The 72,089-nt window shown below is 37.6% G+C and overlaps 1 protein-coding gene, 1 non-coding gene and 1 pseudogene across 9 annotated transcripts; 1 reads left to right on the top strand and 2 right to left on the bottom strand.

The window, feature by feature from the left end:
* Positions 1-17,618: 17,618 nt before the first annotated feature.
* LOC106795905 (cation/H(+) antiporter 20-like) lies at positions 17,619-24,969 on the bottom strand (annotated as a pseudogene).
* A 12,850-nt stretch (positions 24,970-37,819) lies between these two features.
* On the bottom strand, positions 37,820-44,394 carry LOC100777637 (sulfate transporter 1.3). Of its 8 annotated transcripts, XM_041008982.1 has the most exons (15): positions 44,061-44,394; positions 43,889-43,943; positions 41,866-42,217; positions 41,736-41,784; positions 41,446-41,653; positions 41,116-41,290; positions 40,941-41,006; positions 40,729-40,842; positions 40,341-40,457; positions 40,130-40,256; positions 39,636-39,922; positions 39,347-39,537; positions 38,659-38,744; positions 38,503-38,579; positions 37,820-38,416 (listed from the first exon to the last, which is right to left on the bottom strand). In XM_041008982.1, exons 3-15 carry the CDS (start codon positions 42,199-42,201, stop codon positions 38,273-38,275), a joined length of 1,977 nt encoding a protein of 658 aa, XP_040864916.1. In that variant the 5' UTR covers positions 42,202-42,217; positions 43,889-43,943; positions 44,061-44,394; the 3' UTR covers positions 37,820-38,272. The 8 variants fall into 8 exon arrangements, with proteins under 8 accessions (XP_040864916.1, XP_040864918.1, XP_040864919.1 ...); XM_041008984.1 differs by lacking the exons at positions 43,889-43,943; positions 44,061-44,394 and adding an exon at positions 42,831-43,057; XM_041008985.1 differs by lacking the exons at positions 43,889-43,943; positions 44,061-44,394 and adding an exon at positions 42,839-43,057.
* Positions 44,395-57,986: 13,592 nt separating this feature from the next.
* LOC112999427 (small nucleolar RNA R71) lies at positions 57,987-58,093 on the top strand. The gene has a single exon (XR_003264614.1). It is a non-coding gene; the product is annotated as a small nucleolar RNA R71 (small nucleolar RNA).
* Positions 58,094-72,089: the final 13,996 nt, after the last annotated feature.

Below are 72,089 nucleotides of genomic sequence, written 5' to 3'. Positions count from 1 at the left end.
CCTTTCCATTTGGAAAGCAAAAAAAAATCCCAAAATTTCCAACAATCTAATTTTCCCTTGAGGATTGAACAAGGGAAAAACAATTTTTCAGGTTTGCACAAACATAATGATACTAAATAATAAATACTGTTGCAACCTATCCTTCAGCGGGAGGGCGACACGAGGCTCACGGGTGTGTCTTCCAAGGAAGGAAAACGCGCGGAGCCTCCATCAACGTTTATTCAAGGAAAACGTTAGGAAAAAAACCAAAAACGGGTCTACGAATTTTAAGAATAAAAGGTTTGGGAGTTGTTTCTACGCACGGGGAAGGTATTAGCACCCCACGCGTCCTTCGCAAGGGACGATAGCCTTTAATCAAATGTGCAAAATCATGACTTTTAATTTATTTTATTTTTCCTTTTTATGTTTTTTTTTCTTTTGGGGTCGACAAAAGTGGGGCTTTTTCTCCTACGTATCCTCAATTGCGATGAGCAACTTATACCTACGTAGTTCTTTGAGAAAGCAAGAAAATCACGTGAGGTGTTGATTTTAGAGTTTTAAACGATTCATTTTAACCGATAAAAGTAAAAGGGCCGTTTAAGGCGTTGGACCTTGAAATGGTTTCAAATGACCTTTTTGCGGGCAAAAACTTGATTTGTGAGTTGATTTTAGCTTTAGTCTCACTTGGTTATTTCTCAACTCATTAAAAGAGAATTTTCAAAGTAAATGACCGGTTGAAACTTAATTTTTGATAATTAACCAAGGTTACAACGTAAACGATTGGTTGAATTTTATGTTAACGACGATTAAACAAAATTACAACACAAATGACCAGTCAAAATTCATTTTAACATTGATTAAGTGAGATTACGGTTCAAACGATCGGTTGAAACTCACTTAAAACAAAGAAAAAGAATACTAAAAGTAGAAGAATGAAGATGAAAACATACAAAGCAAGAATGGATCCCTAAGGGTGCATAGAATGAATTCAAAGCTTCAAAATTAAAAACTAACCGGTTGAAAATTGATGAATGATGAAGAACGGACGAAGAACGATCACGGAATTGGTCATAGAAGCATTATGGAAGCGCCTCGGCCTGATTTTCTCATTCTTTCTTCTTTTCCTCACTAATTTTAAGTGAAATATGAATACCAAGGGTGCTGAACCCCTTCCCCTCAGCCTCCCACGCCCTTTTATAGCCAAAATAGGGGAGGAGCTAGCCGCCCAGTTCAGAAGCAACATGCTCGCCCAGGTGAGCTCAACTCGCCCAGGTGAGCTCAACTCGCCCAGGCGAGCTAGTTGCTTCATGTTGAAGCTTCCTAATGGGCCTAGATGGGCCCAGGGCTAAAGAACACCCCCTAAATTGATCTTTTCACCCCTATTTTGAGTTTTTTTTGCTCATTTCCTTCCGAAATGTCATGAAATCTTACGGATCGTGTGACAATTGGCTTTAAGCAGCTCAACGTGACCTGCAAAAATCCACATGTCGACAAACAATTATCCTCGGACAAAATTAAGGTATGACATTTGCCCCTCTTTACTTATCTTTTATTGGAGATAAAAGGAAAGTAAAGATAAGACACTAATTTTGTTCGAGCTGAATTTCCACCCGACCAACCATTAGCTCAATCAGCGAAACCTGTCAAAAGAAAGAGCATAAAAGACATTAGGCGCATCAGAAAAAGCCTTGGTGCCTTGAAATCGATAAAAATGGATAACCGTGATGGTCTTTGCATGCTATCGGACTTGCTTGTCTCGGGATAGCAGGGAAGACTTCAGTAGCTTTGGTCGACAGACATTGAGTCTTTCGACAAGGGAAGCAAATGACTATGTTTCTCTCTGCGTGCTATCGCACTTTATTCTCTCCAGATAGCAAAGGGAACTGCAACAATCTCAAAAAACAATTAGAAACGGATGACCATTATCGTCCCCGCATACCATTGGGCCTGCTTGCCTTTAAATGATAAGGGAACTTTGATAGTATCAGAACAACGAAAGCGAGTGACCATTACGGTCTCCACATGCCATCGAACTCGATTGTCTTTGGATAGCAAATGGTAGACTATAACAGTCTCGGTCGAAAGACATTGAGTCTTCGACCAAAGGGGGTAGATGCCCATATTCATCTCTGCGTGCTATCGAACTTGATTGTCTCTGGATAGCAAAAGGTGCAGATGACCATAATTTATCTTCGTGTGCCATCGTACTTGTTGTCTCTGGAGGGAGAACAGGGTACGGATGACCATAATTTGTCTCCACGTGCTATCGGACTTGATTGTCTCTGGATGACGATATGGAGACTAAAGTAGTCTTGGTTGATAGACATTGAGTCTTCGACAAAGGGTGCAGATGACCATGTTGGTCTCTGTGTGTCATCGAACTCGATTGACTCTGGATGAGGATATGAAGACTAAAGTAGTCTCGGTCGATAGACATTGAGTCTTCGACAAAGGGTGCAGACGATCATGTTGGTCTCTGCGTGTCATCGGACTTGATTGACTCTAGATGACGATATGGAGACTAAAGTAGTCTCGGTGTTCTTTCACTAAAATGCGAACTCGCTTAGCAAAGAAACAAACCTTCAAACCGATCAGAGCAACATGTATTTTTGAAGAAAAACAATGTGTCTATTGGGGAAGGGAAGCATGCTAATAAAATTTTCTCATAACCACTAATGAGATTTAGGATATTAGCATTTCATTTCTAAACGATCATTTAGAAGAAACACTGGGTCCAACTGAAATAGAGGAAAACCGCTCAAAGTGTATAAATCTCACACAGGGAAGTGTTTCATCCTAATTCCGAACCATAGATATGTCATGACTTGACTTTGCAAATCATTTCCTATCAAATCAAAGATAACATGTGCAATCATGGATCAATAGGACTTTTTCGGGAATGGTGTGTTTGGTGAGAAGTTTGGCTTTAGACGTTTCGGCCTTTTCCTTTCCTGTTTTTTTTTATTATTTTGTTTAGCGCGGCGCGAAAGAGATGCGGGCACAAAGATTTGGTTGGTAACCAAGAAGAGGAGCTTCATTGTGTTTCAAATCATGGTTTCTTTTCTTTTCTTTCTTGCTTGTGACAACTCTATACATTAGTCAGACATTGTTTGGTCCAACGACCTTTTTGTATATTTCTCTTTTGCTTTCTTCCGATCTTTGATCGGGAATGTTTTCTTTTTTTTGGTTTTCTCCGATCTTTGATCGGTGATTTTCTCTTTTTTCTTTTTCTTTCCTCCAATCTTTGATCGGGGATTTTCTCTCTTTTTCTTTTCCTATTTGAAGCACATTCACAACTTAATAGTAAATGAAGCTTATGTTTTTTTGGGAGGCCTTTCTGTTCTTTCTTCCGAGGGTAAGGGTAAAAATTCCTATCCTGGGTCAAGGTTTATGGCCGAAGGGTTAAGGTTTTGGCTCAAAAAGGCTTGCGGAAGGCAAGACATAACGTATGTCAGGGTATTTGCTCGGCAAGCGGTTCAGGGATAAGGGAATGCCCCATATTATTTCCATGACACGCATATAACAATGATGATTTAGAAATTTATGCAAAACTGATCATGCATGCACCCATGTGGACACTCAAGCATCAAGTTTTGTGGACATGTAACACTAAGGCTTAGGGTTCATTTTTCCTATTTAAATCAACCCAGTGTTTTCAAAAGATGCTCTTTTATCAATTTATGCACACATCCGAGTCCATTTAGGCATTCGGGAAAACTTTCACGGCATTCACCCTTCAGGGGTACACACATTTTTTTCAAAATCCACTTGTGTTCTGACCGGTGAATTTTTTCAAAGAAAACCTGGCAGTTATTTCTTTTCAAAAGTGTGTTGGCCCTTTTTTAGTTAATTGATTAATTATTTTTTTTATCTATTTCTTTCAATCAATTTCCCTCAAGCAAAGAAAAGATTAAAACAGCTTGCAATCTGGGCACAGTTGGTATCCAAGATTACACTTTATCGAAAAAAGCGTGCGAATGAAAGTACACAAGACCTCTATTTTTGGCATTTCAGACAAATCATCACAAAGTACATACGACAATATGCTAGAAGCAGTAAAATTACTCACAATGAGCAACAGATAATTGAAAGCAATAACAACATGTTCAGTTCAATCACAATGGACATAATAACTAGAAACAGATAATGTCAAATCACAACGGAAATAACAAAATAATCGAAAGCAATAATGTGGAATCACAACGGAAATAACAAAATAACCGAAAGCAATAATGTCAAATCACAACGGAAATAACAAAATAAACAAAAGCAATAATGTCCAAATGAAAACAAATCATAAATTTGGCAACCCGGTCCAACATGTCGGCCATGTCCTCATCCTCTTAGGCTTTGTCTCCACCTTCGGAGGTCCCCGCGAAGAAATCAGGCAAATCTCCGGGCCATGCTATTGCAGCCTCGAACTGCTCTATAGTGGGCCAGGTGTAAGGTTGGAGTCCAGCCCCTACTGACGTAGAGTGTACTGATAAAAACTCTCATTCAGCCGCACCTGACCCCTGTGGTTGGCTGCCTGCTGGTCAGCCACATGTCGTATACAGCGTTCCAACCTCTACAGGTAAGTAGAGGTGGACTCCGGAGGTGGCATTGGTGCGTCCTTAGCCGCTTGTTGCTGGCCGTCCCCAGGCTGCTGTGGTTCCTGGCCCTGCGCTTGCCTGGGGGTGCAGTATTTCTCGATGAAGGCCCAGTTAATAGGCTACCGGATGACCCTGTCGGGGGCGACGGTCACTCTGTAGAACTGACAGAGGCTCGTAATTAGAGCGGGAACCCTAGGGCCTTGTTGGACTTCTCCGGGTTCACAAGGTGTCTCATAGGTGCAATTCCTGCAAACTGATAAATAGCGTCAGATATGAGCTGAGCCATGTACACACTCACCTATGTCAGGATGGCATAAACCAACTGATACTTTGGCAGGAGGAGGTCAGAGTTATGGTCACTGGGCAGAATGTTGCTAAGTAGCAACGTCATCCATATTTGTGTGAGGGTTGTCATGTTGATGCGTATGATCCGCACCCGTCTCCCTGTGACGGTCTAAGTGAAGTCTTGCCCTGGTATGCATAGCAGCTAGGCGATAGCCTCCTCATCAAAGCCAAAGGCCTGACTCCTCCTCTGGCTGTACTCGCACTGCTGGCCCTCTCCCAAGATCAGTGGGTGTCCCAGGAACTGACTGAGGGCATCTCAATCGAAAGAAATCCACTAGCCCCTCACCCAGGAGCGCATATCTCGGACCTCCTCCTCGGTAGGCCAGTCATTAGTGTAGAACTCCATGATTATCTCCAGATCGAATTTAGCCATGGGTGTCACAAGTAGTGCCCAGCACCTGCGGCCTATCTCTCCCTGAAAGTCAGGAAACTCATCATCCCTCAACTGGACTCGTCTTTCTCTGAGGAATGATCATCCCTTAATGGTCTCAAAATGTTGCTAATGTTCTGTGCTCCAGAACCGGTGCCTGTCGAAGTCCATGTCAGCTTGCGGGGCCGCACTAGAACCCTCTCCAGTGGTGTCCTTCTTGGATGCATCGCCTGCGACGACACATTTGAAAAGTCAGTTTACAAGGAAATACCATTTTAAAGCAAAATCAAGCAAAAACAGCATACAATTCCTTCCGACAAAACACAAATATGAATATGAATTTAGAGAAAACTTACACGTCGATGCGTATGCTTCTCTAGGATGCACATACATTTACACACATTCTTCTTGAGGAAAAACATTTTACGAACATACGTACATATTTGCAAGGTATTTTGCTAAGCTACATTAATATACAAATTGGCAAGGTATTTTTGCTACCTACATTAATATACAAATTGGCAAGGTATTTTTGCTACCTATATCAACATGCAGGCATATTCAAAGTATTTTGCTACCTATATCTACATACATGCATATTCAAGGTATTTTGCTGCCTATATCAACATACATTTTGGGTGGCATTTTTTTGCTATTTCATTCACATTTTATTCATATATATGTACGCACTTGAGTGTCAACCTCATTTGAAAAGCAATTTCGTGTTACACTTTCATGGGAAAGGAAGAATTGTTTTTACTACTCATTCACATTTTGAAAAGCCTTTTCATGCCATATGCTCCCATTTTGAGAAGCATTTTCGTGCCATTTTCAGCACATATGCATATTGGCAAAGCACTTGGCTACTTACCCAACACACGTACGCTTTATTTGCCTCTTGCTACCTACTCTACGACCAACATTTCCACATCATCTAGGCGCAAAGAAACATTAAGGTGTAGCCTTCATCAACTGCTGGCCAAAGGGGGAACCTTACCAATATGCACTCATTTCCATGCTCTCTTGCATTCAAAATCAAAACTTGGGTCTCTAGGCCTAAGCACATATTTGGGCACCTATCCTAGCTTCTACAAGTTGTCCCTAAACTCAACAATGGCAGCCACCTATGCCCAAGTCAATTCCATAAACAAAATTCATAGAATTGTGCTCAAATGCCATTGAGGCATTTCACTGAGCACTTGGTGGGCGCACCTCTAGGCATGAAAAAGTGGGGAATGGGGGCAATGTGGCATGCCCATTCACTTCAGAAATCACAAAAGGCCTAAGGCCACCTTACACCATTCCCTAATTCAGGCAGAACAAGCACAAATCCAAGAACATATGGTCTCACGAAATGGGCAAAAACTTAACAACTAAAGCTCTAACCTACATCAATGGAGAGCAAAAAAAAATGAAAAAGAATGCACTTACTTGCAGGGACGAAGCAAAACGCAACGAAAGGAAGCAAAAACGTGCAAATGATAGCCTAAGGCTACTGATTTTTGTGAAACCCGTGGCCTTAACATTCTTTGAATGTGGAGGGGAATTTTTGGGTGAAGAAAACTTCACCTCTGCCCCCTTTTAAGCCATTTTCATGCAGAGGGTGCTCGCCCAGGCGAGCTAACTCTGCATTTTTTTTTGCAAGAATTCTTTACAAAATTTTGACTATCCTCCGGGTTTGCGCTTGTTTTATTTTAATTCCTAGGATTACAAATAAACTAGGCATATTCAACTATGACTTAAGAAACATAGGTGAATAAATAACAAGCAAAAATTTAAAAGGTACTAGGCTGCCTCCTAGTAGCGCTTCTTTAATGTCTTATGCCAGATGCGTGGGTGATGGTTTATTGATTACGGGCCTAGCACCTGCTCGTACTTGCCCCTATGTTCCTGAATAAAAGAAATGGCAGCACGAACTAAAATATGAAACCACGCCACCACTCACCTTTGCTTACCTTTTTCTGGAATTCGGTGTGGTATCGGCCAAATCTTCGCTTATCTTCCGACTCAAGGGATGACAAAATTCATATGCATGCATGCTCATGATTAGGCAGTTCAAGTGTAACAATTTAAAAAAATGTTTATTATGTTCAGTTTTACTTAAACGCTGGCGGCACCCCCATAGATCGAGCGAGATGGCTCGGGATTTAAAATGAGAGTATGCATTTTAAAGCAATAACAGACACAACACAAGGGTTGAAATGCAAACCATCAATCCGATGTTTACTAAATGTTGCGATCAAAGTTTACAAAGGACGGGAAAACTTTAGGGAGCCTTAGAGTACAATTATGTATTGACTCCCTAGCAGCCCCAAGTGCTAGGCATAATATCTTTGACGACATCGGCGTTCACGGGTGAAGGTAAATGTTTGAATCCTGGTACTACTTGTTTTTGTGGATGTGAAATCTAACCGGCAAGTGCATTAGGTCGTCAAGTAAATAATTAAAAAGGTGTGAATCGAGTATCAAACTCAAGGAACTTGTTTTACTTGGCAAAGCATCATTCAATAAATAGGCATTTGCATAAAGAATTGATTATCATGAAGTAAAAACATAAGTAATTCTATTCTAAGTAAAAGCAATAATTATGAGTAAGTGAGTGTGAAAACAGATATGTAAAAGCGTTGGGTCCTTCTACTAAGATACTTAATGCAATTAGGGTTTTTCTCTACTTGAAATTATTCCTGTGTTCTATGGTGAAGGCACAAATACCAAACACTAATGTCTCGCGAGTTTGGCCTAATTCAAGTTAAACTTCGTTCGCAGATGTCTCTTGTTGAACTTAGTCTAACCAAACAACATTACAATTACCGCATGATAAAAACTAAATTACTGCACTTCGTGTCCTTCAGTTCGATAACCTAGCCCTACCCTATCCAGTTCTACGGATGCAGTACATTTTACAATGCTAAAGTTCCTAACCTTACACACAAATGGGTGATCAAGCCACAAGCATGTATAACATAAGCATAGATAGAAACATTGAACGCATAAAAACAACTTCAAATAGATAGTAATAATATTTACATCAAGTACTCAGCAGAATTTCCCAACAAAGGATTCTAGCCCTCCATTACAAGGGAGTACCTTTCACAAATAGGAGAAGGGTTTCAGAGAAAATACCAGATTACAAAGCAGTGGGGATGTCTCCTCCACCTCTAGGAACCTAGGAATCACTCCTAAACCTAAAATCTACCTAAAAGTTAGAGCTTTTTTCTTCCTTGCTCAGCTTTTCCTCTTTTCTTCGTTCAGCACTAGGCTCACGTAGTCTATTCAGACCTCCCCTCTTCATTCTTTGCAATTCATGCTTAAAAAGGGTTTTTTGTCCGCAAAGGCGCGCTTAGCGCAAATAAGTGAAATTTGGCTTATCGCCATTCTCGTGCTAAGCGTAGAAGAGACAATCCTCTCGCTGAACGAGCTGATGACGCACTGAGCGTGTGATGACATGGTAGATTCTCTTCAATATTCATCTCACTCACTAAGCGACTGATGTCTCACTTAGCAGTTGAGTCTCGCTAAGCGCACACTCCAGGCTTAGCGAGACAGTAAAACCTTCAAATTTTTCTCCTTTTTACCTGGAATTGAAGTGAAATTTACATTAAATTCATATGGAAATCTTTTATTGAGCAAATATAAAAACTAAACAAGAAATATTTACAATCCTACCAAAAGGAACCATAAATTGGGAGAAATATATACATTTTTGAAAACTTTTCTATACAAAAGTTAGTCGTAAAAGACGACTAATAATAACTCTTCATCGTCCATGCTGGCAAGCACCAATGCTCCTCCTGAGAATGTTTTCTTCACGATGAAAGGTCCTTTGTAGTTTGGAGCCCACTTCCCCCTATTGTCTTTTTGGGCCTGGGATACTTTCTTTAAGACAAGATCCCCTTCGTTGAACTTGCACGAGCATACCTTCTTGTTGAAAACATTCTTCACCCGTCTTTGATACAAACGCTCGTGGCTTATAGATGCCAATCTCTTACCTTCTATAAGATTGAGCTAATCAAAACGCGCTTGGGCCCACTCCGATTCTTTCAACCCGGACTCTGCCATAATCCTTAAAGAGGGGACTTCTACTTCAAACGGCAGTACGACTTCCATTCCATACACCAAGGAAAATGAAGTTGCCCCAGTTGATGTGTGCACTGAGGTCTGGTAACCATGCAACACGAAATGGAGCATCTCGTGCCAATCTTTGTATGACATCGTCATCTTCTGAATGATCTTCTTGATGTTCTTGTTGGCCGCCTCAACCACCCCAATCATCTTGGGCCTGTAAGGCGTGGAATTATGGTGTTGGATTTTGAAATCCTCACACATTTCCTTCATCATCTTGTTACTCAGGTTGGTGACATTGTCTGTCATAATCTTCCTGGGCAACCCATACCGGAAAATTATCTCCTTCTTGATGAATCTAACCACCACACTCCTCATCACACTGGAGTATAAAGCAGCTTCAACCCATTTGGTGAAGTAGTCGATCACAACCAAGATGAAGGGATGTCCGTTTGAAGTCCTGGGCTCAATGGCTCCGATCACATCTATTCCCCACATAAAGAAGGGCCAGGGTGCTACCAATACGTTCAAAGGTATGGGCAGAGCATTGACATTGTCCGCGAATGCCTGGCACTTATGGCATTTTCTCACATGGATGCAACAATCGCTTTCCATGGTGAGCCAGTAATAGCCTACCCTTAGAATCTTTCTGGCCATGGCATGCCCATTAGCATACGTCCCAAAGGACCCTTCATGTATCTCCACGAGCATTCGCTCGGCTTCTTTATCATCCACACATCGAATCAAAACCATATCATGATTTTGCTTGTACAGGATACCTCCGCTTAGAAAGAAACTAGTTGCCAACCTCCACAACATCCTCTTGTTGTTGTCAGAAGCCCCCTGTGGATACTCCTTATACTCTACGTACCGCTTGATGTCGAAGTACCACGGATTACCATCTTGCTCCTCTTCTATCAAGCAGCAATGTGCGGGCTTTCCGCGACATCAGAACTCGATGTATGGCAAGTCTCCATGTGGGGTTAGTTGAAACATGGATGCCAAAGTGGCAAGCGCATCAGCCATCTGATTCTCCTCTCTGGGAACGTGGTGGAAGGAGACCTCGTCGAAGAACTCAGCCAGTTTCTTGATGTAGGCCTGATAAGGTATCAACTTGTGATCCCTAGTTTCCCATTCTCCCTTCGGCTGGTGAATTACCAAGGTTGAGTCTCTGTACACTTTGAACAATTAGACGTTAAAGTCAATTACCGCTTGGATCCCGAGGGCACATGCCTCGTATTCAGCCATATTATTTGTGCAATTGAAACCCAACCTTGTCATAAAAGGTATGCATTGATTGTCAGGAGTGACCAAAACTGCTCCGACTCCATGGCCTAGGGCATTGGACGTACTGTCGAACCACACAATCCACTTATCCCTATCTTCATCTATCACCTCCTCCTCGAACAAGGCCTTGATGTCCTCATCCGGGAATTCCGGATGCATGGGTTAGTAGTCATTGAGGGGCTGTTGGGCTAGATATTCTGCCAAGGCACTTCCCTTTATTGCCTTTTGAGTGACATAAGCAATGTTGAACTCAAACATCAAAACCCGCCACCGAGCGATCCGTCTGGTGAGAGCGGGTTTCTTGAAAATGTACTTGACTGGGTCCATCTTGGATACCAACCAAGTGGTGTGGCTTAGCATGTACTGCCTTAGACAGTGGGCTACTCACACCAAGGCACAACACATTCTTTCAAGCAGAGAGTAATTCATCTCACAAGCAGTGAATTTCTTGCTCAAGTAGTAGACAACCCGTTCCCTCTTTTCGGAATCGTCATGCTGCCCCAACATGCACCCTATTGACTCATCCAACATCGTCATGTATAGGATAAGAGGTCACCCTAGAACTGGCGGCATAAGCACAAGAGGGTTCATAAGGCATTGCTTGATCCTACCGAATGCCACTTGACAGTCGTCATTCCATTGAACCGACTGATTCTTGTGCAAGAGTTTGAAGAGAGGCTCACAGGTAGCGATGCGCTGCGATATAAACCTTACTATATGATTCAGGTGTCCCTAGAAACCTTGGACTTGCTTTTTGTTGTGTGGCTTAGGCATTTCAAGGATGGCCTTCACCTTGTCAGGATCTACCTATATCCCTCTCTGGCTTACTTCCACAGTCTCTCAAACAACTTCCATAATGTTCTTCCTCGGTCCTAGACTTGGCAATCATGTCATCCACGTAGACATCAATCTCCTTATTGTAGAAGCAAGCTTCATTATGAATCAAGATTGGTTCAAGGAGTTTTGATGAACAAAGATGATGACAAAAAGCTCAAAAGTCAAGAACACTTCATGTTAACAAAGATGATGACTTCAAGAATTAAAGAATGAGTTCAAGATTGAATCAAGAACACTTCAAGGTTCAAGAGGAAATTTGATTTCAAGAATCAAGAATCAAGTTTCAAGATTCAAGTTCCAAGAATCAAGATCAAGATTCAAGAATCAAGAGAAGGCTCAATCAAGATAAGTATTAAAAAGTTTTTTTAAAAAACTGAGTAGCACATGAATTTTTCTCAAAAACCTTTTACCAAAGAGTTTTTACTCTCTAGTAATCGATTACCAGATTGTTGTAATCGATTACCAGTAGCAAAATGGTTTTCAAAAAGCCTTCAACTGAATTTACAACGTTCCAATTGATTTCAAAATGTTGTAATCGATTACAATTATTTGGTAATCGATTACCAGTGTGTTTGAACGTTGGAATTCAAATTAAATTGTGAAGAGTCACATCCTTTCACAAAAAAGCTTTGTGTAATCGATTACACTGATTTGGTAATCAATTACCAGTGATAGTTTCGAAACAAAATCAAAAGATGTAACTCTTCCAATAGTTTTCAACTTTTTCAAATGGTTTTTTAAGTTTTTCTAAAGGTTATAACTCTTCTAATGGTTCTCTTAACCAGACATAAAGAGTCTATAAAAACAAGGCTTTGATTTGCATTTGTATGTACTTTTTCAATTCATTCTTTAGACAACAAACTTTTGCCAATTGATTGCTGAGTCTCTTTGAACTTCTTCTTCTTCTTCCTTTTGCCAAAAGCTTTCCAAAGTTTTCTGGTTTTTCAAACCTTGAAAACTTGTGCTATTCATCTTTTTCATTTCCTTCTCCCTTTGCCAAAAAGAATTCGCCAAGGACTAACCGCCTGAATTCTTCTCTCTTCTCCCTTTTCCAAAAGAACGAAGGACTAACCGCCTGAATTCTTTTGTGTCTCCCTTCTCCCTTGTCAAAGAATTCAAAACGACACAGTCTGAGAATTTTTTTGATTCTTCCCTTTCCCATATACAAAAGATTTCAAAGGACTAACCGCCTGAGAATTCTTTTGTATCCCCATTCACAAAGTTTCAAAGGTTTAACCGCCTGAGAACTTTGTCTTAACACATTAGAGGGTACATCCTTTGTGGTACAAGTAGAGGGTACATCTACTTGGGTTGTTGATTGACAACAAGAGAGGGTGCATCTCTTGTGGATCAGTTCTAGTGGAGGGTACATCCACTAGGTTGTTCAAAGAGAACAAGGAAGGGTACATCCATTGTGGATCTTTGCTTGTAAAAGGATTTTTAAAAGGTTGAAAAGAAATCTCAAGGACCGTAGGTTGCTTGGGAACTGGATGTAGGCATGGGTTGTTGCCGAACCAGTATAAAAACTCTTGTGTGTTTGTCTCCTTCTTCCCTACTCTTTTAATTTCCGCTGTGCACTTTAATTCCCGCATTTACTTTTGGTTAAGTTTCTTTTCTGTTCTTCATTTACTTAACAACATAGTAAAAGCCTTAGAAGAGTAAATTTTTAATTAGTAAAGGTTTAAGAATAATTAATTCAACCCCTCCTTCTTAATTATTTTGAGGCCACTCGATCCAACACTTATGCATCATATCATGGAATAATGCTACCATAGCCCGTTGGTAGGTTGCCCCAACGTTTTTTAGCGTAAAGGACATCACCTTATAACAGAATGTTCCCCACAAGGTTACGAACATAGTCTTCTCCATGTCCTCCGGTGCCATCTTTATCTGATTGTAACCCAAGAGCCCGTCCATGAAGGAGAACAAAGCAAAATTGGTTGTGTTATCCACCAGGACATCAATGTGAGGTAAGGGAAAGTTATCCTTTGGACTGACTCAGTTTAGGTCCCAATAGTCCACACACATCCATACCTTCTCATCCTTTTTAGGGACCGGTACAATGTTGGCCACCCATTCGGGGTATCAAGTCACTGCCAAAAAGCCAGCGTCGAACTGTTTTTTCACCTCTTCTTTGATCTTTAAGGACATCTCGAGCTTCATCCTTCTTAGCTTTTGTTTTATTGGGGAACAGCTGGGATTCAGCGGTAACCGATGTTGTACAATGTCAGGGTCCAAACCGGGCATATCTTGGTACGACCAAGCGAAGATGTCTTGGTAGTTTCATAGAAAAACCACTAATTCCTCTCAGACCAGTGTGGTCATGCACGTACCAACTTTTACCTCTTTCCTTTCCTCGCCAACACCCAAGTTTATGATTTATGTCTCTTCTTAGTGTGGCTTCATTTCTCAGTCTTCCTAAGCGACCATCCTTTCTAGCTCCAGGGGAAACCCCGTATCTTCATCTTCTTCATCCTCAGCTTGGTTTGCTACTTGTTCAAAATCAATGTTAGGTTCCTCGGTATTAGTACCTTCACAGGACTCGTCGTCGAATCTGTATCGTTCAATCGCAACAGAAATAAACATGCAGATGAATAAGAAAGGGTGAAGGTGCAAGAACAAATGAAGAAAAGATCGTATTTTATATATCTGATAGCAAAAAGACAAAACTCCCTAACAGGGAGAAAACCCTAAAGCCTAGGCCCAGCTGTAGGGTTAAAACTAGCAATTACATTATGCTCGCCACGAAAACTCTGGCTCGCTCAACAACTTGCTAGTTTCCCAATTTGAACTCCGGAAGGCACAACTGTACCCAATTCGAATGCTCTTGGGGGGCTTCGTCAGGGATCACGACGATTTTCCATTCGCATCTCCAACCCGCGCTTACAAAGCTTTTACTGATGTGACACGGAGGGGTCTCTTTCACTGGTGGCCTTTGCTGTTGGCCCATGCCCTTGCCTTTTCTCTCTAGGGCGCTTCTTTTTACATCGGCGCGCATGGGCCTATATCCTAGCCCGAAGCTCCAACAATTTTCTTTGAATTCCACCAAGCTGTCCATTCCATCGTTGTTCCATCCTAAACCCATTCCGGGCTCATACCCATGTCCTAACATCACACGGGCTACCATCATCGCGGCATCAGACATGCAGGGTCGCACAAGGAGGGATTCGACAAAAGCGTTGCTCACTACTTCGAAGGATTGAAAATCCGTCTCCAAGGACTCTTCTATAGCTTCAACATACGGCATAGAAGAAGGACAACTTACCAGAATGTCCTCTTCCCCCGAGACGATGACCAAGCGCCCTTCCACTTCAAACTTCAACTTTTGGTGGAGCGTTGAAGGGACCACCCCAACCGAGTGAATCCAAGGCCGGCCCAAAAGACAGCTGTAGGCCGGACTGATGTCCATCACTTGGAAAGTGATTTGGCAAGTGTGGGGTCCAATCTGCACTTGGAGATCAATCTCCCCTCTCACCTCTCGGCGACTTCTGTCAAAAGCACGTACCACCATCGAGCTTGGCCGCAGGTAGGATGCGTTGAACAGTAGTTTGTCCAAGGTACTCTTGGGCATGACATTGAGTAATGAACCATTGTTGATGAGTACCTTGGCCACAATGTGGTCCATACACTTGACGGACACTTGTAGGGCCCTATTGTGTCCCCGCCCCTCGACAGGGATCTCCTCCTCGGTGAAGGTGAGGTAGTTATGAACTGTAATATTGTTGGCGATGCCCTCGAAGCCTTCCACGGAGATATCTTGGGCCACGTGGGATTCATTCAAAACTTTAACTAAAAGTGCCCGATGAGGTTCAGAACTCATGAGCAATTCCAATAGGGAGACCCTAACCGAGGTCTTGTTAAGTTGTTCAATCACCTTGGACTCACTCTGTTGAATGATCCAGAGGAATTTGTTGGCTTCTTCCATGCATACCTTCTTTCCGTCGAAGTCTTCTCCTTTCTCAGTGAATCTCCCGGCTGGGACATCCTCATCCGTAGCGGGGCTTACTTTGTCGGTCTCCTCTGTGACCACCTTTGCTTTTCCTTTGGCGTTCTTGGACCGTACTAACGGGTCAGATGCCACGAAGACGCGCCCGCTACGGGTCACACCACTTATGCCGGTGATGTTGGTAACTTTGGCAAAAGGTAAGTCACTGATGATGACCTTGTCTTTCTTTTCACTTGGCTTCTGAGGGGCGTACCTCCACGAGACCGCCCTATTGCTTTGGTAAGGGAATGGGATAGGCATGCTACCCAAGATAGGTCGAGAGCCTTGGGGTTTTTGGGAGGCCGCATCCCTACTTTTTTTGTCTCTTCTTAGCCCTGTTGCATGCACACATGTCATTCTTCCTCGCTTGCACCACCAATTTCGAACTGACCTTGGTCCATCATTTGTTGTAACAACTCCTCCACTGTTGAACATGTTTCCATGTCATGCGACGCACCCGGATGCATCAAACAGGAGTCTCCCTTGTGCCCGTCAAAGGAAACTATTCCCGCCTCATGCAGTGCCTCAAAGATAAACCTCCTAGAGGTTATCACGTCCTTCATTTGCTTAAGCCTCTGTAGTTCACACGCCTCTATTGCATTTACCCTGGATCCTCCATGATTGGCAAGCAGATTCATCTTCACATTCAGGCCATATTCTTGGAATGTTAGCCACCTCGCGTCAATCAAGCTTTGGACTTTATGATTGAGGGTCATGCACTGTTCGATCGAAGGCCCCGGAGTACCCCCGTGATACGCGCAGGTCGCGTTGGGGTTGTACCACCTCAAAAAAGGTGACTGGTAGATTCTTTCAGGGGTCACCACCGCCAACTAGTTGGCGATTCAGGAGGCAACAAGTCCCCGTATGACATCAAAATTAAGGCGAACTCTGGAAGCTTCTTTATTAGAGGGTTCATCCCTGAATTGGAACTTATGCTAGGATTTGAATTACCTACAGGACGAGGCTGCGCAGGAGCCGGGGTTTGAGCGAGGGCTCTTTGTGGCGGGGCAGATGTCCTTGCTGGATGGGTGCTGAGTTGGAGGAGTTTCCGACGCGGGCCGAAAAGCTCGGATAGTGCTGGGCATACTAATGAGTATTATGAGGGGTTTGTTGGGGTTTCGACCAAGCAGGAGCCGAGGTTACGGCGTGAGCATCCCATTCTTTCCTCTTTGCCCCAGTCGGCCCGGATCTTCTGTTGCTTGTGCTAGCAAGGGCGACATAGTCAAACTTCCCCCTTTTTAGGCCTACCTCAATCCTCTCGCCCGTGAATACTAGATCCACAAAGCTAGAGGGCATGTAGCCTACTAACTTCTCATAGTAGAACACTGGGAGTGTGTCCACTATCAGGTGATCATCTCCCTTTCCATCATGGGAGGTGCTACCTGAGCCGCCAAATCCCTCCATCTCTGGGTGTACTCTTTGAAAGATTCGTGCTCCTTTTTGCACATGTTCTGGAGCTGCTTTCTATCCGGAGCCATATCAGCATTGTACTAATACTTCCTAACGAAGGCAATCATTAAGTCCTTCTAAGAATGGATCCGGGAGGGTTCCAAGCTAGTGTACCAGGTGTTCGCCACCCCGGCTAAGCTATCTTGGAAAAAGTGAATGAGCAACTTCTCATCCCTTGAATATGCCCCTATCTTTCGGCAATACATTTTTAGATGATTTTTGGGGCAAGTGGTCCCCTTGTACCTATCAAAATTCGGTACCTTGAATTTGGGAGGGATGACAACATCCGGTACCAAACATAAATTGGTCATATCAGCAAAAGGGTAATCACTAGACCTTTCGACCGCTCTTAATCTCTCCTCGATGAGATCAAGTTTTCTTTTTCCCTCTGCTGCCGAAGGTGGTCCTCCTACGGAGAAATGTAGTGGTTGTATCGGGCGGGGTTGAGAGGCTCCAACAGTATTAGGCCGAGGCATGGCGTGGAATGGCAGTCCCTCGGTAGTGAACGAGGGGTATGAGTCGACGTCCACTTGGGCACGCTCCCAGGGCTCTTCATGGGCGCCCCCTATAGGTTGGGGAAGCTGACCTTTGAAGGTTATGGGAACGGAATGATCCACATTCTCATGCATGGTGGGGGATGTGAAATTAGGGGGTAGGCATTTCTGTTATACCCTAGATGCAGGCCGTCGATGCTCCCCAATATCTCTCCTCCTCATCCCCTCATGTTCGGGGCAGGTTGATGTGCTTGATTCATGGCAGACGGAAGAGTAGGGTCTGCCTCGGCAGCGACGCTGGCTGCGATAGTCGTGGCCACATTACTTTCTATCAGTCTTTTCATGCTTAGCATGACTTCCATCATGGAAGTCATTTGGTCTTTCAAGGCCACCATATCGGCCTTCATCTGTTCTTGCACCTCGTCTACATCACCCATGACTCTAGTCTTAGACCGGGTTCGATAAGGGTGCCTTAGAGCGCGTTCAGTTATGGTGTTACTTCCTAAAGGAACAAAATGTGGTGAGTAATGCGACAAAGAACTAAACATGAATGCATGCTAAAGATAAATTGTCAAAGTATTGGATTCACACAGAATTTTAAGCAAACACATAGGATTAAACCAAACCTCATTTTATTAGGGAACAACAAGTTTATCTAGTCAAAATCAAAGCAACAATGCAATTGCCTTAGCGACTCCTAATTATGTGGGCCATCAGATCAATCATGTGTTGGCAATAATCGAGGAGCCCCTGAACTTCCTCGGGGGCCAAGTATAAATCTGCCATTGCCTTGGCCTTGGCCTTGGCTAGCAGTCGTGGAAGCTCTTGACTCCCATTCAAAGTAAAGGAGAACCTATCCATCCACATCATTGCTTCTCAATGTAATGAATCAATCACCCTTTCCCTTGCTTCCCTTTCCGCTTGCAGGACTGATACCTTTGCATACTCGTCCTCTAGCCTTTGTTCATGAGTCGCTACTAGGCTTAGCTTTTCCTTGTACTGATTGATGATGGCCCATATGTTTTCTTCAGTCTTGCTCAACTGCTCGGACAAGCTCCTTTTCGACCTTTGGCAAGCCTTCAACTCGTCTTCCAAGATCATGCCTTCAACCTGCGATTGGTCCCTCTCGGCTCTTCGGAGCTTAAGCTCATTGCTGCTGTCCCATAAAGCTCCTCAGAAGTTATTTCAGCCATGTTCTTCCTTTTGGGTCCTCTTCGTTTCCCGTTCCAAAGCTTCGGTGGTGGCCATATTGACATCCCTAAGTTCGTCGCACTCTTTCCGAACCTTGATGGCCATTGACTTGAACTTCTCTTTGACTACTTTGGCTCTTTCAAGTTCTTCCTTTAGGGTTTTCACTTCCTCACTCTCCTCCAGAGTCCCAGCCTCATCTTTTCTTGCAGCCTTTAGCTTTGGGAGCCAATCTAATTCTTGCGTTCGGACTTGCAGCCACTTCTGATAGTCGCCGATGATCCCATTGGTGCTCCCCCTAAGCTTCGTATCTTTCCTTTGCACTGCACCCCATGCCTTGCGGACTCCTTAAACTACCCTCGCATTGGGGCCACTGAGACCCCGTGCGATGAAAAGCGTGATGCTTTCCTCTGATGGTGCTCCTCTCATGGGGTAGCCAAGTTATCTTATGTCGAGGACGGGATTATAATTGATACAACCCCTTGTTCCCATTAAGGGAACATTTGGAAATCCTTCACATGAGGATAAAACCCCAATTATTCCTTCCTTCCAATGGGGGAACCAATTAATGGATGCCCCTACCACATTAGCCAAGAGTTGCTCCCAGTTTTCCTTTCCTTTCTCAACGCATAAGTGGTGACCTTGCAATGGACAAGTAGGCCTACTTTCTTGACAAAAATGTGTGAGACTAGCCACACATAGAGAGCCGGTGTACAGCAAACAATTCTTGCACCGCTTTTTTGCATCTTTAGTCGAACGTGTCATAAACATCGGTCAAAATAGCAATGACCGAGCTTTCCTTGCTATGGTGATAAGCAAGGAAGGCATCAATTACTGCTAGGTTCACTAATCTCTCCATATTTGGAAAGAGGACAACACCAAATATCAACAGTGCAAAGATGTCAATAAACGAGGCCCATTCCCTTTGATCTGCCAATGCCTTCGCCTTTCCCTCCAAATGTTTCCTTGGTATTCTGACTACCCCGTTCCTATTTTTCTTCACACGGTCCACCTCTTGTACCGAGATTTTAATTACCTTGGCAACTCTTGCCATAGAGGGATAGAACCCCGAAAAGTGATATGGCTTTCTTCCTCCCAGCGGACATCCCAGGATCTTTTCAAATTCTTCCACAGTCGGTACTAGCTGGAAGTCCCCAAACGTGAAACACCTTAGGGGCTGATCATAATACTGAGTAAGGGATGTAATTGCTTCCACGGAGAATTCTATCATAGCTAGGTCCTAAATCTTCCCATAGGTCTTGTAGAAGGCTTGACATTGGAGCTAACCCATCAATTGCCCCACTTCTCACAAACTGGTGACCTCTAAGCTTTTGATTTTGACTTGATAGAACCTTTTCTTAAGCAGAGGTGTTTGATTTGATCCCATGTTTACTAGAATGAAAAGTTTTGTTTGAATCAATACTTTGATATCCTATCATGGAGGAAATAGGATGAATGCATGAAGGGATGCTTATGCTACGCATGACACAAATGTGTTTTATGGACACGAGAGCCCGGAAGATCTTTTTTTCTTACTTGCAACATTTGGCAGCGTGGTGCCCCATGTATGCATTTAAGAAGGTAACATGGACCTTCCGACTTCCCGTGACAAAAATGACGAGACCAAATGCAACACATGCGTGACGATGAAATACAGACATAAATGCGTAAAAGCGCATGGATGATAGTACAAAAAAGGAACATACAAGCATGGCACTATCATCAAATAATCATACAGCAGAGACGCACATGAGCATGACATTAAAAATATATGCATGGCAATGTTAAGGAAAACAAACACGCAGCGTGTTCGCTTTGTGCCCCTATTTCAGGAACCCAAATGGGAGGAACTAAAAGGCATTTAGTGATAATCCCTAAGGTGGTTGCATCAAGCTTTCAAATGTTTCTAGAGATATCATCCCCTTTGGTATCAACATTGTGGCGGTAGGGACTACCAGCGACAACGTATCATCAAAGAGAAAAACTTTAGATGAGGTTTCATTGTCATCTAGCAAGTTGGAGACTTAGCATGACCATAAATTCACCTCCACTTCCTATGTTCCCATGGACCTGGGTATAGGGCCCTTAACAACTCACAGTGTGTGTGAAAAGTGTAGGTGTTGTGTGTGCATCAAATGAATATATATATATTTATCAATGCATACATTTAAATACACTAAAAGCATTAAAGAGTTATGTACAAGAACACAAGAGAAATAAAGGGAAACCAACAAAAAGGAAAGTCATGATAAGGAATGCACAAGATTAAATGGCCAAACTCTCTAAAAACAGTCCCCAGCAGAGTCACAACTGTCGCAACCTACCCTTCGACGGGAAGGCGACGCGAGGCTCACGGGTGCATCTTCCAAGGAAGGAAAACATGCAAAGTCGCCACCAACATTTATTCGAAGAAAACATTAGGAAAAAAACCAAAAGTGGGTCTACGAATTTTAAGAATAAAAGGTTCAGGAGTTGTTTTTACGCACGGGGAAGGTATTAGCACCCCACGCGTCCGTCACAAGGGACGACAGCCTTTAATCAAATGTGCAAAATCATGACTTTTAATTTATCTTATTTTTCCTTTTTTATGTTTTTTTTTTCTTTTGGGGTCAACAAAAGCGGGGCTTTTGCTCCTACATATCATCAATTGCGATGATGAACTTAGACCTACGTAGTTCTTTGAGAAAGCAAGAAAATTACGCGAGGTGTTGATTTTAGACTTTTAAACGGTTCATTTTAACCAATAAAAGTAAAAGGACCATTTAAGGTGTTGGACCTTGAAATGGTTTCAAATGACCTTTTTGCGGGCAAAAGCTTGATTTGTGAGTTGATTTTAGCTTTAGTTTCACTTGGTTATTTCTCAACTCATTAAAAGAGAATTTTCAAAGTAAATGATCGGTTGAAACTTATTTTTTGATGATTAATCGAGGTTACAGCGTAAACGATCGGTTGAATTTTATTTTAACGATGATTAAACAAAATTACAACACAAATGATCGGTCGAAATTCATTTTAACATTGATTAAGTGAGATTACGGTTCAAATAATCGGTCGAAACTCGCTTAAAACAAAGAAAAAGAATACCGAAAGTAGAAGAATGAAGATGAAAACATACAAAGCAAGAATGGACCCTTAAGGGTGTATAGAATGAATTCAAAGCTTCGAAATTGAAAACTAACCGGTTGAAGATCGATGAACGATAAAGAACGAACGAAGAATGGCGAAGAACGTTCACGAAATTGGTCACGGAAGCATTACGGAAGCGCCTAGGCCTTGATTTTCTCCTTCTTTCTTCTTCTCCTCACTAATTTTAAGTGAAATATGAATATCAAGGGTGCTGAACCCCTTCCCCTCAGCCTCCCACGCCCTTTTATAGCCAAAATAAGGGAGAAGCTTGCCGCCCAGCTCACCCAGGCGAGCCGGTGGCTTTGTTCAAAAGCAACATGCTCACCCAGGCAAGCTGGTTGCTTCATGTTGAAGCTTCCTAATGGGCCTAGATGGGCCCAGGGCTGAAGAACACCCCCTAAATTGATCTTTTCACCCCCATTTTGAGTGTTTTTTTTCTCATTTCCTTCTGAAACATCATGAAATCTTACGGATCACACGGAAATTGGCTTTAAGCAGCTCAACATGACCGGCAAAAATCCGCATGCCGACAAACAATTGTCCCCGGATGAAATTAGGGTATGACAAATACTAATATACAAAACAAATATGCATACCGCCTTCACAATTGACAGAAAGAAATTAGACGAGATCATATTAGAAATATGATGATTACTTACAGAAATTGCACATTTGAAATATTAGTAGTACCATGTGAACAACTAGTAGAATCTTGAAAAGTAAGAACTTACCCTGATGGTATCATAGTAGCTCCATCCAACTTCAGATGACAACCTGCCCAATATGTAGTACTTGTGTCCAAACATATCAATGCATTTATTTCACTATCATAAAACAAAAATTCTTCAATCAATCTCACCATAAAGAACACATTTCATACTAAAAACCCCTAAACCAATTACCAACCACAATCACAACCAGGTTTCAAAATGAAACTCAACATTAAACAAATCATAACAGTAAACTCAATTTCACACTCATTAGACAATATATTTTGAAGAAATGGGGAAATGTGTTGCAGCCATGATCATTAAAATTAATATATCTACCCTAATATATCTCACTTTGTCAAATTCACTCATCACTAAAAATAAAAATATAAAGCTAGCAAAATGTGATAATAGCTTTTGCATTATAAAGACAAAAACCAATAAATTGAAGCAAATTCTCTTAAATGGTAACTTTAGTAGAGCTTGATTGAATACCATACCAAAACTACTCTGATGGAGATCCAGAAATAATATCAAAGGCCAAGTTTTGAAGTTGCAGCCAAGCACAACATTTATTTGGCCAGCATAAAAAATACTGATACTTCTGGTCAAAATTAATTATAGTATTTCTATAAGAATTAAACAAAATTATGTTTAGCTGAACAGTTTGTAGCTTTCAAATGTGCAATTTTTGTAGGTGTGTAGCTTTAAGATATCATAATTTGGAGTTCTCTACCCTTTGGAGGAGTCTTTCAGTGATGGAAAATCCTTTCTAACTAACATTTACTGTACCTTTAGGAAATCTGTCTTTCATGCTTAGAGCCTCACTGAACACCAAAAAACAATCCTTGAAGAATCAAAGAACATGATTTTCTAAGTAAATTAAAAATTTGAAGCAGTCATTAAAAAACTAGAGCCTTCACACCTAACATAAACTCAAAGGAAATATTCATCTTTCATGCATACAAAAAAATTCCATACAACCAATGACAAATATTTACAATTACTGATTCAACATCCATTCAACTATCTTCCTCCTTTTATCTTTAAGAATTAACCCAAGGTAGCATTTCTTACTTATTACATTCTTCTTCAATGATCTTATAGCTTTCTAAACACAATAAGCTAATAGCAAATCAGGGGCTCAAGCCATATTAAAATTAATGATAAGGAGCTTTTCATATGTCACTATTTCCATTGCCCTAATAGCTAATGTACATCAAAATTATTTCCATCGAAACAAGTAGAAGGGGGAATGTGACAGACTCTGATCTTCCTCTACTCAGATAAGCCACATTGACGTGGGAACCCATTGCAATTAAAAAACCACTAAAAAAATATAGCCTATAATTTTTTAAAATAATGTTTTTGTAAAGCATCCAAATCACACTTGGGTAGCGTTTGTCGTAGCTACATTTACTGAATAGCCTGATGGTGCATGCCATCTTTCCCTGTCCCAATTGGCTCCTTCTCAAAGTCAATGTCAACCTGGAAATTTGACCCAAAGGTATATATGAAGGTTTTATTTTTTTAACTTAAATTTCATCATCATTTCAATAAAAATAAATAAAATAAGTATCCTTCCAACTAAAGAAGGTTCTAATAAAAAAAAGTGAACCTTTTCTCTTTGCCAATGTTGAGTAGGATAAGCTCTACCATTCCTTTGGTGTTCATGAGCACAGCAAGCGTGAGCGATTCTCTAGCAGGGATCATGCAAAACATGGCCACCATGAAAGTCCCTAGAATCTTCGTAGCACACGCCGTGAATATCACCAGACAAAGAAGCCCCCACACCGCACCGCTATGAATAGTAGTTACATCAGTCTTCAACCTGCTAGAGGCAAAGTATAACAGTAGCAACAAACCCAAAACAAAATCCTCGATCCTCTCCATCAACCTCCTCACGAAGCTCCCATTCTTTGGAACCGTTAACCCGAACTCAAAAGCCCCGAATATAGAATGAATCCCTATAAGGTCAGTTACGAAATCGTACACTAGCACCCCCGCCAATGTTAAACAGACATAAATCTCATCAACGGTGTCGTTTTCGCCCTTACAAGAGACAACCTTCATCACGGGTTGAATAACCACAATCATGAAGACGACAAACCCAAGGCCGGAGAGGAGAACCCAGACGAACACGAGGGGGATCTTGTGTCCTCCGCCATCTCCCGCGAGGGCGAGTAGGATCCATGCGACGACATCGTTGAACGCTGCCGCGGCCATGGCGGTCTCTCCCATGCGCGTGGTGAGGAGCTTGAGCTCCGCTATGATGCGCATGAGCACAGGGAATGCGATGATGGAAAGGGCGACTCCCATGAAGACAAGGAACTGCAGGAACCTGGCTTTGTCAGCGCCGTCCACAATTTTGCGGAGGATGACGGCGACGCTGATGCCGCATATGAAAGGAAGAGAGATCCCGACGGGGACGATGCAGAATGCTTTTCGACTGCTCCAGCGAATGGAGTGGAGATCAAGCTCTAGACCCACAAGGAAGAGGGAAAAAAAGAAGGCCTATGCTGGCTACAGATTCAAGCGTGGGCATGAGTCAAAGGAAGCGCGAGAGAGTGGAGGGAGAAATGAAAGGGCTTTCAAAGGAGCGAGGCTAGGGATTTCAAATTAAAGTACACGAGACAGTGAACAAAAACAACGTTTTTATATATAAACCCGGTGTTGTTTACGTTCCCCTAGTACATTCTAAGGCGGTTCCGTAAAACCGTCTTAGAATGTGTGTCATAAAAAAAATTATTCTTCTTAATATTATAAAACTGCCTGCGCTTGACATTCTAAGGCGGTTATGTATAACCGTCTTAGAATGTGCGTCATAAAAAAGTAATTTTTTAGTAGTGAGTTTCCTTACAAAGGAATAAGCTGGATTCATGGAAGTGGGTGCTCAATCAAGCTGGGACATATTCGGCTAAAGTTACTTATTTGACCCTCTGTGATTGCCACTTGGCTCCCACCAAGGATGATGTCTTGGCTCATACCTTGAATCTAAAAGTACCTCTGAAAATAAATTTTTTTCTTTGTAGACTTGTTAGAAACTGGCTACCAAGTGGAGATAATTTATCCAAAAGAAATATGGATGCTGGACTTGATGATTTTATTTGCCTGCTCTGCAAATACTATGAAGAGATTGTAGCTCATACTTTGTTTTGTTGCACTTGCACGAGAGCCGAGGGTATTTTGGAAAAGTTGTTATACGTTGATCAAACTCAACATAGCACTGCCTGGTGATGCACAACACTATGTAGGAGATCTTGTTCATGTGTGGTTATGACTAAAGAATTTGGATCCCTCTTTCTCTTACTCATATGAACAATGGAGTGTGAACCCAGGTGTATATGCTTGGTAAAATGTCTCGTGTGTGTGCAGGTTGGTGTTGGTGTTGGTGGATGCAGAGGATGAGCACGGTCTCCCTGGGCAAAGGAATGCATGGATGAGGAAGTATGTGGTGGTACAAATTTTGCATAGATTGCACCTCACATGGGATTGGACGTGGCTAACAATTAATGCAGCATGACGGATAGGAGGTGTAATTATACCATACTCATTGGTTTTGGATAACAACACTTATGTTATGAGTATGTGGTTATGCTATATTTATGTGTTGTCAGAGCCATAAAATGTGTTATAACCATGTTCCTTGATAGTTATAATAGATAGGAAAATGCATGACTGGTTGAGAGTAAATAAGTTGGTGAACGTTCTTCGTATGTACACACCTTTGGTACCACCGGAAGGGGTGGGAAAAAAAACTGAATTAAACTAAACTGACACTAAACTAAATTCAACTGATAAAAAATAATTGAATTTTTTTCAATTTCAAAAACCTGAATTGCTTCTAAATTAACAATTAACTGAACTATGAACTAAAACGAGAACTAGTTCTTAAAAAGAATCAAATTATGTGACAACATTTACTCTCGAATTGTGTCTCTGTCATAGGTGAGTTCATTCCCCTTCCTTATTCCTTTTATGTCTTTATTTTATCAATTAGTAAAGTAGCACAACCTTCAATGGTTGAATTCACCCCCTTTTCTATTCATCTTTTTTTTTATTGCTTAACTATACACCAAAACTTGTATTTTTGCATTCATCAAACTACCTAATGTTTGATAAACTTACTTTTAATATCTGACAAAAAAAACTAAATCGTAATATTATTTTTTAGGAGAGGAAAATGTTAATATCAAATCCTTGGAAAAGTGGTAATTTATTTTAAAAGCTTTGATTATATTTTTGTATTTTAAATGTAATAAATATTTTTAATGTTGGAATATTTAAAATACATTAATAAAAAAACGTTTCCTTTTCATAGAGGTTTTTAAAACAAACCATCCTTAAAAATAGTTCAAAACAATTCAGAATAGTTTGAAGTTATTTAAAACAATTTAGAACAATTCAGAACAATTTAGAGTAATTGAGAGAACAATTCAATTCGAATCGATTCAGACTAGTTAAGAGAACAATTCAGTTCGAATCGATTCAAATAATTTGGTTCAATTTGTTTGAACTATTTTACAATACAATCCAATTCTAAATAATTGGTCATACTTTAGTTCAAATTTGAATTCAAGAGTCATAACTACTTGTATCTTTTTATATATATAATACTATGTTATTTGCTGATTAAAAAAATAAAAAGACTCACTATTTTTTCTTTTCCTTCACTTTTTTCCTTTCCCTTTTCTTTTCTTTTCAACTCTTCATGCTTTTTTCTTTCCTTCTCTTGTTTTCTTTTCATTTCCTCTTGTGCTTGTTTTGTTTTGTTTCTTTTCTCTCTATCCTTTTTAACTCTTCTCTGATTTGGAAGCACATGTTGGCTGGTAAATATGAAACTAATTAACGATACTCAATAAATAAGCCATATATATATATATATATATATAATTTTTGTGAGCGTAAATTCTTTTATCATTGGTTACAGTTTTCTTGTTCCAATGTTTTGAAGTGAACTCACATCTCATTTGCTAATTGCTACTCCACGATTTGGAGTTTCTACTGTCTTCTTTTATCGGTTAGCCGTCCAATGGGCTGCACGGTGAGGCACATCGATCCATTGTTCTAAATGAAATCCAATGGTCTTTTTGTATCATTGTTTTAAATAGCAGTTGGCAATTTTAATAACTAGTTTTCGGATGTATTTGATAAAAGTTGGGGCAGTGGGGATAATTTATTTTAAAAAATAAATCTAATAAATCAATATGTAAATAAATTAATAATAAATATATAAAAAAAGTGAAAAAAGAAATAATGGATTTAAACATATAAAAATAAGAGGTAGAAATATTAAAATAAAAAGATACATTTATTTCTCTTCACATAAAAGTAAGGGGTGCAAACATATAAAATTAGAGACTATAAAATATAAAATTGACACACATATTGGTGAATTTATTAAAATGAGAAAATGTATTTGTTCAGCCTCAATTTCATACAAATTCCTCCGGTATTGATAAATAGCCTATTTAGCTAGTTCATGAATTATGTATTAATTGACAATTTAGTCCTTACATTTTTCAAATCACCAATTTAGTTAATGAATATGCAAATATTACAACAAAATTAGTTCAACAATTAAGTATACGATAATTTGGTCCTTAAAATATAATACTTAATGTTAGAAAGGTCATGAAATTATATTACTTTTTGATAAATTAATTCATGACATATAATAAACAGATGGACTAATTTGTTATAACATTTATATATAATTTGTGGACTAAATTAGTAATTTAAAAAATGTAGAGACTAAGTTGTCGGCCAATATATAAACTTCTCAAGGGAGCTGTATAAAAAAATGATTTTACTTCCTAGAAATTCATTTTAGAATTAGCCGTAATATATATTTTATTATTATTGCAAAAAGTTATCTACTATTAACAAGAACAAGTTTTTTTTAACCGTGTGATGCGCAGGATAAAAACAGAATTTTAGTATTTTAATTTTATTTGAATTTTATTTATTTATCTATGAAAATGAGCCTAAGAATCTTTAACTTTTACTCTATTTTTCCTATGATTAAATATCCAAATTTATATGCATGGGAGTAAAATCTCATGAAGTAAAAATTAATATATGTTATAAATTTTTTATACTGTCAAATTAAAAAAAAAGTATGCTTAGATATAAAAATATAAATATCATCTATAAAAAAATTATACACATTAAATTTAAATATAAATATCTAAGAATCTCTTGATATAAAAAAATTAATAATTAAAAAAATACCAAAATATATTTATTTTAGTATGAATATCCATGCTACAAATGAATATCAATATGACTTAGCACAACATACTAGAATATATAATAGTTTAAAATATAATTTTATTTTTTTACCACTGATGAATGGATATAAATATGGATTAACATGACATTAATAGATTATATAATAGTTTAAAAATATATTTTTTATACTTTCAAATTAAAAAAATTAAGGATGTTTTTATATAAAAATAAATATAAATATCATTCATGTAAAATTTACATCCATTAAATTTAAATATAAATATCTAACAGACTCTTCAAATAAAATAAAAATAAGAATTTATATATAAAAAATACTCCAATGAATTTGTACTAGTGTGGATACCCATACTCAATGGCGGATCTAGAAAATTTTGTTAGTGGGGACAAAAAATAGCTTATAATATTTTCATAAAAAAAATTATATTTTTTTTATAAAATACATAATCTCTATAAAAAAAAAACTCCAATTTATTTCATCTTTTATCTCTTATAAATTTTTACATTTAATTTATTTTAAAAAATATCTTATGGAGGAAAACTCATTTTTTATGGGGCAAAAAAATTATTTAATATATTTTATACAAGTAAAAAAATAAAGGACTTTGTGTGGACAATTGCCCTCATTCATCTTAATGTACATCCACCATTGCCGGTGTAATGAATGAATATAAATATGGATTAGCACAACATAAATAGAAGATATAATAATTTAGCAAATATAGTTTTCATAATTTCAAATTTAGAAATGAAGGATGTTTTAACATAAAAATAAATTTAAACACCATTCATATAAAAGTTGTATAAATTAATTTATTTTCATCATTATTTTTAATAAATTTAAGTTGTATACATTAAATTTAAATATAAATATCTAAGAGCTTCTTAACATGAAAAAAAATAATGCCAAGGGTGCCTATTTTAGTTGATCAAGCAAGGTGTGTGAATGTTGTAAATCCTCTGGCACTGTGTTCGATTCTTAATTTGTGCTCATGCAATTTGTTATATACAACTTAACTTGTTTTAAATTTTTTTAATCAATTATTCAAATAAAATATTTTAAGAATGCAAAAAAATGTATTCTATTTCTTTTTAAAACATTATCCTACAAAGATATTTGTTTTTATACATTGTTTAATTAATATTGTTTTTGTTGATTGTTGGATGATGGACGATAGAAATAGGGTGGACAACAACGTTGATCGTATGGTCTAATACTCTTGTCTTCTTATTGGTCGTTCAATATCCTGTAATATGATGGAGCATCTAGTTGCATATAAGGGAGTGTTCAAACTGGTGGTTCATCATATCAACATAGATTGTGTTGTAATTGTAACTTTTTTCTATTGCAACCATTTTTTGTTAGACAAATCGTTGATGTCTCCTTCTATATTTTGAGTTTAGTGAACTTGAGAGTGTTTTGAACTCTTTCATTGTAAATTATGTTATTCGTAATAAACCTAACAATTTTATGTGATATCTCTCTTCTCCTTCAATCATTTGAACTTCCCTATCTTGATAGAATTTCTCAAATCTTCCCAACAAATAGAACTTCAATTTAAGATCAGTTCCACATCTATTTTGTGGTAAATCAAGTCATCAGTGATCAACCATTCTGTTTTTTTATCTATTTGTGTTGTGTCTTAAAGATTCTATCAAGAAGATGGCCAACACAATCAAGATGGAGAAATTCACAAAGAAAAATAGCTTCAACATTTGGCACATAAAGATGTGAGCCTTCTTGAAAGAACAAGGCATTTGGGCTCCTTTCTCTAATCGATCATTGAAGATCGGTAAGCCAGTGTTTGAGTTACAAGAGGAAAAAATGCATTCGTTAATTCTCTTATCTCTGTCTGATGAGATTCTTTATGAATTTTATGAAGAATTGGTTGAAGTTGGGCTTTGGCTCAAATTAGAGAAACTCTTTAGGATGAAAACAATCTGCAATGATTTACTTCTAAAAAGGAAATTTTTTGGCCTTCGAATGAGGGAAGGCATGTCACTAGAGGAACATCTTGATGAGCTAAACTATATCCTGATGGAGCTAAGCAACATTGATGTCAAGATGGAAGACGAAGATCTGACAATGATTTTGTTAGCCTCTCTTCCTCCCTACTATGAGAATTTTGTTAGTTCTCTTAGTGTAGGCAAGGACTCCATTACACTTGAAAAAGTCCATTCCAGTCTTTATTCTAGAGAGCTTTGACTAATGGCGTTTGGAAATTGTGATGAAGCCTTTGCATCTAGATTATTGATGAATGATTCTGCTAAAGGGTAGAAGAAGAAGAAAGGCAAAGGTGACAATAAGAGCAAAGTTGATCCTAAGGACATCTGCAACTACAGAAAAGAACATGGTTGTTGGAAGTGAGATTGTCCAAGGAAAGCAAAGAATGACTTTATTGTTGCTCTTGTTCAGAATGACTCTTCATTGGAAAGAGATTTAGTTCTGGCTATTGGTGAACAAATACAACAACATTTTGAGCAATGGGTACTAGACTCGGGTTGTTCTTATCATATGTGTCCACACAGACATTGGTTTGTGACATATGAGAGGAAGTTTGGTGGTAAAGTCCTCATGGGTAACGATGCTACTTGTAATTTTATAGGTATAGGTTTTGTACAAATAAGAATGCATGATGGAGTTGTTAGAACCTTAATTGAAGTTCGTCACATTCTAGAGCTTAAGAAAAATCTTGTATTTGCGGGTGTCATGGATTCGAAAGGTTTTTCTTGTTGAGTTGAAGGTGGAGTTATGCATATCAAAGGGAAAGGGAAGTTTATGGTAATGTAGATAACCAAGCAAGGAAATTTGTACATCTTTTAGGGGTCCACTGTGACAAGCTTTGTCTTTGTTGTTCACAATCTAGAAGCCATGTGTCCAATGGCTCTTTGATAATTCTTTATGGCATCTGCGGCTGGGCCACATGAGTGAAAAAGGTTTGCATATTATAAGGTAGCGAGGTTTTCTTGGAAATCACAAGGTGGAAGCTCTTCAGTTTTGTGTGGATTGTGTCTATGGGAAGTAGCATCAAACGACGTTCCCAAAAGTTGTGCACACAACAAAAGCCATGTTGGATTACGTCCATTCTAACTACTGGGGGCTTTCAAGAGTTCCATCACTAGGAGGAGCAAGGTATTTCCTTTCCATCATCGATGATTACTCTAGGATGAAATGAGTATTCATGATGAAGCAGATATTTGAAGTTTTCAAATTTTTCTAGCATTGGAAGATTCTTATGTAGAGTCAGACAGGTAAGACAATAAAGCATCTTAGGAGTGACAATGGCTTGGAATTCTATTCTACTAAATTTTGTAGAGATGAAGGCATAGCAAGACAGCGTACTGTACGCTATACTTGACAACAAAATCGAGTGGCTGAAAGAATGAACAAGAACTTGTTGGAAAGGGCATGCTATCCAATTCATGATTTAATTGGAGTTTCAAGGCTGAGGCAATCAGTACAACATGTTATCTAGTGAATCACCACCATCCATTACCATAGACTTCAAGACCCCTATTAAGGTATAGTCTAACAAACCAACTAAATACTCAATGCTAAAGGTGTTTGGATGTCCGACATACTATCACGTAAATGAAGGTAAGCTGGAGCCCAAAGCTAAGAAATGATTCTTTATGGGGTTTGGAGATGGAGGCAAAGGATTTAGAGTTTATTCCCCATCTGAAAGAAAGGTCATTCTAAGTAGAAATTTCATCTTTGACGAACTCTCTATGTTGCATTCTAAATCTGATGAAGATTTGTACAAGACTAAGAATGTCACTAAGCAGGTGGAGTTTAAGAGCTCCATAATAAAAAACATTAGTGATCAAAAGTAGTTTGAAGCACCTTATAAGACTGATCAAGATCTTCAAATGCATCCTCAACATCGTAATTCAACACCGGTTAAGGGGATGGACTGGATGAGTGAAAACCATCCAAAGCAGCCGAAAACCACAACACCTAGAAAGTCACAAAGGCAAATCAAAGCTCCTAAAAGATATGGCTTTGATATAGTGTCTTATGCACTACAGGTAGCAAAATAAATCAATTCAGTCGTACCAACAAGTTAATAGGAAGCAATTTTTTATTTTGAAGCTGAAGAATGGACGATGGCTATGAATGAACAGATGAAATACCTTTAGGAAAAAAAACTTGGGATTTAGTTTAGCTACCTAAAGTCAAACAAGTAGTGAGGTGCAAATGGATCTTCAAGAAGAAATCCAGATCGTCCATCGAAGAATTCATTCATTATAAAGCACATTTAGTAGTTAAGGGTTACAGTCAGAAGGAAGGAGTGGACTACAATGAGACATTCTCTCTAGTAGCTCGACACACCTCCATATGTGTTTTGCTAGACCTAGTGGCAACTCTAGACGTAGAGTTAGAGCAACTAGATGTCAAAACTACCTTTATCCATGGAAGACTAAAGGAAGACATTCTGATGCAATAACCTAAAGGTTTTGAGGTGGAAGGAAATGAAAATTTTGTCTATAGATTGAAGAGGTCTCTTTATGGACTGAAGCAATCACCAAGGCAGTGGTACAAGAGATTCAATAAGTTCATTGTCTCTCATGGATACATCAGAAGTCTCTACGAATCATGTGTTTATCATGGCAAGGTGAAGGATAATTCCCACATCTATCTACTACTCTATGTGGACGACATGCTCAAAGCATCTCAAAATTTGTTAGCAATTCAAAAGTTGAAGTCATTACCTAGTAGTGATTTTGAGATGAAGGACACGTGAGCTGTTGAAAAGATTCTAAGCATGGAGATCAAGAGCGACCAAGTCCAAAAAAAGCTTTTTCTATGTCAGAAGAAATACATTTAGAAAGTGTTGAATTGCTTTGGGATGACATCCATCCATTCATCTATCTAAACTCTATACTACCCATTAAGAATCAGAGAAGAAATACATGTGTCGTGTTCCTTATACAAGTGTTGTAGGCAGTCTTATGTATGCTAGGGTATGCACCGGACCTAGCACAAGTAGGTAGTGTTGTGAGTAAGTATATGGGTAATTCTAGAAAGGAACATTGGCATGTAGTGAAACGTATATTCAGGTACCTTAAAGGTACAACTAATATTAGACTTGTTTACCATGGAGACATGTCCTATGCTTTCCCAGGTTACTCAGATTCTAACTATGTTGTAGATTTGAATGCAGGAAGATCTGTGACTAGTACGCATTCATGATTGACAACTCTTTTGTTCATTTGAAGTCAACACTTCAGCCCCTAGTGGCTTTATCCACCACAGAGGTAAAGTACATGGCTCTTGCAGAAGCAACAAAGGAAGGAATCTGAGTGCAATCTGTTAGCCAAGGATCAAGTCCATCATGAAGTTATTTCATCCATTGAATTGTATGCAAACATTGAGCTAAATACGCTTCCCACCCCAATTCCTCATGAACCCCATTATTATTCACATCCCCAATCCAATTTTTCACATGTATCAAATGCAACCCATCATATAATCATGTCGATTTCTACCAGCCGACATTAGATTTAACCCAACCATAAGTACATGAATTGCAACAAACCACATCTCTCTTTTACACAACTTCTTTCTACACCATTTTTCACCAATTTGTTAGCCTCACAATCATTTCATCTTACTAAGGATCAACCTCATGCATTTCAGAGTACTCCTGAAGTAGATCTTATCCCATTAACTCAACCAAATAAGCCTGAATTTGTAAAGTTCAGTTTACCTAACGAAGAACTCGGCTCCTTTAGTGACAACGAAGACAAAATTTTATGCAACCAATCCCATGAAGAACGTGATGAATAGGCTAATCTTATACCTCCATCAACAATTGTACCAACATACCACATGCTAGCACAGATGCATAATGTTGACCTTGAATCTAATTTTCAAGATTTTGAATACAGTCATACGTTGGATCGCATAGAAGTCCAACATTTAGCAGGAACCACCCTCTTTGAAGGGATGCATTTTGAAACCAAAGAAGAAGTTCAGCATGCTTTGCAATAATATCATGTGAGCAAAAGAGATAATTACAATACCAAACTGTCAAATCCAATAAAGCTAATTGTCAAATGTGATGACGATGCATTTTGAAAAGGCATGTCACACTGCAAAATGGTCTTTGTTTAATTTCAGATAGGTATGCGTCAATCAAAAGTGCCTACTCAAGATAAGATAGTAGGTGGACACCAAAGAATTCTATGAATGTGTTCTACACTTGACACATTTCACAAAATTATATGAGAACGTACAAAAATAATGACATAAAAAACTTATTATTAACATGGGTGAGCGTCAAACTTTTTTTCTCTATATAGTAAATATTACATAATTTTGTATTATCCGCAATATTGAAATTGTATGTTTTTAACTACTCAGTATATGTAAGGACAGAGACTACTTTCAACTACTACTACAACAATTTTAGGGAGGAAGCAAATGGTGAACGAGTCATTAATTGGCTTAACTAAATTTCACGAGAAAAGTGGATTCTTGCATAGGATGGAGGTCGACGATAAGGACATATAATCACCAATTTTGCTGAGTCAATCAACTCACTATTCAAGAAAACAATGAATATTCCAATAAGTGTACTAGTCAAATTGAGTTATCAAAGGTGTAATAACTTATTCAACCAAAGAGGGAGAGAAGTCACAACAATGATTAGATCTAACCATGTTTATACAAAAATACTAAACAAGGCTATGGAAGACTCACAAAAAAAAGGCCAACTCTCACTATATTCTTGAGTTTGATCAATGCAATACACGATTCTTAATGCAAGAGACAATTAATCCAAGAGAGGTACAACCAGGTTGAAATTTTAAGATTAGGCTAGATCAAAGGTAGTGTGATTGTAGTAAATTCCAAAAGGTGTACATGCCTTGTTCGCATGTTGTTGCTACTTGTAAGCATGCTCACCATGAGTATAGGGCTTACATAGATCCTCTCGTATACACACCAAAATGGATATGAGAGAACCAAGTCAACAAAAAAGATGTTCCATGTGTCACAATCCAGATCATTCAAAAAATAAATTCCCTCATCATGTTGGAAGCTCAAGCCAACAACGTTAAAAACAAATTGTTATATTGTTTGTAATTCTATTCTAATTCATGTTAACTTAAATCCTTTTTTTAGTTATAGTAAATTTGTGGGTTAAATACAAATTTTACTAACTACAAATTAATTTTTATTTTTAGAAATGCATAAGAAAATACAAAGGAATAACTAATAAAAGACATAAAAAATAATTATAAAAACAAAAAAACAATTAAAAATTATCAATTAAAAAAAACTGCATTAAGAAATCGGTTATTGGAGAACCAATTTCTTAATGTTAAAAAAAAGGGAAGATATGAAATGAGTTTGGAGGGAACTCATTTCATATAGTGAACAATAATGTGTATCATTTGGATAAATAATTTAGAGTTGTATTATTTGGATATTTTTTTTGTATTGGGGTAAAACACGGGCGAATACCTTTGTCTTATTTTTTAATTGATTATCCAAAAAAAAAAAAAATTTGCATGATATTGTTAATCATAATGCTTTAAAGTTAATTTTATATATCATTTAATTACATATTAGTATCAATTTCAGTTTGAGAATACCTTTCTCTTATTTTTAATTTTTTTTAATTGATTATCCAAATAAAAAATGTTTTAATTTGCATCATATTGCTAATCATAATGCAAAATAATATAAAAAAAATTAATTGATTATACTATTTAATTAATTTATTGATTAATTTGAAAAGCAAATTTATATAATTGATCTAGCTAAAGTTATTGAGAGTAGTTTTGTAATACGCCATTCCTTATTATTTTTGTACATTACCAGGCCTTTGCCAACAACGTCATGACCATAATTTCTATTTTTGATCCATACACACGCATCGCAAAGATTCTACCATCTTAAAGAAAATACCAACAATAAAAGAAAAAAATATCAATTTTAAAATATTGTTACCTATGAAATTTATAAGGACATCCTCTATCACATATGTAAAACTGAAAAAAAAGAGGAATAAAAATTATTACCTAGGGATTTTACAAGACATCTTCGGTCACAAAATTTATTATTATAAATAAATTGTAGATTTAAGTTCATTTGTTTTTGTTCACTCAATATAAATTAAAAAAATAATAATTTTGTTAAGATAGTTTAAATTAGACTTGTTATTAAAATAATTTTTTAAATAAATGAATTAAAAATATCAGCGCACAATAACATTATGACATATATATATATATATATATATATATATATATATTATAATTTAATGAATTAAAATTTAAATTATATTTCACCCGATAAAAATGATAACAATAAAACTTTTATTCATTGATAATAAAAAAATATAACTGAATAGATCACGGATTACCTTTTTTTTACAATTAAGTGTTAAATCTAACATAAAAAATGTTTTTTAATGTAAAAATATTATCTATTTAATTATAAACTGGAAATGTAGATTTCAAAAAGCATAAAATTTATATATCATGTTTATTTATTTAAATTTATATATCAAAATTTAAGTAAAAATTTATTATTTTGAAATACAAAATTATAAATATAATTATGATAATTATAATATAAAAATATTTCTATCATTATAATTTTATCCTTAAAAAGAGAAAAAAAAGTTAAAATTATTATTTTTGTCTTAAAATATGAAAAGAAAAATATTTATTTTTCAAGATAAAAAAACTACATAAAATTACTCTTTTATCTTTAAAAAAACAGGAAAATTTAAATTACTTATATATTTTCCCTTCTACTTTTTATATATATAAAGATATAACAATAATAATATAAAGGTACTCTATGGCAATTGTTAAGCATGTTTTATACATGTGTATGTGAGTAAGATGTTGTGAAGGTTTTTAACTATATAATAATAATTTGCACGTTCTAGAAAGTATGCTTGCATGAATGTGGCGCGTTTTGCGACTCTGTTCGACATACAAAAGCAAAAATCACATCGAAATCTAGCTCACATCAAAAAATGAAAAACATAATGTACCTGCTACATTAATCTTGTCTTGCACTACTACCACTATTCCTCTATCATCACTACAATTGCTTAAAGCTGAAACCAAACCTCACTGCAGCAAGAATTACATTCACAAGATGGAAGAAAAAGAGAGAATTTGCAAGAAACGTGGAATGAAAACTTTCCTTTGTGAATCTACAATTGTCATTCAGTACATATAAAGTGGAAAAAACAGACCATTTCCAAGGTAGGAACTGGAGCTTATAATACAAAACAAGAAGAGAAATTTCATATTGAGAGACACTTGGGTTTTGATAATGTGGACATTCCAGTGAAAACAAACCAAGGCCTGAGTTAATGCTCATTGGAGTGCACAACAAGCGCACCTTTACATGTAACTTTTTATTTTCACTTATAGAATAGGGACCCCAAAAGCACTAACTAGCACAAATTAAAGGCCACTAGTAACAACTTTTTGTAGTGACCATGCTCTCTTGACAAAGGTAACACAGCTGAAAGCCACAGGTTGGTCTCTACCACCCCCCAACTTCATTACTTCACCTCATTTCCATGTCCACTATGGCAAAATCACATTTTCCAAATTTTTTTTCAAGGTTCTTCAGCCAGCTTTGTTGAACAGTATGCAACAGCCTCTGCAACAGTGAGGAAGATCTTGTCCTCACCAAGCAAAGTAGCAAAGTTTGATGTGTGGAGCTTGTCTATTACTATTGGGCCAGGGTTTGCCAGAACAAGCTGGTCAAAGAGGTGCTTTGGTAAGTAAGATAATTGTCACAGAATATATCATTTAGAATTGCTAGAGTAGATGGTTTGATGTTTACCTGAACATCTCTCTTCTGAAGACTTCTAAATAACTCTTCGAGGGCATGGATGCCACTGGTATCGATGTCGGTAACGGCTGCAATAAAAACATGATTAAGAACAATTGAAATTATGTACTTACTAGAGGAAAATGTGACAAGGGAAAATATACTCACGCGACATCTCCACCATCAAAAATTGAATTCTTGTTTGGTAATCTCCTTTCACTAGTTCTTCCTCATCCATCAGCCATCTTAATATCCTGCAAGAGAATAGGTTATCGACAACAGAAATAGGTTTTAAAATTCCCAAAACAGAAAGAAATAGATTGTGAAGTTATTATTTTAGAGTAATAATGTAAATGAGAAGGGACAAACATAATTTATTTCTGTAGAATAGCTTGAAATTCAATTCTACAAGAATGAATTTAAGATACAAATCCTCCAAAGAGTAATGTAGCTACAGATAGTCTAACTATCCAATTGGTTCATTCAGAATTATTTTGTTTTTGAGCGTGTCTTTCCTGTTTGGAATCCAAAACTAACCTCCCTTTATATAAGCTATAATGGCATGCATGTTTAAAATATCATAAAGCTAAACAGTTCACATAAGATATTTGATACTGACTGGGTTTATCCTGGTACATTAACATTGAAACTTCATATGACATGTAACAGATCTAGTGATCCCTGACATTTTCAGAACAATATAATATTTCTCGTATCATTTTAGATTATTGAGACAAAAAGCTTGAGAAGTAGACAACTGTATATAATGGATTCTTTCATTTCTATTCAATATAGACATCTTGATAAAAGTTATAATCTGTTAAAACTTAAAAGTACAAAGAAGGAACAAGTTTACCTTTCTTTAACATAGTTGGAGTTGGAAAAATATATTGCAGAATCAACTCTAATAATCAGTACACCAGGAACCCTTGTGGCTTCAGGGTATTGTTGGATGTTTCTGTAGACAGTAGTCCTAGGGATCTTCCCCAGAATTGCAGTTCGTGGCCTTGTGACTTGTAATAGGATCTTTGCAAAGGATATAGAGACCTACCGCAAAATTATCCAAGTTAATAACACCACCAATCAGAAACCACATTATCATCATAGAGCATAGGATAACTGTGCTTTGGACTCTTGGTACTTACTGCAATTAAAAGTCCTATCTCAACCGAGGCAAAAACAACCCCAAAAAATGCTCCCATGCAAGCAACAAAGTCAAATTTATCAATCTTCCATATCAAAATTGCTGCCTTATAATCCACAAGGTTGATGACAGCAGAAATGATTATTGTAGCAAGAATGACATTTGGAGTGTATTTGAAAAGAGGTGTGAGGAATTGTAAGGTTAAGAACACCACAACAGACATGACAATATTAGATACTGCAGTTTCACAGCCAGACATGAAATTTACTGCTGAGCGAGAGAAAGAACCTGTAGATATCAAGAGATTAGTCTATAACCTATAAAAAATTAGTGTAGAACCCACTTACATGCATTTCCTTGATAAATTATGAAACAAATTACCACAAAATTGTTAGAGTAAAATACACTTAACTATCCCCTATAGTTTATCCTTTTTGTCCCTTTTTCTGCAGTTTTAGTATGATTTATAGGCTTATAGCAGCTAAAAGGAATTACCGGTTGCTACATAACAAGAAGTCATTGAACCAACAACATTCATAGCTCCTAATGCCACCATTTCTTTGTTTCCATCCAGTTGATAATCCTTCATAGAAGCAAATGTTCTTCCAATTGCTGTGGCTTCCTGATAACCGAAATGTAATGGTTCATAACAACACATAAAAGTAACCGGCATTCATTGAAGATAATAGTGTCAATGTTTGCTTACAGTCAATGCTATCATGCCAGCCACGATGCCAATTCTGAAACCTTTCCCAAGGTAATCACCAGTAAAATAAATTTCCTTGACAGATGAAGGATTGAGCCCTTTGTCTATATGTTTTACCTTCACACATCAATAAACAAAAAAGCTTTACTACTGCTGCAACTAGTACTGTTTCAGTCTTGCAGCACTCAGTGTATTTTTTAACTAGCATATTTTGGGGAGAAAAAGCAATTTATCTTGTAATTTTCTGAGAATGCTTTTGCAAAGAAAGTAAATATTTCCCAAACAATAACTCCACCAAACATGCATTTAATCATATGACTACAGTTACAATCTGCCATATTCAGCATCAGGAGGGTAATATACTAATATATATTATATATATACTTACAATTGCAACACCATGCTTGTCTGCACGGATTAAGAATACAAAAAGGGTAGAGAGAATAACAGATATCAATGGGGCAATTGCTGGCACCCAAAAGAATTTCGGGTTCTTCTTTCCCTGATGCATATCCATATATAATACAATAATGAGAAAATAATTTACAATATTCATAATCTGTTTATGGAATATGTAGACAAATGAATTGGTGTGCTTACAATATACTTAGCATACAGAAGAAAAGCCAGAAAGGAAGCTCCAATTACTATAGTTTGCCAATTCCACTGCAATATGTTAGATATTAATCAGTTTTAGTATTACAAGCATCTTCAGAATAAAACTTCAGTAAAAAATATTGTGTGCAGGTATAGAGAGGAAAAAGAGAAAGCATACTCCATGATGGGCTGATGACAGCACTGAATGAATCACAGAGATAACATCAGTTTTCTTTGTGAACATTTCAATCCCAAGGAAGCCCTTGAGCTGTTGAAGGGTAATTGTGATGGCAGCTCCCCCCATAAAACCAACAATTGCAGCATGAGAAAGGAAATCTATCAAAAATCCTAACCTGATCAAAAGATCCACCCAGCCAGAATGTCATCAAGGTGTATTAAAAAGTAGAGCCTTTCATTAGAGGATGGTAGCAACTTGCCCATGTACAAGGCAGTCATAAACATTAGTGCTAGGAAGATTTATGCAATCCCTCTAGTCAAAGTAGCATACCTTAAAATCCCAAGTGTTGCTTGAGTAATCCCCGCAAAGAAAGTGGCAGTAAAAGCAAGTCGTCGATAGTCTACTGGATTTGCAATGGGATCAATCTCACTCTGAAGTAAAGTCCCCAGCAAGAGAGAAACCACTGCCACCGGTCCTATTGCAATGTCACGAGAACTACCCATGACAGCATAAATCAGTGGTGGAATAAAGCTGGAGTCTGCAAAGGAAACAAAATCTCAATCCAATATCCAAAGTAAACACATAGGCAAACTGAGCTGTTTATGAGACAAGAGTCTTACACAATCCATACTGTGGATCTAAATTTGCAAGCTTTGCATATCCAATGTCCTGTTTTTCAAGATAAATATTAGAATCTACCATTCTATTATTCTTCTAAAGCTAAAAATCAGCATTTTAAAGCAAATTTACCTGAGGAATGCAGAGACTAGCGATAGTTAGACCAGCAATAAGATCCCCTCTAAGTTTTGTGAGATTATAAGTTCTCCCCCAGCCAATTATGGGGAAAATGGCTTCAATTCCAAGGACAAGCTTCCGGGACTTAGATTGATCCTTGAAGGACCGCAGAGGATCATCCGCGAAAAGTGTTTCTTTTACAGTGGATTGGAATTCCTTGAAAAGGTTTTGTCTTGGAGGAATTCCAACCTTGTGGACATATGGTTCCTGACCATGTGAAAATGACAAACTTCTTGCATCCATCTCTTTAGTTTCAAGATTTTCATCAGCTGGATCACCCATTAAGGACATCAACAATGACTTCCAGCTGTAATACAGTGAGGAAAATTTTAGTTCCTTGAATGAGTGATGGAAACAGATTAACTGCAGCATTGAATCACAAGAACAATATGGTTCATGTTGCAATCAAGACAGGCTCCTACACCCTTCTATGCTTGTAAATTTTGTTTCTGAAGCATACCATGATGCTTGCAGCTCTAGTGTTCAACACAAAAGTGAAGCAAATCAAAGACACAAGCACCTTAATTCTGTTACTAACTGAGCAATAATTCATAAAAATTTAATTTAAGAGGGAGAAGATGCAGAGAGAAAGGTGAAGGTCACTGGTTGAAACAGTGAAGACTTGTTGAACAGAAAGAATGCTGTTGAAGCTTGTTTGGATTATATTACTTCACAAGTCAAATGCTAAAGTCAAGCTGAAATAGAAAACGTACCACAATAAGGTGTGAACCCTAATCACATACATGTCAGTGTCATGCATGACTAAGAAAAAGAAAATAAATTAAAACAGATCAATGTTTACTTCTAACCAGACAATCCATGAATGTTAAATTCAGGTGCGCATGTAATGTAACAATCAGTAGTTTGCTTCATAAGAAGAATGGAGGAGAAAGAAATATATAGTATGAGAAGGTACTGACTAGCATACAGTATCTAGCAGCTGCTACAAATTAGTATAACATTATTAAATTATTTGACAACTTGCAATGGCTGTGCTTATTCAAAAACTAAGGAGTCCAAAAAGTAAAAATATAGAAAGAAGTTGAACTGTGGTCCATCACAACTAGCTATAGAAATAGAAGCCTTTGTGTTGGTTTCCTATGTCAAACGTCAAGATTGATTTAATCAAACAAAGACTCGGGGTATATTAAGGGTCTACCAGCATGTGGGATATAAACAAAAGAATCTGACAAATCAGTTAGAAATTTAGGGAAATTGATAGTGAAATTTAGTGTTGAGTGATGTGTAAGATTGTGCATGTTCAAATTACCTTATTTTACATATAAAAGCTTTATCAACCAAAAAACCTAATGTGTGTCGTTAAGTTAGCAACACATACTGAGTATGTGAGAGATGAGACCTAAGTTTGATTCCTGTAGGAATACCTCGAGATTCTAACAAAGAGCCAAAAGTCCTAATCATGGAAGTTACAGAAAAATAAAGCAAAAGGTCTTGAAACTCTACATAAAAATTACAAAATAAGTTAACCAAAGACACATTAAGTTTCATAGTTTATTCCTATTGACACATAGTTATCAAATATCATCTGTTAATTATGCTGTTTCCCAGGAACAATAATCAAGGTTATTTAAAAATGACATTCTCGGAGAAAAAATATCAAAAGGGAATCAAATTCTTAAACCTTAACGAGTTCTAGAACCCACAAGTTCCACCCAACGAAATAAAAAATGACAACCAGAATCACGTTTGACCGTTCAACAGAATCATCACAGTCTACCATTCAATATAAAATAACATGTAGTAAGATACACAATCGTTAACGTGGCGCCACAACATTTTACTTTTAGTGGTCACTTTATATAAGCACATACATACAACGGAGAAGAATTGGACACCTCCTTCAATCAAAACAAGACAGAACCAAAACATGATCTCTTTTTCAAACCCTCAAGAGCCACTAAATGTCTATTCAAAAATCATATTAAGTTTGAAGAATAAAGTCTAAGTTAAAACTCACCTCTCCTTCCTATACTTCTCATGCAAACCATTGAAAGTGGAGGATCAGTCTCACCCTGTCACAATTTCGTCGAAGCACAAATTAATAATAATACAGAAAAATGATCAAAAGCACAGCCCAGAAGGGAAGAGAAATTTTTTTTGTGTATTTTGTACACATAAAAAGAGAGTACCCGGAAACAGTTATAGCTTGGTTTTCAATTCTCCACAATTGATGGTTCTCGTGTGTCTTCACCAAAAGATTCGATTTTAATTTTGAAACTATGAAAACCATTGATCAAACTTGGCACCAAAATTAAAAAGAAACCATGTAGCCCAATCACTGTCCGGGTTCTATGAGTATTATCTCGTTACAATTGTTTCCTCTTTTTTTCTCCTTCCAGGGAATGTTTGGTTGCCAGAAAAATTAAAAAAATAAAATAATCGAAAAGAGAAAAAAGGAACACAAAATGTGACACCATGTCTTTATATGGAAAAAATTGAGATTTGAAAAGGTACTTCTCAATTCTCATGCATAATAGAAACATAACATAGCAAATCTCAAAACTTTATGATGTTTTTTAATGTCCAATGTTATGAACAGTTCACAGGTACAGACACACTTGTTTGTAGGCTGTGGGGTAACCAAAAATTGAAAAGTCAAAAGTACCAAAACTCTATTCCTATGTTTTGCATACGTTTGTTTGATGATGCTTTTGTGGGTTTCGCGGATGACCCCACACGTGCAATGCTATGGGAAACGGTTGAATGTGGCCGTTTTCTTTGGCCACATTCATTCGAGTTCCACCTTGTGGGGTACCATTTTGGCGTCGCGAGTTTTCTATCTAAAGTAGAAAATCACAACAAAAACACGCACTTTAATTTCATTTGTTTAATTTTTCTCTCTATATTTGAGAACCATGTATTTGTAGCATCATGACATGGCATATCTGTATACTGTGACAAAGGTCATGTATTGAATTTAATTAAGATAAACTAAAGGGGCCTATATGTTTCCTGATAAAAAAAATTGACTGATGATTGAGAATATTTAAATAAATTTTCTGAAAATCAAAAAGTTATATGATATTTTTTTAGTAATATATTAAATGAGTAATATGATATTTTTATTATAGTAAAAAAAAATTAAACTCGAGATAGTAAGATGTTCAAAAGTGGAAAACTAGTTAAAAAATATTCTTGAGAAACATCCTTACCTATAAATGTTATCTTTTTAAAATGGATATCAAATATGAAAAATTATAAAAGTGTGTTTGGTTTACATTTTCATATAAAAATAATGAATATCAAATGGATATCAAATATTCAACCTATGATTCTTGGAAAACAAAAATTTTCCCCATTCCAAACATCCCCTAAATGAAAGGCTAAAAGATCATTTTGGTCTATTAATTGTTTTTAATTTTTTTTATTTTGGTTCTTTATGTTTTTAAAGTCTCATTTAGATGTATATATGTGTGAATGAACTCAAAATGGTATTTTCCTCCGTTACATAATCATGTGATATTAATTCTATTATGTTTTATGGTGATTCATTTTTTGACTATTTAAAATCATTGAAAATTGCTTGTATAAAGCATTTAATAGGCATTAAACAATTTAATTGGATATATGGGATAACAATTTTTTACGATTTTTAATTGCTAGAAATTGTTTAATACCTATTTAATGTTTCACACAAATAACTTTTGTCAATTTTGAAACCTAGAAAAAGTAATAAAATAATAATAAATAAATATCACATTCTCATTTAATGGATGAAAAGATCATTTTAGGTTCATTACCAAACATAAAAGACAAAAATAAGACTTTTAAAATATAAACGACCAAAATGAAAAAAATGTGAAAACATAGACTAAAATTAGTAATATTTTAGTCAAGGTATAAAGGTTTACATTGTCATTTTTAACAGTCTTTTTTATCATTATTGATAAATATTTATCAATATCCTTGAGATATTAGTTAAAGAAATAAAACGGAAAACTTTTTTTTTTATTGAGATGAGTAAAGATGTGCTCCCCTTTAATTTTTAGTTGCACTCCATATAATTTTTAATAAATATTTTTTTAATTCCTTAATCAATATCTTTAGGAAGACCCTAATTAATCAAAAAGAATAATTTTAATCCTTTCACTATAATTATTCAAATTAATGTAAAATTAATTTTTAAATTAACAAAATTAGTCAAATTAATGTAAACTTCTAACAATATTGGGTGACATGAATTTTTTGAATTTGAACCCATTATCCTATGCTTTAACGCCAAGAAAAAAATCACTAGGATACTAATTAACTTTAATATATGTCTAAAAAAATATTACATTAAATATGAAAATGTTCCTATAAATTGTCATTTTTCATTTTTGTTTCCTCGTAATTTTTTCTTTCAACTTGTCTGTCTAAGTTCATTTTTTTCATTTTTATCATCCATCATTATTAAAAACTATTAATGATAATATCACCAGAGAACACGTTAACAAAGGATAATATCATAACATGACTAGTTAACATAATATCATTTCATCAATGTCACATAATATCGGTATCATGTCAGTATAATACTACGTGACATCATTAGAATTAAAAAAAAAATACAAGTACTAAATATGAAAAATAAGCTAAAAGAGAAAAAAAATAAAAAAACAAATACATGGACTAAAAAAATAACATTCGTAACGTAAACACAAACTAATATTGAACCGTTTAATATCATGTGTAAATGTAATTTAAAATTAATATAAATAAATAAATATAAGAAGCAATTAATTAAAAAATATTATGCATAAGTATTAAAAATTGTTTGATGATAAAACTTTTAAAATAGTTTTTACTTTTTATATTGTTTTAGTTGCCATTCGGTGGAATCTTGATGATGTTGGCCAAGATTGCGGTCGCAAATGGTTTTTTAAAACCTTGGTTTTGACGCACAGCGGCATTGAAATATGTGGGCTTATCAGAAATTAATTCAAGGGAGGCCTCGTGATATACTTCATCAAGATGATTGTGTTGCAAAATTGATTTGCAATGGTTGTAGGGCTGTAGCTTGATGACATGCAGTGAAGTAATAAGACATATGCATGCTTGGTACATATATATATATATATATATTATGAGCATGGCTCTGGGTTCAATCTAACACTTATATGTGGTGGTTCTATAAATGAGAGGTGACCCTAGAACTTGAAGTTGATACACGTGGATGGTGAAAGCTTCTCGATATATGATTTCAATCAAGCTCGGTGTATGAGTGATGACGAGCCATTGATTTAACAATGAAAATAAAATTTTATCTTTGAAAACATCCCAAAATTCTTATTTGGGGAGCTATTATTTGCAAATAAATATGAACATACTTGCAGTTATTATTTTTAATAATTTCTAGGATTTGGAGTTAACATTTACAAACCTAATTAGGATCTGTGATTGATTTTATTAGGATGTGATTTAATTTATTTTTTGGGTTTTATTTTTGCTCTATTAGGATGACAATCGCATAGTGTCTATATATTATTATTAGAAACTTGAACTTTTTAAATAATTAAATCAAGATTGAAATTATTATAATCATGGCTTAAAATGTGTATTCCATAATAGCGGTTGATTTTAATCAATATGACCTAATATCAATGTTTAAAAAATTATTTTATGCAAATATATTTATTATATAAAATAAGAAAAAAATTACCTTTATATATACATATATAAATGCTACCTTAAATATAATCATAAAGTCATAATTATTTTCATAATTATCTTTTTAACTATTATTGTAAAGATAAGGTTATTTAAAATTATTACACGTACATATTAATAATATTAAAAATTATATTTTTAAAATAATTTTTTGTTTGTACTTATGATTAATTTTTTTAAATAATGATTATTTTGAAAATGTAGTGTAAAATAAAACCATTTATTATATAATTTTATGTTGAAGAGACTTGAATGTTTGAGTCATTAGATTAGAATTTTAATTCGACAACAATCAGTAATTTGAACCAATATAATCTAACAATAATGCAGAATTTTCTTTTAATTAATAATTAAGCATATAAACTAAGAAATTTGAATACATGTTTTAATCTGTGCTATGCATTGTGAATTTCAATACCTATAAACCAATATAATCTAACAATAATGCATTGTGACAACAACCAGTAGTTTCTTTTTTATACTTTCTGATTTTAATTATTAATTATTAATTTGGAAACTTTTTAACGTTTAAAATTATTCTATATTTAATATATTACTAAATTTATAAAAACTAATAAATATGTTATATTCATATATTTTTAAAATATTAAGTATAATTATAAAAAAATATATAATTTAAACAAATCTGTGTAAAACACGGGTTTAAAATTTAGTTATTATTATTTATTTCTTGCAACATTATGATTTTCCCTTATTAGGATTCGTTTCTATCTTTGAGGACCCGTGTCATATTAATTGATTGTTTTTATCATGTTTTTTCTATAAATAGAAAGTTATGTAATTAAAAATGTCAAGTCGAAATTGAAAATGAGTATCAAAGTATTTCTAAAATGATTTAAAATTATTTCAACTTTATTTTTGTCAAACATATTTTGTTTTAAAAATTACATTTGAAAATAAAAAAAATAAAAAACTCACAACCATCTCCAAACATGTGCTTAATTTTTAGATTCTTGATTTAGTTTTTTACAATATTTCTCTTAAGTAAAACTTGAAAATTTCATTACCTTTTAAGCAATTTCTTCGACATATAGTTCAACTTTTCAAGGCTTTATAAATTTATTTGTAATTTGTTCTTTAATGTTTCTTTTATAAGCAAAATGGATTATGGATTTCACTAATAGCAAAAACCTTAGCATAAAGTATGCAAAGAAAGTCTAAACTTATTTTTTGAAATAAATACTCATTTTAATAAAATAATTATACTTTCTGTTTTTTTAATATATTTGTTTAAACTATTTTACTTAAAAAAACTGTTTTATGTTTATTTTAAGAAGTAAATCTTATTTGTTTATTAAAATATTTTTTTAAAAATATTTTTTTTTAAGTTTAATAGTCTCTAAATCAGAAAAACAAAAATGAAAACCAATTATCTAACAAATTGGCATAAGATAAACAGAACTCGTTCAATCAAATATAAACATTTCAGTCAATTGCCCGTACACCATTTATTAGAGCAGAAACTGAAGTTCCATCTGAACCAAGGTGAGGCACACCATAAGCCATAGACCATATTGGGAGTTGTGACCCAGTATTTTCATTATCAAATAACCGGATATTGGTTGAGATGAGAGCCACTCCCGTACTTGCCGCAATCAATTTGGTAATGTGTATATTGCACCAAACAATGTGCAATCTTCAACAACCCCATTGAAATATTGCTGATTTGGGCACCCATCAAGTAGCAATTGGTTTTATAAATATCTCTCCATAAATACATGAATCAATCGGTAATTGCAAGGTCCATTTGAAAGCAACAGCCTCCTCTACCTTGGGTTCATAAATAGATTGAAAGAAGGTTCGTTGTATATCATTAGCAGCAGTAACCCATCCGTCTGCATCCCGAATTATGAATTTTACCATGCATGTATTTGATTTCAGAAGAAAAAAAATGTGATAATTGGTTACGTTATTTAATGAATTATATTATATATATGTAGTTACCAAAATTCGGAGTTAGGACACGTTGGCACGTTAGCATAAATGTGATCAAAGTAAGTTCCCGGACTTCACATCAACTTTGAAATGTACCTTTTTTAGAAGACATGAGAGGGGACTTGTAAAACAAAGAACTCTGATGCTCAAATAAGTATAGGAGTTAGGAGAATAAAACAAGTATATGTGTATAAGAGTAAGTATGCGTAAGCTCAAGGTGTGAGCAAATGTGTTGTGGGTTCGATGGAACCTGATATTTGTAGGAGTGGAGCGTAGCTGCGGGTTCTTGTTTGTTGGAATCGTTGTAGCCTTTGCAAATAATTCTCAACTTATAGATAATAATCGATAGCTTGTAGATAGTATTAGAGATAAACTGTGGCTTATAGATAAAAGCTAGTAGATAATTGTAACTTATAGATAATTAACTACTTGCCAATAGATAAATAGATTCAAATATATTTAAATATTAAAAGGTTAGAGATAACTTGTCAGCTAGGGATCTCGGCTGCTAAGGACCGAGTGTCTGTGCTCCGGTTCCAAGGCTAACATGAAAGGTTGACACGTGTCTTAGAGTGTCATGTAGGGACGTGTATTTTGTGGACCCTAGACAATACATAAGCTCCCCAAGCTCTGAGCCAGCATACAGGCGAAAGAGATTGTTCAATGTTGAAGGTGAGTATCTAATGTTTGGGGTTATAGTCTTGACAAGTAGAGGGTGACGAGTTTGTCTAGCCCCCAGGTATGGACGAGTGTTTTTCCGATGTCAGGTGTGGTAACCTCGACAGGTGAGAGGATTGCAGGTCGATATGGCTTGTCAACCCCCAAAGCCTAGAAAAGTGTTGTCCGGGCTGCTTCTGTCAAGTTGTCCAAGATGGACACGTCTTTGGCATGTCAGGTGAGGGAAGTCTCCAGATTTTCAACTTTTCCTTTTTCTAACAATTGGAAGGTGCATTGAAGACAAACGTTACGTTCTGTCTATTGTTGTTCGCATGTGTTGCGCACACGCAGTTCTCTTGCATGTGTCACTTACGGAGTGGGCACGTACTAGAGTTGTGGTGTGTGGGTGAGTGGGGGTGCATCGTTGTGCGAAAATTTAAGGAACCACTTCCTCTTCCTCTAGTTACCAAAAAGTTTGTCTCCCTTTTAAATGGAGTGGACATTTGATTTCAAGTCACCGTTACTTTGATTTCTTGCTTCCTTGCCTTTTGCTTGCAATCCCTTTCCTTCTTCCTTCACTTTCTTTGATTCTTCAAGGTATTTCATCTTCCACAATGTCTTCATTCTTGTCTGACTTAGCCATCAGCATGGGTGGCAATGATTATGGGGGCTCGATTGAGCAACCTATGATGAACATGGAGATCATTTCTATTGGCGGTTACTCGTCGAAGGATACTCGCCGTGGTGCCTTCGACAATGAGTCCTCCTCTTCGGAGAGGGTAAGGGCTTCATGTCGTACTGGTCAGGGCACTTCTCGCCCTTGCAGGAGGGCGCAACCTTCCATTTCTCCCGGGGAGCCTATTCCGATTATTGTGATCCGTTCTCCTTCTGCTTATGGGGTGTGAGGAGAGGTAGTAGTGGTGGAGATGTCAGAGTGTCTCCCTTCCTGCTACGTAGCCATAGCATTAGGTTTCCATCTTCTACACTTGTCGTCGCTAGCTATGAGTGGGTGAGGAATGACATTCTGAAGTACAAGTCTTATCTCACCTCTGCGACAAGCATTGCTGCTCTGCAACACTAGGTGAAGCTGGCAAGCCCTGAGGACTCCTGCAAGATAGTTGTTCAAGCTTGCGGGAGTGATGAATTCCCTTTTATAGGGTGGCGCTGGGTAGTCCGCCCTTCTATTTTAGGTATAGGTGTTTATTGAGATCTTTGGTCTCATTCTTCCCTTAAATGTTTTCCAATGTGCTCTTCTTAAGCACTTGAACGTAGCCCCTTCTCAACTCCACCCAAACAGTTGGGCCATGGTGAGGACCTTTGAAATTTTGTGTCATTTCTTCAACATTCGGCCTAGTGTGTTGGTCTTCTTGTTTTTCTTCTTGATAAAATTAGCTAACAAGATTCGTTAGGTCTCCTTGAACAACATGTCCAAAATGTTGTTTGAGTTTGACTCAAACATCCTTCGCCGCTTTAAGGATTGTTTCTTTAAGGTCCTGGCTACTAATGTTGTGGCTGATGTTCAGTAGGGACGGGGAGCCCGACTTCCTGTTCTACTGGCAATCTGACCATACCAAGCTCAAGTTTTTTGATGAGGATTTATTGACCCTTGTGTAAAAGGTCGACAAAGACAAAGCTATTTTGGAGCACCTCCCGGCCTCGCTGGACGCACGAGCCATTATGTCTCTTCCCTCGACAAGCGATCGCCTCGCTGCCTTGAACGCTAAAGTGCCTAACCTTGCCATCTTTTGTGTCTAAGGTTGGTATCGTCCAAAACTAACACTTGCTTGTGTTGTTGTTGCTTGTTTTATAGGTATTATGGGTGACTTCGCTTGGAAGCAACTCTTGAAGCAGGTCGGACCTACAGGTAGGACTGTGCCATCGTCTGTTGCTGCTCCTGTTGTTGGAGAAGGGGGTTGCTGGTGAGGTTGACCCTATTGTTGTTGTTGCTAAGGTCATCTTTGGTGCCCCTTCCTTTATTTTGGCAAAGAGGAAACGAGATGATAGTGTTGGGTTGTCTGGTCGTAAAAATTTAAAGGCTCCTATGAGCCATCATGCCCTGAGGCAGGCTGTAGGGTTGATCTTTAGTGCGGGTGATCGAGAAATAAACATTAAAATACAGTAACTAGGAAGTGATCCTAGGTCGTTTCCCAACGAGCAATGATAAACCAAATGTTCATAACAGATAGTAGGAAAATAGTAACGAATTGGGGGGGGGGGGGTGGGTTGTTTGCTTTTGTAAATTAAACAGCGAATAGATGTGAATTAGAAAATATCATAATTAAAACACATTGCTTCCCCTTGATTCACAAACAAGTCTCTTATCCTAGGTTACGAGAGTTTATCCTTTATCAGTTCAACCACTTAATCTGACCCTAAATTAAATTACTAAGCAAAATTTAACATAAGGCATTCATTATGTGATTAAGCAACACATACACCAATTAATCATAAACGATCATTAAGCATGAACGTAAATTAAGTGCAGAGACAATTAATTAAGCACTAAGCATGCATGAATTAATAGCAACAAATTTAGAGTAATTAGTGAAGAGAAAAAACTGAACAGAATTTAATAATAATAATAGAACCTCAAAGAGAACTGTGTTTGATCCTCAAGAGAAAACAACGTTGGAGACTTAGCCTTCCATTAATCAATAGAGAACGAAATTTTATTGCTAAATCGAAAAGTAACAACTGGAATTGCAAAACGAAAAAGTGTCTAAAAGAAGAAAAGCCTAAAACTAAAAACGAAAGAGGAGAGAGAGAAGAGGAGAGACTTAAACTAGAAACTTGGTGTTGTTATATAGTTTTCAGCCCCAAAGCTTACAAATATGTTTTAAATCCAAGCCCATAAATAAAATCTAGATAAGATAAGATCTAGATGAAATAATATCTAGATGAGATCAAATCTAGATAAGATAAGATCTAGATGAAATAATATCTAGACGAGATCAAATCAAAATAATATCTAGATGAGATCAAATCTAGATAAGATAAGATTTGGTAGAATAAAATAGTCTACTCTCTTCAAGTCCAAGCCCAATTTTGGATTCAAGACCAATTGCTTATAATTCTCCTGAAATTAAATTAAAAACACAAAATTAATCCAGTAGGCCCAAATGATAAAACTGCATAATTAATTTGACAATTAAAGCTAATCAGTAATTAAAATGGTGACAAAAAGGGTTAAGAAATATGAGAAAATGATGACACATCAAATCCCCTCACACTTAGCCTTTTGCACTCCTGGGCAAAATAAAAAAAAAACAAAGCAAGGGACAAATCCATAGACACTAAAGAGAAACAAACACACACAACAACAATTACATATTTCTCAATGAATATCAAGGAATGAAAAGAATGGGTAACATCAAACACGTAAAGAGTTAAAGAATCAAGGTCGTCATGAAAATCATCCAAGCATCTCAAACATGGCAAGATAGTAAATCAGCTCAAGAATGAAAAGTGATAAAGCCTCACAAGATATGCACTTCATCTCTCAAGTGCCTAGGCTACTGTTTACTCTCAGAGCACCCATGAAAACAAACACCACGTAGACTTGACAAGACTCTAAAATTGAAAACCACATCACAAACACATGCACATGAGGATCAAAAGGTCTTTTAAGGTTGTAATGGGACCAAGGACAAGGTAGATGAAAGTATGAGATAGTAGCTAAAATCCAAAGGAATAGAGGAGCAATGGGGAATAAGTGGGAAGTAAGAAAAAATAGTAAACCCCAAAACCAAAATTAAAAAGTAAACCCAAAACAAAATCAACAAAATCCTTAAACCAATCCAAGTCTTCAAACCAAGACCTCATTTATTCAACTTCATTCTTTTTCTATTTTTTTTATTTTTTTCTCTTTTTTTTCTTTTTTCTTTTTGAACGTGAACAATAGCAATTGAAAGCATTTGAAAAATAAAGCAACAATTAGGCAATAAATGTATATACATCAAGCATGGCCAACAAAAACATATCATCCAATGAACACATACCCCCTCTTCACACTTATTCCCAAAACAATTCCAAAGCTCCAAAATTCCTTAAGGGTAGGGTGAAATCATGGTTTTTCACTTAAGGCTTGTAATGAGCTTCAAAACAAAGAAAGGGGAACATAGGCTCAAAGGGGTTATCAAAGGAATTAATTCAAGGTAGGCTCATTTGGCTAGAGGCTTGTAAGAATAAAATGCCTAAATCATCTCCCAACATGCATGTGAAGCAAGAAGTACCAACAAGAGTCAAGCCAATGGGGCAAAACACACCGAATAAAATAGATGATGATGGCTCAAATTCTCACTAGGGGTAAATCTATCACTTTCAATTCGAACTTTCAAAACTAACTTGACATGTAGAGAAAAACAAGGATTTCAATTCACAAAATGCCAAGAAACTCTTATTTAAAAAACAATTACCCATTACCTGTACATAACCCAAAATTCAAATAGGGACATGCAATGTTGTACATAAACATAAAACCAAAATAACAAAATTAACCTAGAAAACCTATCAAAATTAAACTAGAAAACCTAATAAAATTAAACTAGAATACCCAACAAAATTAAAGAACAATCTTCTCCCCCTCCCCCCCTCACACTTAAACAACACATTGTCCTCAATGTAGCACAATCATAAGATCAAGAACAATCAAAGCAATCAATAAATTAGGACAAGTGCAATAAAAGTAATGAAGGAGACAGAAAAAGAAAACTCCCTAATCAGGTGCCTGAATGATAGGGGTGGTAGTCACCGCACGCTTGAGGCAATCAAAAGCCTCTTTGCATCGGTCATCAAAATCAAACTCCACCTCCTTTTGCAGCAGATTGGATAGTGGAAGGGCCACTTTGCTAAAATCCTTGATAAGGCGCCTATAAAACCCTGCATGACCAAGAAAAGAACGAACCTCTCGCACGCAAGAGGGGTAAGGCAATTGTGAAATAACATTTATTTTTGCAGGGTCTACCTCTATGCCCTTACTGGAAATGATATGCCCTAAAACTATACCTTGTTCTACCATGAAGTGACATTTTTCAAAATTCAGCACAAGGTTAGTTTCAATGCATCTACTAAGAACTCTATCTAGACTATCCAAACATGTATCAAAAGAGGATCCATAAATAGTAAAATCATCCATAAACACCTCTATGCAACTCTCTAAAAAATCACTGAAAATGCTAAGCATACACCGCTGGAAGGTACCAGGGGCGTTGCATAGACCAAAGGGCATCCTCCTATAGGCAAAAGTGCCAAAGGGACAGGTGAATGTGGTCTTTTCTTGATCCTCAGGAGTAATATGAATTTGTAAATAACCAAAAAAACCATCAAGAAAACAGTAATGAGACTTACCTGCCAAGCGCTCAAGCATTTGATAAATGAAAGGCAGGGGAAAATGATCTTTTCTGGTTACCTGGTTCAACCTCATATAATCAATGCAGACTTGCCAGCTGTTTTGCACTCTTGTGGGGATAAGCTCATCCTTTTCATTCTTGACCACTGTGAGGCCTGTCTTCTTAGGAATCACTTGGACTGGACTCACCCACTGACTGTCAGAGATGGGGTAGATGATTCTAGCTTGTAAGAGCTTGGTCACTTCCTTTTTCATCACATCTAGAATAACGGGATTGAGTCTCCGCTGTGGCTGCCTCACTGGTTTAGCTCCAACCTTTAAAAGTATCCCATGCATGCATGTAGATGGGCTAATACCAGGAATGTCTGCTAAAGTCCATCCAATGGCTTTCTTATGCTTCTTGAGCACTAGCAACAACTTCTCCTCTTGCTCAGCATTAAGGGAGGCAGATATGATCACTGGAAATTTTTCCTTGTCCTCCAAGTAAGCATACTTTAGGTTTGCTGGTAAGGGCTTCAACTTTGGTGTGGGTGGTGGCTGAACAGTGGGAGGAACCATGGTAGGGGAAGAAGAAGGTTCCTTAGCCTGTACCTCATAAAGCAAGTCAGAATTATATGTACTTCCTGCAACATGGTTAGTGTATTCTGACTCTAAAAAATCAACATCAAGAGGCACAACACCCAGAAAATCAAAACTAGACTCAAATTCAAATTCAATCTTAGCATAAAAATCAGATACAGGATCAAATTCAAACTCAGATTCAGATTCAATGCATAAGGAATGACAAGTATGCAAATCAGATAAAAATGGATGTTTCCTACCATCAAGAACATTGTCAAAATCAAACATATAATCATCAACAATCTGATCAATTATCTCAGCATGAAAAACAGAATGATCCACAGATGGATGTTTCATGGCATCAAGAATGTTAAAATGAACAACAATATCACCAAATTCCATAGACAATGTGCCAACATAAACATCTATCTTGGTTCGGGTTGTTTTCATAAATGGCCTGCCTAAAATAATTGGAACTGAACCATGGGAAAATCCTTCTTCCATATTAAGAACATAAAAATCAACAGGAAAAATAAGTTCACCAACCCGAACCAGCACATCCTCTATGAAACCTGCGGGGTAAGCAACACTTCTATTTGCCCAATGAATCACCACATCTGTAGATTGCAAAGGTCCAAGAGATAAAGAATTGAAAATGGACAGAGGCATGACACTAAGTGATGCTCCTAGATCTAGCATAGCATTCTCAAATTTATTGTTCCCAATAATGCAAGGTATACAGAAAGTACCTGGGTCCTTACATTTCTCAGGAATGTGAGGAACATATTTACCTATCAATGTTGACACATTTCTACCCATGCTAATTCTTTCATTTCCCTTGAGCTTCCTTTTGTGGGTGCACAGCTCCTTTAGAAACTTGGCATATCTTGGAATCTGCTTGATGGCATCTAGCAAAGGTATGTTCACCTCTACTTTCCTGAAAGTCTCCAAGATCTCCTTTTCCGCTTCTTCCATTTTTTTGTTAGGAATTGCTTTAGGTGGGAATGGAAGAGGGATAGGAGGCTGCAGTAAGTTAGAATTACTAGAAGAAGATCCACCTGCATGAAATTTTTTGTTAGGAAGCTTTCTCTTTTGTGCCACTATCTCATCCTCTTTTTCAGGTGTAGAATGAAGCTTGACAGGTTCAGGTGCAGGTGCTGCTACTGATGGAGACACTTGAATTTGGTTGCTAGACCTCAAGGTGATGGCACTCACATTTTTCGGATTCTGCACAGTTTGTGAAGGCAATTTTTCAGAATTTTGGGACTGAGCTTGGTTCATCTGAGTAGCCATCTGCCTCATCTGATTTGTCAAACTCTGAATGGAAGCTCTTGTCTCTTGCTAAAATTGCATATTTTGGATGGTCATTTGCCTCACTAACTCTTCTAAGGAAGGTTGAGGAGGGGCCTCAGTTGCTGGTTGTCTTTGTTGTGACTACTGTTGTTGTTGCTGCATTGGAGGAGGTCTTTTATAAATGTTTGCAGCATAAGCTTCAGGTTGCTCATTGACTCCAGATTGCTGCAAAGAAGGACAGAGATCTGTATGGTGATCTGTAGAAGAACATAGACCACAGACTCTTGCAATAGGTGTAGATTTCTTATTCATGGCAAGCTGGGTTACTAGGTTGACCAAGGCATCAAGTTTTCCTTCAAGTTTTTTATTTTCAGTAGATGAAGATGAATCTGTGGCCACCTCATGGACTTCTCTAAGAACAATAGCATCATTTCTTGCACTAAAATGTTGGGAGTTGGAAGTCATCTTCTCAATCAAATTCCTAGCTTCAGCAGGGGTCATATCACCAAGAGCTTCACCACTGGCAACATCAATCACACTCCTCTCCATGTTGCTAAGTCCTTCATAGAAATATTGAAGGAGTTGCTCAGAAATCTGGTCGTGAGGGCAGCTTGCACATAATTTCTTGAATCTTTCCCAGTACTCATACAAGCTTTCTCCACTAAGTTGCCTAATGCCTGAAATGTCTTTTCTGATGGCAGTGGTTTTAGATGCAGGGAAGAATTTCTCCAAGAACACCCTCTTAAGGTCATCCCAGTTGAAAATAGACCTGGGGGCAAGGTAGTATAGCCAATCTTTTGCCACTCCCTCTAGAGAATGAGGAAAAGCCTTTAGAAAGATATGATCTTCTTGGACATCCTGGGGCTTTATGGTGGAACAAACAATATGGAACTCCTTAAGATGCTTATGAGGATCTTCACCTGCAAGACCATGAAACTTGGGCTGTAAATGTATTAGTCCAGTCTTGAGAACATATAGAACACCCTCATCAGGATATTGAATGCACAAGCTTTCATAAGTGAGATCAGGTGCAGCCATTTCCCTAAGAGTCCTCTCACGAGGTGGAGGTTGAGCCATGTTCTCAGTATAAAAATTAGTAGTGGAATGCTCAAAATCAGAATATTCGGGATCACCCTCAACAGAATGCTCACAATGCACAGAATGACCAAGATGCACACAATGCCTAACTAATCTATGAAAGGTTCTATCTATTTCAGGATCAAAGGGTTGTAAATCACCTGGATTGCCCCTAGTCATGCACTATATGCAGCAAATAATGTGTTTCTCAACAAGCACCTAACAAAGGGGTAAAACTACACTATACTCAAACGATATCAAAATGAGCTGAAATTTTGTGAGGAACACCCTAAAATCATGAAAAGATAGCACAAAAAATTTCAAACAAAAATTCAAAGTCTAACTATGGAAACTGCCTAAGGAAAGTTTAGAAAAATAGAATAATAAAACTTAAAAAATAAAAAAACTTAGTAAACAGGCGAGTTTGGCTAGTTAGAGACCTCAACCGAGCGTCTCTAGGTTGTCACAACATGGGAAATTTTTTTTATCCCAAATGCATATATAATAATAGTCGTTCTCATACCCGGAGCAAAAGTTATGGCCATTTTAAGTTTTGCTAAAACTAAGTTCTCAAATTTTTTTTGAATCTCTCAAATCCAGCCACAACAAGTGTTCCTGGTATTTTTCACACAAAATATGAGTCAAAAGAACCTTCCACACAAAAATTCAGCCAAAAATAACAACTCTAACTATCAAAACAAAAATCGTCAATTAAATTGTAAACAGTCGTCGCTAATTCAATCGCTAATGTAATGTTGTGTGAACAGTAACACAGAATCAGTCTCTAATTACGTCGCTAAGCACTATTCATAGCAAAACAATAAACTGAAACAGGGAAAGCGCTGAACAAGGGGTACTACTAAATTGCAAAACAGAACATCAAATAAAACAGAATACCACACTAACACAACACGAACACACTAAACAAAAGAAGTAAACGTAAAACAACTAAACATAAAACACGAATCACTAGCTATTATGAACCTTTAGACCACTGCTCCCCAGCAACAGCGCCAAATTTGATCGAGGCCGTACCCGAATCAAATAAACATTAAAATGCAGTAACTAGGAAGTGATCCTAGGTCGTTTCCCAACGAGCAATGTTAAACCAAATGTTCATAACAGATAGTAGGAAAATAGTAACGAATTGGGGGGGGGGGGGGGGGTGGGTTGTTTGCTTTTGTAAATTAAACAACGAATAAATGTGAATTAGAAAATATCATAATTAAAACACATTGCTTCCCCTTGATTCACAAGCAAGTCTCTTATCCTAGGTTACGGGAGTTTATCCTTTATTAGTTCAACCACTTAATCCAACCCTAAATTAAATTACTAAGCGAAATTTAACATAAGGCATTCATTATGTGATTAAGCAACACATACACCAATTAATCATAAACGATCATTAAGCATGAACGTAAATTAAGCGCAGAGACAATTAATCAAGCACTAAGCATGCATGAATTAATAGCAACAAATTTAGAGTAATTAGTGAAGAGGAAAAACTGGACAGAATTTAATAGTAATAATAGAACCTCAAAGAGAACTGTGCTTGATCCTCAAGAGAAAACAACACTGGAGACTTAGCCTTCCATTAATCAATAGAGAACGAAATTTTATTGCTAAATCGAAAAGTAACAACTGGAATTGCAAAACGAAAAAGTGTCTAAAAGAAGAAAAGCCTAAAACTAAAAATGAAAGAGGAGAGAGATGAGATGAGAGACTTAAACTAGAACCTTGGTGCTGTTATATAGTTTTCAGCCCCAAAGCTTACAAATCTGTTTTAAATCCAAGCCCATAAATAAAATCTAGATAAGATAAGATTTGGTAAAATAAAATAGTCTTCTCTCTTCAAGTCCAAGCCCAATTGCTTATAATTCTCCTGAAATTAAATTAAAAACACAAAATTAATCTAGTAGGCCCAAATGATAAAACTGCATAATTAATTTGACAATTAAGGCTAATCAGTAATTAAAATGGTGACAAAAAGGGTTAAGAAATATGAGAAAATGATGACACATCAGCAGGTCGACCATTAAGTGAGCAAGATGTGCTTCCAGCTCCAAATGCCGTCGAGGCTCCTATTGTTGTTGTTGCTACTCCTGTTACTCCTGCTCCATCACCTCCTCCCGCTGTACCTGTTCAGGAGGTCACTCATGTTGTTGTTGTTAATGTGCCAGCCACTTCGGTTGGTCCTATCATGGTTTCGTTGTCCATCGTTGTTGCCCCCTTGTTGAGTACTAGTGTGGCTACTGCTAGTGCTCCTATAGTGTCGCCTCCTCCTTCTTCGACTCCACCAATTCCAACCTTTGTTGTATTGGCGATGGTGTCACCTTCCTCGTCTTCTCGCCCTCGTGTCTGATTAGATCACTTGTACACCTCCAGCGATGCTAATTCATTGTGGGGTGCAAGTTATAGGATGGAGCAGAAGACCTTGACTGGATTTATGTCAGCCTTTGACAAAAAATTGTTTTAATCGGCTAGGGTGTAGAACGCTACGGATTCTGCCAAAGCCTTTCTCCAGAGAAGTTTGGCGATTCTGGAGGAGAATGGACAATGGTACTAAGAGGCTTTGCACAAGGTAGAGTCCTTGGCGGCAGAGGTCTCCAAATGGAGGGCTATTACTTGCACCGTTTAGAGAGTGCAGCGCCTTAAGATGGATAATGCAACCATTGCCTTTGCTGAGACCGTAAGGTGTCTTCCAAAGTTGGTTGTGTGTTGACCTAGTTGCTGCACACCAGGTTGGATGGTGATGAATTGTTCAAACATTGCAAGGACTTGTAGGTAGAGAAAAAGGACCTAGTTGGCAAGGTGGAGGGCATTGCGGCAAAGAGGGACAAGCTTGTGAAGGTAGTAGTTGATTCAGAGGTTCAGCTTAAGGAATCGGAGTCCAGGCTAGAGGAGTCTAAGATGCGGGCTATTAGGGAGAGGGAAGCCATCAAGGAGCTTGAGGAGGAGTTGCTCGTTTACAAGAAATAGGTCATGGAGTAGCATCAAAAAGGGTTTCACAAGGCCGTTAGGCAGGTCGGGTTCTTCGTCAAGGACCTTGACTTGGGTCTCTTTGACTCTTTCAAGGATATGAAGGACGGTGATCTACTTGACGAGGAGGAAATTGCTGTAGAGGAGGATGTTGTTGATAAGGAGCAGAGTGCTGAGTAGCAAGGCGATGATGCCCATGTTTAGGCTACCTTTGTCTTTATCTTTCTTTTTTTCTTCATTGTTGGAATTTTGGTTGTACAGGCCTTTTAACTATGACAATTATTTTTATTTTTCTTCAATGTGTATGATTTCCTTTGCTGATGAATTTTGCACTGTTTATGTATGTCTTGTGTGTATGTCATGTATCTTGCCTTTGTCTATGCAATGCTTCGTTACTTGTGGTAGTATGAATAGGCCATCGTGATGGTAAGTGTGGAATCTTTGACAGTGTAGGAAGCTAGACCTTGTCAATGTAGAGCTAGGACCATGGTGGTCTTGCAAAAAGTAGATGACATGAAATCATCTTAGGTTTGATTTCAACCTGGTTAAAGGTCTTGTCACCCATCTGGTGGGGATTCCTTCTGCTTTGTGGAGCTTCTCCTCTGATGCTTATGAGGAGTATATTCAACTTGCCTCTGGTTGAAGATCTTGCCAACCAGTCTGGGGATAGGTTGCTTGACCTACTGAGTTTCTCCTCTGATGGTTATGAGGAGTAAATATGAGTTGCACCTGATTGAAAATCTTGTCACTCATCTGGTGATGAGTTGTTTTGACTTGTGAAGCTTTTCCTCTAATGGTTATGAGGAGTAAGTATGACTTCCACCTACTTGAAGGTCTTGCCAAATAGTCTAGTGGTAGTTCGTTTTGTTGAACTTAGACCTTTGACAACGGCCATCGTAATTGTTGTGAGTGAGCAGACCAAAGGGGTGCCTTGGGTTTTGTAGGAGTACATACCAAGGGTGGACCTTAGGTTTTGGAGGAGTGTGTACCAAAGGCAAACCTTAGGTTTTTTTTATATATTTGTATTCCTGCACAGATAAAAATTAGGAATATAGAAGATCGTCAAGGGCAAGCCTTGTGCTTGAGTTCCTATGGAGATGGAACTTAGCAACAGATACGGCTCACCAAGAGTAAATCTTGGGTTTGTCGAGCCTTGGACCGAGGACGTGTTTGCCCTGGGTTTTGTCAAGCTTGTTGAGCTATGTCGAGGCTTACCAAGGGCGGGACTTGGATTTTGTGAACCTGTGAGGATCACCAAGTGTGAAGCTTGGGTTTGTCGAGTTTGCAGCACATTTGCTATGCTTTTGCATATATGGCACTCGTCGTGGGTGGCATGTACTGGAGACGTAATGGCATGCTCTTGCATATATGTCACTCTTCGTGGGTGGCATATACTAAAGACTTAGTAGTGTGCTCGTGCGTACATGTCACTTGTTGTGGGTGATATGTACTAAAGTCATGGTAGTGCACTTTTGCATATATGTCACTCGCCGTGGGTGGCATATATTGGAGTCATAGTAGTGTGCTCGTGCGTACATGTCACTCGCCGTAGGTGACACGTACTAGAGCCATGGTAGTGGGCTCTTGCATATATGTCACTCATCGTGGGTGGCATATAGTGGAGTCATAGTAGCATGCTCGTACGTACATGTCACTCGTCGTAGGTGACACATACTGGAGACGTAATAGTGTGCTTATGCGTACATGTCACTCACCATGGGTGACATGTACTAGAGTCTTAGTGCTAGAATGAGGGCTCACTAAGGGTGGTCCTTGGGTTTTAAGAGCCTTGGAGCTACGACTATGGATGCTCTTGTCTTGAGAAGAGAAATGTGAGAAGGAAGATGTGCAAAATTTTTATTCAATGTATTTGATTTAGTACAAATTCCCTTCGTTATCTCAGATGTGCCTCGTAAAAACCTCTCAATCCAAAACCATGATTTTTATATTTTTGGGACAAAAGACCCGAGTAGGAAAAAAGAGCACAACATTGGGTTTGCATTTAGGTTAACTGAAGTAGAACTTTAGGTGAGTGGCATTCCATATTTTTGGAATTGCTTTGTCATCCAGTTCTTATAGTCTGTATAGTCCATTGTCAAGGCTTTCTATGACCCTGAATGGGCCTTCCTAATTGGGGTCAAGCTTTCCTGCTCAGGGGTCTTTTCTGGCTTCACCTCGGACTCACCATATGAGGTCACCAGGTTAAAAGACTCGTGGTTAAACCTTTGTATTATATCTCATTGTTGCTCAGAGCTTGGCAGCTTCTTCACTGATCCTTGCCATCTCTTGGACTTCGTATGTGGTTTCAAGTTCTACTCTCATATTTTCTTCATTTTGTTGTTGCTGGAACAACAATCTCCTTGCCGACAGTTCCTTGACTTATATGGGGATCATGGCGTTTGTGCCATATGTGAGTTGGTAAAGAGTTTCATTGGTTTCTATTTGGGGTGAACAATGGTACGCCTAGAGTATGTTGGGGAGTTCCGCTTTCCATAAAACCTTAGACTTGTTGAGTCTAGTAGGCAAGGCCCAGAGGATGACTCTGTTAGCTGACTCTGCCTGACCGTTAGTCTGAGGATGTTCGACAAAGGTGACTAGATGCTTGATGCCTAGCCTTGTCAGGAAATCTTCATAATTTTGATCTTTGAATTGAGTGTTGTTGTCCGTGACAATGGTATATGGGAGGCTGTACCTACAAATGAGGTGTTTTCAGGTGAATTTCTCCACCTCGCTGGCCATAATTTCCCATAGTGGTCTTGCCTCTATCTACTTGGTGAAGTAGTCAATGGTGACTACTAAGTATTTGACTACTCCTGGGGCCTTTGGCAATGGTCCAAGTATGTCCATTCCCACATGGCAAAGGGCCAAGGGAAACTCAGACTGTGGAGATTGTCAGGAGGAGTGTGTGGCACATCTACAAACTCTTAGCATTGTTTGCACCTCCTGGTAAAGTCGAGGGTGTCTGGCCTGAGTGTTAGCTAGTAGTAGCCAGCTCGCACCACTTTTGTGGCAAGGGAGCATCCTCCAGTATGGAGACCACAGATCCCTTCGTGAAGTTCTCTCATGATGTAGTCTGCTTGTTGACTGTGTAGGCATTTTAGCAAGGGTGTTGTCAACCCTCTTTTGAATAGCTCGCCATCAAGGATGACATAGTAGCTGGCCTTCCGTTTGAGGCATCGGGTTTCATCCTCATTTGGTGGTAGTACCCCCCGATTTAGGAAGTTCTTGTAGGAGGTCATCCAGTTTGGTTCCTCCTTTTCTTTGGCCATAACTTACTCAACATCTATGTTGGGAGTTTGAAGGGTCTCTTGGATGATAGTCTTGAGGTGTCTGGCCTTCTTGGTTCTGACCAGCTTGAATAACAGGTCTGCTCTATTATTGTTCTCCTTGGGAATATAGTACATTTTGAAACATTCGAAATTGTCAATGAGAGTCTTCACGATGTGATAGTACTTGAGCAACACTATTTCTCTGGTCTGGTATCTGCTGGCAACCTGTCCTTGGACAAGCTGCAAGTTTGTGTAGCATCATAGCTTCTTAGCCCTGACTTCTGTTGCTTTTTTGAGACCGACAATGAGTGCCTCGTACTATACCTGGTTTTTTAAGGCTCTGAAGTTGAGCTTGAGGGCTTACTCTTAGGTAATATTGTGAGGGCCTTCGAGGATGATTCCTGCCCTGCTTCCTTTTATGCTGGATACACTGTCAACGTAAAGGTTCCACCAGTCTGGGATGGTTGTTTCGTTTCTAACGAATTCTGCTAGAAAGTCAGCAATGAATTGTGTCCTCATTGGGCTGCGAGGTTCATACTGGATGTCGAACTCTAAAAGTTCTATGGACCAGGCCACTATCCTTTCTGCGAGTTCCAGCTTTCGCAAAACCCATTTGATTGGGTAGTTCATTTTGACTACCGCTTGATGACTCTAGAAGTAGGACCTGAGTCGTCAAGCTGAGGTAATGAGTGCTAGCACCACCTTATCGGCGTCATAGAGTATGCAGCTAGTGAAATAGATGGGGAACTGGTGCTTCCCTTCTTCTTGTACAAGAGCTGAGCTAATAGCTTCATCAGCTAATAAGAGATGCCAAAGTAGGGGTACTCCTGGCCTGGGTCGGCTCAAACTGACGGTGTGGTTATGGTCTTCTTGGAAGCTAAGAAGGCTTGTTCGCAAGTCTCGTCCTATAAGAAAGGCTCAGTTTTCTTGAGCAATTTGTAAAACGGCTTCACCTTTTTGGCGAGCTTTAGGAGGAACTGATAATTGCTATGTATAGGTATATTTTGGGATTAAATTATATAGGAATTAGTAATTTTTCTCTCTTATTTCTTCCTTTTTTTGCAAATAAGTGAAATTTTAACATCATTTAAGTTTTTGTGCAGAAAATATTTAAAGTCGATGAATTTATGATGCTTAGTGAATAATTGGAGCAAAAAAATAAAGTATAGCCCAAAAGAGCAAATTGGTGATATAAAGATACGTGATTAGCACGATGCACAAGCTCAGTGGGCAACGCACGATTAGTGCCATGATAATTCTAGAAAGTGAAGACGTGCTTAGCACGAGACACGTGTTGAGCATGAATACCACCATACTCGCTAAGCGCGTGCGCTTAGCACGAAAGTTGTGTGAAAACTAAGCTGAAATAATCATTAGGAACCATTCCTTCCCTCCATTCCCTTTCTTATCTATTCCTCCTTCACTAAATATTCCCCTCGTGCAATTGTAAAGCCTCCTATGACAATGAGAGGATAAACCCCCCCTTTGTTGGGAACTTGCCAACCAATTACTTTTAATGCAATTCTCTTCCTATCTATTTAATATTATTACCTTTTGCATTATCCTTTCTTGTGCTTAATGTTATTGTTTATGGCTTGATCACCCATTTGCATGGCAAGTTTTAGGGGTAGCGTTGGGAAGCGTTATTCTCTAATAGAATTGGGAAAGAATATCTAAATAAAGTCATCACTAGGGATAGATTGATTTTATTTTGCATGTTATACATCTCTATTTTTAATGCAATTCAATATTTCATCTCTGCAAAGGGATTTGGTAAAGAAAATAGATAAACTAAGCACTTTCACTCTAGGGATCTTGGTTAGAGTATATAAGTAGATGCAGGTGTAAATTGAAATAATTATAAATAGAGAAAATTCATTAATATTACATCAAAAAGTAGTTCTGGTAGGCTAAGTTTCTAACATTCTCATCTTCTGAGTTTAACTTCTATAATATTGGCTTTTCTTATTTTTTTGTTTTTAATTAATAAATTTAAATTCATGTTAAATTTCTTTCCTTGTTTACTTTAAATTTTTGTCAATTCATTTTATTGTTTTCTCACAACCTTTTCAAAACAATTTCTTTAAATTAATTTATTAATTAAATATGTTGGACAAGTGGCCTCAATAACTTAAGAGGGGGGTGAATTAAGTTTCAAAATTTCCAACTGACAAACTTTTAACCTCCTTCTAAGAAGAAGAAGAAGAAGAAGTGGATAATACAATTCGAAGTTCCTAGATGAACTCTCAATAGATTTACAAGTGTTTGCCCAAGAGTTATTGAGAGAGCATTTGACGATGAAGTTCTCTTGTAATATCTCTCTCCTACTATTTGAAATCAAACACACATATATATAGGCCCTTCGTGCCTTTTCAAAATGGTTTGAAGAGATGTGTCTTTTCAAAAAGCTTTTTCTGAATTTCTTCACTGGTAATCAATTACAGTTTTCTGGTAATCGATTACACAGTTATATTTTGAAGGGTCATGACTTTTGAATTTGAATTTCAAGAGTTTCATTGCTGGTAATTGATTACAAACATCTGGTAATTGATTACAGGTTCAAAATTCAAATTCAAAACCCTTTTTAAAAGCTTTTTTTCAAAACTGCCTTCTGGTAATCGATTACACTGCCTAGTAATCGATTACCAGAGCCTTGGATGTCATGGAAATACTTTGTTTTGAGGCAAGACTTGATCTTAAGTTAATCTTGAAGCAAGGCTTTGTTTTGTTGAAGCAACCTTGTGTTAATCTTGAAGCAATGCTTAACCTTTGAAGCAATCTTGTTTGATTCTTCTTTGGCATCATCAAAATCATGTATTCATACATTTATAAAATATTCATCTACCTAAGTACAAACAAAGTCCCTGTGGATTCGACACTCAGACTTCCATTTTAACTTTACTACTTGGGACAATTTGGCACACTTGTCAATCGTTCAATAGGAACCTGGACAGGGATGTTAGCCTACCATTCAGTTTTTGGACTTCTTGGATGTTGGTTGGGCCGCGCATCTCTAATATAGCAATGCATTTGTCGGGGTTGGCTTCAATCCCCCAGTGAGTGATCATGAAGTCGAGGAACTTGCCTCTGCCTACCCTATAAGTACACTTTCAGGGTTGAGGTGCATGTCATGTTTGTGGCGTTCCTCGAAGACTTCTTCCAGATCTGCCATGTGCTGGGCTATGCTTTGAGACTTGATAACCATGTCGTCCACATATACCTCGATGTTTCATTTGATCTACTATTTAAAGACTCTGTCCATCAGTCGTTAGTATGTAGTGCCTGTGTTTTTTAGGCCGAAATGCATGACCTTGTAGCAAAAATTGGCATCTTCTATGATAAATTTTGTTTTTTCCTCGTTTGGAGCGTGCATCCTGATCTGGTTGTACCAGAGTAAGCATCCAGGAGGCTTAGCACCTAGAATCTGAGCGCTCCATTGACTAGCTTGTCAATTTTGGGCAGAGGGTATGCATATTTGGGACACACCCTGCTCAAATTAGTATAGTCGGCGCACATTCGCCATTTTCCATTTGCCTTTTTGACCATGACAATGTTAGCGAGCTAGGTAGAATACCTGACTTCTCTGATGAAATTTTCAATGACTTCATTGGCAGCTTTGCATTGTTCTTCTCTCATCTATGTTTTTTTTCTATGATATTGGTTTGGCCTAGGGATAGATGGCAAGTTTGTGCCCGATAATGCTGGGATGAATTCTCGGCATGTCAGATAGATGCCAAGCAAAAAAATTTGCATTTTTGTGAAGCAAGTTGGCGATGCACCGATGCTTATGATTGGTGAGGTCCCTTCTGAGTAGTGTACACTACCCGGGTTTATGCCCGAGCTACAACTTGATGAGCTCTTCGACGGATTTTGGGCCTCTGTCAGAGGTGTTGTCGCACGGATCTATGTTGAATTCATTATCCAGGCTTGCTTGGTAGACAGTCAGGGCTCGGATTGGAGACCCTTCATGCACGCTCATGACTTAAGTGCCATCAGTCATTATGGGGTGAGGCTTGGCAAACTCCCTAGTTGGAGGATAGGGTGCTACCTTTAGGCTCTTTGCAAAGCACTGTCATGCTTGTTTTTGGTCAGCCTTGACTGTCACAATCTCCCTGATTAGGGTAGGGAATTTCATTTTCAAATGGGGTATGGAGACTGTGGCTTCAAGCTCGTTAAATGTCTTCATGTCAATCAAAGTAAAATATGATGTGTCTGCATCAACAAGTAGATATCTTACAATGAAGCTCTTGGAGAGCTTGCCTTGATCGAAGGTGGTCATTAAGTCCATGAAGCCTCTGGTCTCTAGTCTCTCGCTTGCAAAGCCAAGGAGTGGATCTGCGTGAAGGTGAATAGTATCAGGGGAGACCTTGAGTCTCTGGAAAGTTTTCCAATATAGGATATCAGTGGCACTGCCCTAGTCGATGATGACCTTGGACACCATCAAGTTCGCAATGATGATGGAGACAACCATAGGGTCATCCTGGATGATGGGGTTGATACCCTTGAAGTCCATATCCGTGATAGGAGGGAGACTTTGTTGAAATGGTGCATCAAAAAAATTGATGTCGATGTCTCGAATGGCATGAAGATGGCATTTTTGGGATTGGCTAGACTGTCCTCCTCCATAGGAAAATTTGCCTGTAATGGTGTTGATTACACCTCTGGTTTGTTAGGCGGGTTCCTGTTCTTGTGGAGGTTGTCGCTCACACTGTTGTTGCTGGTGTCTCTGTCTACCTCGATCTTCTTGTCTATCTCTTCTTCTATCTACTTTGTGGTTCCTTTGTTGCTCCTCTTGGTGTCCTCTTAGTCTTGCTCCTGCTTGGTGGTTGTCCGGTTTTTTGACAAAGTAGACTAGGTACCCAGCTTGTATAAGCTCTTTTATCTTGTCCTTTAGGGCTTAGCAATCTTCTGTGTTATGACCAATACAACGATGATACATGCAGTATTTGGTTGTGTCTAACCCAGGCTTATGAGGTTTCGTTGGGGGTAGTTTGATAGGTACCTCTAAGCTGAAAGCTTCCTCAAGAATTATAGTGTGATTGGTCACTAGGGGTGTGCAACGCTTGTACCTAGGCCCTTTTGGGAGAGGCTGGCGCTTGTCCGACTTGTGTAAGTCAATCTTGGTGCTTCCTTCTCATTTGTCGCACTTCAGTTTGGCTTGTCTAACTTCATTCCTGAATTTGGACCTTTCTTTCATCTGAACGTAGCCCTTGGCTCATTCGTGCAACTCGTCCATGTTACCCTGGGGGGTTTCTTGCAGAGATTATCCGTAAACTTGTTCGATCATAAAGCGAAGAGCATGGAATGCAACGCCACCTCTAGGTTAAGATTTCGGATCTAGATGAATGTGCACCCAAATTTGTCCATGAATTTTTTGAGAGACTCGTCGTCTGCTTATTGCAAACTAGCCAAGGTAGCCGAGGTCATGCAACGAGATCTGCTAGTTATGTAGTGCGTGTTGAAACGTTTGACGAAGGTGTCAAAGTTGTCTATAGACCCAGGTGGCAGTCCACTATACCATGTCAATGTCGTCCTCTTGAAGGACATTAAGAAGACACAACATAAAATCGCATTGTCATTAGTGTATAGGTTCGCCTGAGTCAGGAAGGCATCTAGGTGCTCATCTAGATCTGTGGTCCCATCATACTGCTCAAGGTTAAGTGGTTTACATCCCTAGGGTATGCCTTCCTCCATAATATGGTCGATGAAGGGATGCCGACGAGTAGGCTGACCTGTTGGACGGTGCATGTGGGAGAGACTTAAGTCATCTAGAGTGTTGATTGTGCATTGGGGGTGCGATTCCCCTTGGGTGTGCTCAAGAAAAGTGTGAGTGGAGTGGTATTCACCCTGGGGGCATCTAATACGAGCCTCCAGTTGATCGTGGTCAGCCTTTAGCTTTCTCAGCTCCTTTTTATGGCATCGCTCCATCTTTGCGATACGGTTTTGGAGCTGCTGTAGAGTATCTATGTCTATCATAGTTGTCAGATGAGGATGGGAGTCCTCGAAAAGGGTATCGCGTATGAGGCCAGACCGAATGCTAACCATGGATGAATAAGAGAGAGTTGAGAGATCGCAATATATGTTTTATCGCGATCCCATGGTGGGCGCCAAATGTTCTCACCAAAATCCAAAGATAGGACATGTCAGGGTGGACGTGGCCAAAGTGGGCTCCCAAACTTCAAACATGGGCTTTGAGAGGTACCTTTGTTAGGAAGATAGGAGGGGGACCTACAAAATAAAGGAGTATGATGCTCAAGTAAGTATATAAGTCAGGAGAATGAAGCAAGTATATGCGTATGAGAGCAAGTATGCGTGAGCTCAAGGTGTAAGCGAATGTGTTATGGGTTTGATGGAACATGCTATTTATAGGAGTGGAGCATAGCTATGGGTCCTTGTTTGTAGGGGTTGTTTTAGCCTTTGCAGATAATTCTCAGCTGAAAGATAATAGTCGATAGCTTGTAGATAATGTTAGAGATAAACTGTGGCTTATAGATAAAAGCTATTAGATCATTGTACCGTATAGATAATGTGTGACTTTGTAGATAATTAACTACCTGCCAATAGATAAAGAGATTCAAATATATTCAAATATTAATAGGTTAGAGATAACTTGTCAGTTAGGAAGCCCGGCTACTAAGGACCGAGTGTCTGTGCTCATATTCCAAGGCTGACATAGAGGGTTGACACGTGTCTCAAAGTGTCATGTAGGGTGCCACATGTATTTTGTGAACCCTCGACAGTACAACATGTATTGTAGAAACTCAAAGCTGATTGAAAAGCTAGATAATGATTGACAATTGTTAAGTTATGATATTAAATCAAAAGTGTTTAATAAAATTATTTATTAAAATTGAAAACTTATAATTATAAGTAATTAAAAGTTATTAGTTAAAATTTGTTAAGCTAACCTGTTGAATAATTGATAATTGTAAAGTGAAAGAAATAGACATGCTTATATAATATTTTTATATAATTTTAATTTTATTTTACGGATAATTAAAAATATATTTATGCGTAATTATTATTTTAGTTTTTAATTTATTTTAAACTCTTATAATTTTTCATTTAAAGAACAATGTTAATTTTTTAGTTTTAATTATCTAATTTTTATATTTTGCATTTTCTCATTGATCTTATATTATTTTTAAAAATATTCTCAACTAGGTTTTAAAAAAAGTAAAAATGACATGCACTTAACTAGACGTCGTGTTTTCATGTTGTTGATTAATATGGTAATCTCATTGTGTATTAATTTTATCATACTAATATATCATTAATATCTTAATTAAAATATGGTGCTAAATAATAAAAAATATAAATTAGTGTAAAAGTTAAAATAAAGTGTACATTAAAAGAGTATTATGTACTAA

Source organism: Glycine max, chromosome 14 (genome assembly GCF_000004515.6).
Source record: "Glycine max cultivar Williams 82 chromosome 14, Glycine_max_v4.0, whole genome shotgun sequence".
Classification (NCBI taxonomy): Eukaryota; Viridiplantae; Streptophyta; class Magnoliopsida; order Fabales; family Fabaceae; genus Glycine; species Glycine max.
Note: the sequence above shows the minus strand (reverse complement) of the source record. Positions and strands in the feature narration are given on the sequence as shown.

What these genes read in the sequence shown, in the direction of transcription:
- LOC100777637 (XM_041008979.1), bottom strand. Translation starts at nt 42,282, where the DNA reads ATGCTGCAGTTAATCTGTTTCCATCACTCATTCAAGGAACTAAAATTT. An exon ending in CTAGTCTCTGCATTCCTCAG is followed by an intron (nt 41,785 to 41,865) that starts GTAAATTTGCTT and finishes CTTGAAAAACAG; the next exon opens with GACATTGGATATGCAAAGCT. An exon ending in TTCTGTATGCTAAGTATATT is followed by an intron (nt 40,843 to 40,940) that starts GTAAGCACACCA and finishes GATATGCATCAG; the next exon opens with GGAAAGAAGAACCCGAAATT.